We start from the raw sequence: 67,653 nt of genomic DNA on the forward strand, positions 1-67,653 counted from the left end.
ATACCCTGTTACTGGCTGGGGGCTACACACCCACTGCCCAAAGGTTGATGCCCAGAAAAGTCCCAAATAAAATGAGAGAGGGATTATGTTTGTATGAGTCTATACATAGGATAATCCTACTCATTCTTCCTTTAAGCCAGTCAACTTTTAAAGCCTTTTCCACATTTAAGTGAAATTTGCAGCAATCTGCCTTGATCCGCCCTGTTTTAAGGCATTGAAGTGCATGTCAGGAAAATGAAGTGGATTCATCTCAGCTCGCTGATGAGATGGTCCTCATGTCCAACAGTCTTCACAAGTCTACACAATTTGCTCTGACAGAAAAAGTAAACTTGCTATGTTTGGATGTGGTCAATGATCAATTGATCAATCGTAACAATTAACTTGATAAATATACAGTAAATGTAATGATAAGTATGTTTTGGATATATACATCATTGGGACATTTTTTAATGAAACATTAATTGCAAATGTGTAGCCTCCAGACAGGAAGCAGAATATCCCTCAGCTCTGAAATAAACTTGACTGTCTGCAAAGTTAGGGCCCAGAAACACACCACAGTAAACAACTTTGGCACAGCGACTATCCAGAGTTGCATCATTGCATTTCTGCAGCTGCAGCTGCTGTCCTCCCCCCCCCCCAAGAGGCTTCTCTCCTCTGTTTCTGAAGTCTTCTAAGCTGAGCCGCACCCCCCCCCCCCCCAACCCCCCCAACCCCCCTCACCCCAAACTTGTCAGTGCTAATGAAGTCAGTATGCAAGGTTGTCTTCTGTTCCCTCTGAACTGATGGGGTGAACATGGTTGTCTAACTGGTTGACTCCCCCGCTCTGCCATCCCTGGGGAGCAGAAGGGGGGGGGCAGTGACCCGAGACCGGCCGAGGGGTTGTGCGCAGAGGATAGAGAGGGGGGAGGTTGTATGTCCATCATTAGAGTCACTATTTGTTCCTGGCTTTGGGAGCACTGAAGTGGAACTAATACTGAACAGCAGAATGGACATGGAGAGGGAGGGCCACTTTTTACTGCTACATTAATTAAGCTCATTCTCAACATGCTGCCTGTCTCCTCCGGCTCTGCTGTAATTAAGTGGAGGGGCTGCATTGTGTGTTCGCTTGGTTTAACCTTTTCTGACGTTTAACACAACATTTCAGAGGTGGAGGAGTGCATGTTTATACTGTTTTGAAGTACGGGTACTTTCTGATTTGACTCACTGCATTTCAGAAGTAAATGAACCGTTTACTGGGGCAGGAACTGATGATGATTTTCATCATCCATCAATTGTTTCTGTTTCTACATCCGTCACAAGTTCCCTGAGTCCAAAGTGAGGTCTTCAAATTGCATTGTTTGTCTGACCAACAGTCTAAAACCCAAAGATATCCGATTTACAATCATATAAAACATAAAGAAGACATTGGAGAAGTTGGAACAGGAGAACGTTTGGTGTTTTTGGCAAACGACTTAAATGATTATGAACTATGATGAAATAAGCTCATAAAATATCCCTTGTGAGGTAAAAATAGTACAAACAAATCAACTTGTTTTAGCTCGATGCCATAATGCATGATAGACATGGTTTTGATAGTTTTAGTGAATTTTCGCGTTCATAACTTTTCAGTTAATGTATGCACGTCCTGATGTGCGTACATAGATGCTCCCAAATTACTAACTGGGCAAAGCAGGCGACTTCTCCTGGTCTTGAGGGACCCTCAAGGAGCCCGCAGGTTCCTGTTTCACTGTGTGGCAATTAGTTTGTGGTGATTTAATTAGTTGCACATTTGTTAGTTAAAGGCCTTGAAAACACATGTTCCCAATCAACTCCTTACGAGTCATGAAGTGGGCGGAGCTCAGGTTATGTCACGTACTCCTGTACACCAACGACAGTTTAGCTACATTTGAATCAGAATTTAATGAGTATTCATCTTTTAGTGGATAATAAAATATGTAACTCTGATTGCTGCTTATTAAGAATATTTAACATCATAGAGAAGTAGCTAAGATTTCGTTTTCAGGGGGCTTTAACTCAAGATGGTTGCCTCAACAAGGGCCCGCAAGGAGACTCTAAGGGGTCACGAGATGATAAAAAAAAAAAATATATGTTTCTGCTACACCAAATTATTGGTATCTTTTCAGACATTTTTTTCTTTTTTGTTTTGTGATTACTGGATTACTAATTTACCCTTTTAAAAATGATTGACAGAAACACTATTTGAAGTGTCATAACGGGAAGCAAGCGATGAGACACGATGAGGTGTCACAAGTAGACTTTGTTTTAAGGGGGCACAGGCCAAAAAGGTTGGGAACTACTGGACTAAATGAGAACATTTTACTGCCAACTGTGACAGGAATGAGAACTTTTGATTAACTTAAATGCATTTTACATCAAATGTACTTCTTTATTGCTGCTTTTTGAAAGTAAAACATTTAAGTGCCTCTCAGTTTAATGAGATGTGTGTGATGTAGCTTTGGGTGTGATCGATGGGACAGTTATTTCTTTATTGCTTTCAGAACTATATCTTCTTTCTCGCTGTAAGACGACAGGGACAAGTGAACACAAAGCACTCGTGGCTCCGTCTGAGCGTGTTTTCCGGCAGATCTTAAGTGAAACGTACTGTTCGGCAGGCCTGCAAGACATCACGTAGCGTGTTCGCAAATGCGGCGGATGATGGATGTCTGTCTCCATCAGCACTGGCACCGTGAAGTGACAGCTCTCTGTAATGGTTGACACGTTCAGGTTCCAGCGGAGACAGATTGCCTTCAGGTGGCTCTATTTTCAAAATCTCTTCACCAAGAGTGCGGAGCGCTTAACTTTCCTCTTGAAGGCTGAAGGGCTCTCTGGGCCTTTTATATTCCAGATTTCAGCAGGAAAAGAAAGTAAAGAGGGAGGGAAGGAGGAGGGGGGGAAATGGCTCATTTGAGAGTTTGCTTTAATATCTGTCTCTCAGAGATCAGAGGGTGTCATATTCTCACACCTCATATTTCACAGCATCTATCATAGGCCATGTAAAATTCCCTTAAAAGTGCATTATGCAATATAATAGCAGGTTTGGGTGACATTTATCTGCCAAGGGGAGGAAGGCTGGTTACAGACCTATTGCCTTCTACAAAAAGGATTTCATCACACAGGGAAGTCTTTGTGGATTTCTCCGCTTTGTCTTGCGATTGCAGCCGATGACTGAAATTAAAAATGAACTTCATGCCTCTCCCGTGGATAAATATGTTTTTGCACATGCAAATAATTACACCTTAAAGCAAACCGCCAGATGTTTTAGGAAGGTTTCTGTAACAGTCCTGGTGACTTACTGTTGAAAAATAAATGTCTGAGCGGGTTGATCTAGATAATCTTGTGCCGTCTTCTGTGCGTCTGCATGCGAGAGGGGGGAGAAATTATTTCAGGGCCTGGTTATGCAGAATTTGTAATGAGTATTTTTGTTTAAAAAAAAAAAGAGAAAAAAAAGGGAAATACCGGTAATAACTATGTGCAAAACCATTAGAATGAATATTTATGCTGCTCGTTATGAAATATTCATTAAGTTGGTATAAAAAAAGAACAACGAAGGAGACTGGGGAGAGGGATTGTGTGTTTACTTGTGTGTGTTTGTGTGTAAAACGGGGGGGCGGTGGGGGCCCTCATCACCTATTGCACAGGAGTACTGACAAAACCCCTGGATTGAATATCTGACATCTCTTAACAAAAGCAGCAGCAGTAGCATCTTCCTCCCCTTGTTTTTTTTTTGTCATTTTCTTTCTCTCCCTCTTTGTCGTTCTCTCTGCCCGAGGTGATACGAGTCCCTCCGTTCATCCGATCTCTTTCTCCACCTTTCATTCCCTCACTTCCCCTTCGTTCCATCTACCCAAATTAAGAAATTAATGAGGGATAGGTTCTTTACCAACTGCCCCCGCAATGTTTACCACTGATGAAATTATAATGTAGGCCCTGCTGTATTATTTATAAGCCAATTAGGGGAAGTGTTACTTGATTTGATGGGGAGCCGACACACAGAGTACATTTAACTAATGGAGACCAAGAGAGTAAAGGGAAGGAGGGGAGGGAGGACAGCTGAGGCGGACTATTCCGTACGATGCTCTAGGATTACGTGGCTAATTGCCCTGCTTTATCTGTCTGTCACGGATAGCCATGCATATTTTAGCGTTCCCAAAGACTTTGATTGTTTGCACTCGTGTTGGGGCTGTAACAAGTAGAGCAGAGGCCAGAGTGGAGTGTAGTTAAAAACTGGCAGCAGGGGAGGCAGGGAGGGGGCGACAGAGAGGAGGACGAGGAGGAGGAGGAGGAGGAGGAGGGTGGGCGGCCGTGCACAAAGCTCAGACACTGTGACAGGTGGAGGAAGAGTTTTGACAGGGAGCAAAGGGGTGTCGAGGTGGGAAAATGTAACAGGGAAAAAAAAGCCGTTTATCGGGAGGCTGCAATTAGACGGCAGCACAAACAGTAATTAATTTCACTTATTGCAGCCTGTAACCAGGCGCGGCTCGCTGACCTCGTCTGCACATTGTTAAGGAGCCATTTCATAATTCTGTTGTCTCATTTGCATGGCTCATTTGCACCGCGGCATCGGCAAAGCAGTGACATCCAAGGAGACAACACGGGACAAAAATCCTTCCCGTGAAATGCCGGCGCACAACCAGCAGCTGGAGAACTGTGGCTCTGTTTCGCTCGAAACGACAAAAACAGACTTACACACGGTGTTCAGGGTGGCTGAATGAACCGATTAGCTGATTAATTGATAAGCTGACCAGAAATGAATCAAGATTAAACATTGGTCTATATTGTCGAATGTTGGTCGAATATTGTGCTCTCAGAACTTGTGGAAGACATTTTTCAATACTTTCTGGCCTCTAATGAACTAAACAATTGATGAAAATAATCATTAGTTTTAGCCCTGATGCCTTGGATTATTAATTTAGACCAAGTGATCTGTAGATGTTACCGTGTGATGGCCAGATGTCAATATTTTCTGACATTTTACAGATTCAATGATTAATAATAAAATAATCAGCAGATAAATCAATGATGGAAATATTAATTAGTTGTAGCCCTACAAAAGTTACTCATAAAATAAACTCTGGGCCTCAAATATTATGAAACAATACTAATTATCGATCCTGGAACTGTCCATTCGCTGTGTCTAGCGGAATAACTGATTTTCTGCAAATATATTTGGGTCCTTCAGGGCGAGCCGCGGGCTAAGACCCCCCCCGCGCAGAGGTCGACTCAGGCAGACAAGATCCTGGAAGAACCTGCTTAAGCCCCCGGAGTGGAGATGCGAGGAGCAACTCTGACTGATGAGCTTTTTGAAAGTTGATCAGACACTTATGCTAAGAAGGGGAAACTGGAGCAAAGGCATCCTTAATTATCTGATGAGGGGAAGCTTATCTGAACGGTTTCTTTTTCTCTCCTCTTTTATCCCGCCGGATCACATGGCAGATCTTTACATAACAAAAGAGCTACCTGGCCCGGCCCGCTTCATTTAAAACTCCCTCCTGATCCAAAGAGACACTGCACGCGTGTGAGTCCAGGTCCTGGTCTGAGGGTGAGCTGTCCCTGCTTCACATTACGTAAGGCAGCACATTGTGGAGCTGCAATTTCCCTGAAATATTGTGTGATAAAGATTTCAGGCCTGAGCATATTGGAACATTTATGGGTTATCTCCCTGCAATGAGTGTGTAATTAATTCACGATTAAAAGTATTAGTACAGGCTTTGTGTGGTGATTTATTTAAAGGCTGGTACTAACGCTGGCTCGGTTTCCTCCTTTAGGAAATGGGTAATAAGATCTGATGCCAGGCCTTCTTTAGCATCCTTCTCCACACACACACACACATCCCATATTAGTGTGTCTCCTCCATTACAAGCCCACACATAAGCACAGGAGCGCTGTCACCACTGCCGTCACAGTCACCATGTTAACTTATTCATCCCTGTTAAAGCCCATGTAACTGGATAGCTGTTAATTAATATAGCTGTCGGGTAAATGGTTGCCGCCGGACCATCGCCACCATCCATCAGTAACATAATCTCGGGCTTGTTTTCATGCCAGGCCTCGGGCTCAATTAAGATAATGCTATGCAAACGAGGTCTCTCGCCATTAGCCTCATCACTGAGGGGCCGTTTATTGGCATAATTGGGGCACTCCAAAGAACAATTACCGTGGCACCTCCTCTCCACCTATGAGATCAGCAATCATCCGCGAGCATGACTGAGGAGTCACGAGTCGTGACCGCCGGGCGGCAAGTCGTGGCTGCAGATTGACCCGGGAGGTCCAACAGGAGCAGCTGGAGAGCGCAGACAGGCGACTGCAGCCAAGACTGCAGGCCTGTGACCAGCCTGATGGGCTGTAATTATCACCAAGTGATGCATTTGTGTTGAAATAGAGGAAACTGTTTATATTATTAACTTAGCACATCATTCATCACGTTTGTTAGGCCTCAGGGATGCACACAATGTGTTTTGGGGAGTAACAAAATGTAAACACAAGTTTTGTTTGTTTACAAGAAAATTCTAAAGGGCGCCTTTAAGTAAGCCAAAGTCAAGCCACAAGTCCTCATGAGCATATTTCAAATCAAGATGCAATGCTTTCAATTTTCTGAATGCTGACAATTGAAATGACATTTTACATTCAAATATGTATTAATAGTAAAAAAAAAAAAATCCCTTTGAATGCACAGGCTGTCGTGTATTCTGTTATTGTTCTGGGATTTTAAATTTGAGACTTAGGGAATCAAATCTCAAGTTAGTCAAATAAAAAGAGTAAATTTGGTTGAAAAACGTTTCATAGATGTCAAGATACATTGTTTCAACCACATTTAACTAATGTTTAACCTAGACAGGTAGTTGTTTTTTGACCTGAAAATCAGTCCAGGCTTACTGGGACAGGCAGGCTGCTGAGGAGCTGGATATAAAATCTGTAAAAGTGTTTTTAAAAAGGTGAGGAGGGGGGTGGCAGCGGTCCGACGTTGGTCCTGGAGGAGGAGACAGGAGGTTGGTGTTGGCAGAACAGTGTGGTTGTGGTGAAGGTCAGTGAGGTACGGGGGGGGGGGGGGGGGGGGGGGTTGCTGGTTTGTGATGGGATGAGAAGAGGTTCGAATTGAATCTGCTGCAGCACAAAGAGCCAGTAAACTTTTTTTAGGATAGGGGTGACATGGTCTCAGGTAGGGGGGCGAGGGAGCAACCGAGCAGCAGAGTTCTGGATGTAGTGAAGCTTATTGAGGACTTTGACAGATGAGTGGAAACAGATATTTTTCAGGTGACAAAAAGGGCGTGAGAGGCTTTTACTCAACTACAACACATTAAGTACATTATAGCAGAGTAATACAGTAATTTAGGAAAAAATCAGGATCTATAATTTTCATATTGGCGCATTACAATTTGTTTCTTAACTATGAAGTCTCACACAGTGTTTTTCTGCACATTTTGACTTTATGACTATAAGGAGAAAATTACATATTCATGTATCTTTAATGAACAGATGTTGCCTAAGGTGTGAGATCATTTGCAATGCAACTTGTTTAAAGAATCTCGTATCAACTGATTGAGCAGTATAGAGTTGCAGAGTTGGAAGAGGTGGTTCCTACTGCTGGTCACCTCACATTGTTTATGAAGAAACTCAACTGGAGCTTGAAAATCTGCAAGTGAACTGATTCTCAACACCTTTGTACGAGCCAAATTGTCAATTTCTTAGTGCGATCATTAGTCTAAAGCACAATTCATGACTAAATGTAACATTCTGAATATAGCAACAGGCAAAGTTTCACAGTCCCTGAACTGTGAAGCTGCCATGTAAATTTCTGTGAGACTTTCTGTGTGCTGAGTCACATTCCCACACATTTTCCTTCACAGTGGGCTTGTTGTTGATTTGCAGGTTTTTCTCCCTTCAGCAGTAGAGACAAAAGCCACATCTCTGCAATACCGAGGCTCTTCCCATCTGTTGTCTGCTCACACCTCCACTTTGCTACATGACTCACACACACACACACACACACACACACACACACACACACACACACACACACACACACACACTCATACACCATAGGTGGGCTTCAGCACTAGCACCAGCTATAATGATTCCTCTGACACACATTGGGGCACATCATTCCACAGCACAGCACAGCTTTGCAGCTCAAGGCCCCTAAACCTCACTCACACTTCTCACTAGCAAGATGCTTTCTGTGTGTGTGTGTGTGTGTGTGTGTGTGTGTGTGTTCACGGCCATGCGGCTGAGAAGTGAGCGGCTCCTTGGGAATTTTAAGAGTCAAGCCCCCCTAAATCTTCTTGTTTCAACTTTAGAAAATCAATAGGATAAATATCCTGTTTGCCCCTCTTGTCCTCAGCCGCCCGCCTCCAGCGCGCTCTGGTTACCGGAGCGGAGAATCTCGCTCTCACCTCGGGCTATGTTTAAAACAATCCCTGTTTTTTAAGCTCTGAATGGCCAAGGAACTCAGGTGCAGCTTTTTTTTTCTAACAGCGAGCAAGAGGGAGAATCATGTTAACATATGCCATTGGAGAGCGCCACTGGCTAAGTCCTCCAATCGACCTGCTCCGTGTGTGATTAGGCTAGTGAAGCTGAGCCCGGCCCAGACACAGATCGAAGACGGTACACTCTCAATATGGATGCGAGACGCGCCTGCCGCGGCCACATACAGCTGCTTCTATTGATTTTTTTGTCCTCAATTATATAATAGAAGCTCTGTTCTGGATTTGAACTGAAATCACATAGTTTGGCGAGTGAGCATGTCCCATAAATCAAGAAAGCATTTTGACTCATATGAAATAGGATTTTTATCGACTGTATTTGGCAGCCCCTCTGGAGAGATTTGCGTCTCTACTGTGTGAGCGTGCGATACGAAAGTGTATGTCTGTAGGGTTTTTTTTTTTCGTCTTATGTGTTCCAGGTGATTGAACTAAAGACAAAGAGGCACTGACATAAAACTTTGAGTGTACAGTTCAGCAAGCCACAACTCAAGCTCTCACAAATCTGTTTTGAAAAGCCTGTGGATTAGTTCTCCCAGTACACAGTTGACTCTTCTAATTGGAAGACGCTCACTTTTGTAGCCATTTGATCCATTGGCAACTTTGTTGAAGTACATCCTTAAAGTATTTATCCTCCCAGGCTTATCAATATCGATGCAGGTTAGGTCATTGTGAGTGAAAACAGGGCCGGACACTTACCCTGTTTCACGGCAAAAAAGAAAATTCAGCTCAACCTAACAGCCATTTAAACTTCAGTTCAAGTCTAAGAACAATCTGACCTCTCTTAAAAAAATAGACCTACCAATAAGTTCATCAAGGCATTCTTGTAGTAACAATATGTTTTGACTCTTAATTTTTAAAGATACTAATATTAAATACATAAGGCGTGTTGCTTGAGGCTAAAAGGTTTTTTCTAATAGTTCAAATAGTAAACAGATCAGTTTAAGTAACATCTGTATTCACTCATTAAAGGAAATAGTTCTACATTTTGGGTAACACGCTTATTCGCTTTCTTTCCGAGAGTTAGATGAGAAGATTGATACCACCACAAGAGATGCTTAGCTTAGTCCAAAGAGTAGAAACGGGGGGAAACGGTTAGGTCTTGTCCAATACTTTGGTTTATGACCAAATACCTGCAAAACTAATGACTTCCCTATCAGCCTCAGGTATATTTTGTATTTAGTGCTAATTAGCAAATGTTAGCCTGCTGACACGCTAAACTAAGATCTTTGGGTAAACATTTATACCTGCTTAGGATAAGCATGTTAGCATTGTCACTGTGCGAGCATTGTTAGCATGCTGAGCATTTAGCTCAAAGCACTACTGTCCTGAACAGTAGAACCTACAGCGTGCAAATGGCATTTTTAAAACCCAATTTTCACCCGGAGTTTTAAATTATTGATTCTTTTCAATCCCATTTTCAGCCACTTTTAGTATCTAAATGAAACATCCAGAAACAAAAGTGATGACCCCTACAAATACAACATATATGCAGTGAACTGACATCATTCAGACAGTAGACACAGTGTAATACCACTACATCCATGTCATGAAGACGCCTTTCATCACTGAGTGATATGACTGTCTACACCAAAGTATTTCATGCCCTATAGACCTGGTAAACTGACCCATCGTGCTCCACTCATTGAGCACAAACATCGACCTAATTTCAAGCGGCCCGTCATTCCTGCAAACGAGAGCACCGTCATTATCACAGAGTGCCATCAGACACCTGGAGGAGGAGGACGGTGGCCGAGGATGGCCGGGGGTTCGGTTAGGGAGGGTAACCTAAGCCTCAGATGCTAATCTTGCTACGCTCTGGCATTTTGGGGGATAATTGTAGCCCTGGCTGAGCTCAGGTGATGATGCAGGCGATCCGCTGGAGTTAAGCCTCGTCGTTTTTGCCAGTTTGCTCTTCTTCCCCTCACCTGTCCTTCTGCCTGCTTGGTCTTAATCTCTTTCTCCTTCCGATATCCTCCCCTCCTCCCTCCATATGAATATTCCCCAGAATGCTTGACAAACCCGCAGTAAGAGGCGGTGGGGAAGGGTCGTGGGCGTAACTTTAGCTGGAGTAATGAGGCCTAATCCCCTGCTGGCTGGGGCCTGTTTAAACAGCTCCTGGCTGAGCCACCCAGTAATAGAGTAATTAACCCCAGCGCCCTCCTCAGCCCAACAGCTCCGGTCCTCCACGACGAACGCCCCCCATATTCCAACTCAGCCCATATTTCAGCTCTGTCATTGTCCTGGATGTGATGGGGAGAAGATGGGAATTGGTGGAAAAACATTAAATCAGTGCTGATGGGAAATAAGATGGCGTGCAGAGTGATGCAAGACAGCCCTTCGCAGCCTATTGCTGCACTTCCATGACATTGTCTTTGTAGTGACTTGTCTTTATGTGAGGAAGCAAATTCATATGTGCTGTGTGAAGAAACAGTAATGGGAACAGTTCAAGGGTCATTATAAGCGCCGTGAATCACTCGAGGAAGACGGAGCGTTCAGGCGTGAAACATATCTCTATCCACTGATCTGATTTCCAGACAATCATACACGGCAGATTCTTTGTATTTGCTTTAGGTGGGCTCACGAAAACAATCAGCACAATCAAACAGCATACACTACACACAGGCATCCCATCAAGCCAAAGGGAAAAGCCTTGTGTGTTCATGTCCCGGCTCTTGCCGTCTCCAGCCGGCTTAACGCGGGGAGGCGCTGAAGCGTTTGAAGTAAGCAGCCACCACACATTATGCCAGATGAAATGCTATCATGCGTGGTCGCTGAATGGTTTGTGTCATTAAGAGAATAAGGCAAACAGGGAGCTGAGCGCGCTCAGAACCTGCCTGCTCGCATGCCTTTCTGAGGGGAAGGCAAGATTAAGGGGATGCTCAGAGGCTCTCGTCTGTCAAGACTTCAAAGATGCCATCGACACTCCTTGTTTCTGCCGGCGCAGCGACCAAATCGCACACACTCTACCGCCTCTGTGGCTGTCAAAGCTCCTCTGACATCCCCTTTATCAGGTGTACAGGCTTTAATCCAGACACAGATAAATAAATCAACACAGAGGGGTCCCGCTCTTTTCAGCGCCTCCTGGTGGCAGGGCATCTGCACAGCCAAGAAAAATATCAAGAAGTCATTAGTCGTCCGCTGGGGACAACAAAGAAGGGCCAATTACACGAAGCAGAAAGGATAATTAATGCACAATTGTCAAATACAGACAAGCAAAGCAGTGAATTAACCAATAAGCAGTTCATCTTTTTCTCTTGGCAGTCACGTCAGATGATTCAGTGCAGATAACAAGCGAGAAATGAAATCAGCAGTGGCATCAAGGCTCACACTTGCTGAATTGGGCTCATCTCTTCCTACATGCCTGAATTGAATTTCAAAGTGTATCTATCAGTTTCTACAAACAGAGAAATGTGTTGCTTTCCGCCTTTTTTTTTTTCTCTTTTTTTTTCCAGGGAGCAGAGATCCATTTTGACACCCAGTGCAACATCTGGAGCAGACAGATGAAAGGAGAACAGAGGAGTTTGAATTAGAGTTGACACGTCGACATGCAGGCAGACACGCCGCACATCAGAGCCAGCCCTGCGCGCCGGGATGGACACATCAGTCTGTTTGGGTATCGGCGAATCCTGAGTGTGAAAAAAAACACAGCTGAGTGGGGACCGCGGGAAGCAATCTGAGATATCGACAATGAAATAAATACAGCGGAACAAACCAAAGAAACAGCAGTGTGTACCCAATATGACTGCTTTAACTCGCAGAGAACTTCCCGGGAAGGAGGAGGAAAAGAAAAACCCACACAAGCTGGATAGGCATAGTGTTGTACCTGTCTGGGTGTATTTCCGTTGGTTCTTTCATTTTATTTTAACAGCAAAAGCGAGGCAGACAGAGATCACCCCAACAGAAATATGATGTCTGAACTGAGAAGAGAGAAGTGTTGTTCCATTGTTCTGTTTGTTTGTTTTGAAGACCAGTCTGGCAGCAGAAAGCACAGCCCTTTCAGAATACAAAAGATGCCTTAGAGGCAACATAAGTGAAGTTTTATGCTGATGACTGACTGTTTGACAAACATCGGGGGTGAAACTGCCGTTCAGTGAGGAAGAGGAAGGAGGAAAAAAAATAACAGGGGTACCTGGGTAATGTGTAAAAGAAAAAGAGGAAAAAAGGGGGTTTTAAAACTGAAGGAGTGAGAGGACAAAAAAAAAAACTAATTTATATCCTATAAGAGGAATGTGAGGCACCCAGGGGGGCCCTGTAAGTTGTGAAAAATTAAAGGAGACGGATTCAAACTGGCCAATTTCCACATCAAACAAACCCTGGGCTCCATGCTCCTGGAGAGGCTGCCTCATATCCAACACATAGCCTCAGAAAAAGGTGCCCCCCCTGCCTTCCTCCTCAGCCTCCCCCTGCCTCTTCATCTCCTCCCTGAGTCCACCACTTCAGCCGCCACGTTTTATTTTATTTTTTTTTTACTGGTACTCTCCATTTCCTCAATAACCCTGCTCTCTAATTCCCCTAAGCACTGTACTGGTTACACTAGCCACCATCTCTCCCCTGCTTAATTATACCCTTGTGAGTCTATTAATCAACTTGTGAATTATTTAAGAAGGAGAGCTCCTCTGCCTGTAACTGGCTTTGACACTGTCAAGGAGAGACGAGAAGAGAAAGGCAGCGGGTATGTCTGTGGGGGGGGGGGCTAAAGCAAAGAGGGGGACGAATGTTTGGAAGGAAGGAGCTGGGTGGGTGAATGGAAGGAAAGAGAGAAAAGAAAGGAAATGCAAAGAAAAGAAAAAGGAGATGGAATCAGGGTCTTCGTGCATACGTCCCCCGAGGACTGGGCTGCCTGTGCAACGTTGCACCCGGACGAGACACAACCCCCATCAACATTCACCCTGTTTGGGTTTTTTTGTGTGTGTGTTTTTGTTTTTTTTTCCTTCCCACCCTCTATTTTCATGCATAAGTTTTCATGATAAACAGGAAATTCATGAATATATGGAGTGATACAGTGAGAAATGGAGGGGGGGTGGGGGGGTGAGGTGAAGGAAGAGAAAGAGGAGTGAACAGTCAAAGCCAAAGAGTGAGCCTAGACTGGGAGGGAATTATGTAGACAGCAGGATGCACACATATGTACACACACACACACACACACAAGCAAATGCAGTCACATACATTTACACACACACAACTTAGCATTGCAGGTGAACCGGGGTCCCTCCGCTGTTTGACAGGAGGCAGCATCTCCCCGGAGCAACAGCAGCAGGTACGCGTGGCGATGATGGTTGTGGTTGTTAGCGTGCCGGAGTCTGTCCTCCTCCTGCTCCCCTGGTCCCTCCTGCTGCAGCCGCTCATCAGTCGAGAGGAGAGCCCGACCCCTTCTAATGACTCCCATCGACACTGACGCCCGCCATAAGCAGCCAGGGCAGGAAGAAACAAGCGTGAAAGTGAGATCATTATTATTTTCATAATGTTTTGTGCTCTCAGTCGGACCCCTGGTGCATCGCCGCGGCGCCCGCAGAATCGTAATGAACTCGAGTCTGAGGAGTGTTCTGGGGGCCGAGGAGAAGAAGTTTATTTCAAAAATGGCGTGCCAGTATAAAGGGTCAGTTCATCCAAATTACAGAAACGATATATTTTCTCACTTACCTCTGGTGGCATCTAACCACACAGTTAGATTAGCCCAGGTTTTGAGACTCTACCACCTTTCTGCCAACACCTAAATACAATGGAGGTGAATGGAATTTCATTTGTGGTGCCCAAAGCATTGAAACCTTCAGGAGGACTATTTGTTTGGTTGAAATTATTTCCAAAGAAAAGGGTTCATTATAAGGACTGGGGATTATCCAGAGTAAACAGGGCACTGTTACAGGGAGTAAGGTGGAGTATTTAACCTCGACACTTCGAGCATTGACCAGAATGTGTCTGTAACATTGAGTACTGAAAAGTGACAAGTGCCGGAAAAATGCTTTTTATGATGATATTGGATATTGATATTGGTGCCAATACCATATTGATGTTTCAGTACAGATACCAAAACAATCCTTTTTAGATACCTCAGTGGGGAAACTAAACACATTTAATAAAATATGCCAATCTGCTCAATGCACAAGTGTTGAATAAAGAATGTTTTCTGATTTAGATCAGGAAATATCTGAGTAAATAATAAGTAAACAAGCTTAAGAATCTGTCCAAGCATTCGATGCCAACTTTCGATGCTTCACATTTCTCCATAAATGATGTTTCAGACACATTTCAGTTGGTATTGAGGTTAAATACGCAGCTGTTTTAAATGTCATTGTTTTAATGCTGCGAGCACCACAAATGAAATTCCACTGACCTCCATTGTACTGGGGTGTAGGCAGAAATCTCAGAACTATAAACCTGAAAATGAAAGAGAGACCACAATAGGTAAGTGAGAAAATATATATTTTTTTTAGGTGAACTGAGTCTTTAATGCCCGCCCCCACATGTTTATTGAGCAACCGAGCCTGTGGGCTGCACAATTGTGTGTTTTCAGAGAGTGTGCGCACATTTCGTGTATGAGTGAATATGTGTGTGTGTGAGTAGCACATCTCATTAGGCTCGAGCGGTGCTGTTGTCTGCGAGGGTACGCAAGTCCACACCACTCCGTCTCTGTGGGATGTTTATTAAATTAATAAAAAGTTGCTCAAGGCGAGCTGTACCGGGGAATGCCCAGGGCTCGGCTGTGATTGGCACTCTCCGCCGCCCTGCGTTCTCTCCAGGGTCCGCCTGCATTTGCTTTAACTAACTGGCCGTGACTTAGGAGAGCAGGCTGACATGAAGCCCCTTTCCTCTCCCCCTCTGTACCCCCCACCCCTCTTCCTCCCACCCGTCTCACCCCTCCTCTGTATGACTGGGCCCTGTTCGCTTTGAATGGGGGTACAGGAAACCAGTGAAAACAGACAGTGAAACCTCCAGCCATTTCTTGTTTTGACAACGACTTACTGTTTAGCTAATCATCTTTAAAGTATCAATTAGCCGACCTGAAAATTTGCCTCGACGGGCCCTGGGCAGACATCATAACTAGGCAGTCAAACATACTGAAGTTTGAGGGCAAACAGGTGAGATTTTGGGCAAATTGGGTCATGCTACTGTTGAATCACTTTTTATTTTATAGGTACAACCCCTAGTTTACGTAGTTGTTCATTAGGTTTGAGAGTGAAATCATCATCTAATCCACTCCCCGAGTTTGTTGATTGGTCTGGCTTCCTCAGTGGATGTTTTGCGCAAAAAACAAAAGCTGAGCTCATTTGATGTAGGCTGTCTATGTAATGGCCACCAGTCATTATCTTCAACTTCCTGTTATAGATTCACATGGTTTTCTCAAGAAATTAGTTTTTTAGAGCATGGACCGAATTTCCCCCTGCTTATATATACGTTATATACCAGCTTGGAGCGCCTAGTGATGTGATGTGATGTTAAAACCTGGCTCCTCTCAGCAAAACCCAACACGGTGGCAGAGCAAGAGGCCGAGAAAAAAAAAGAGGGAACCAGACAAGAGCAGAGGTCATGGAGAGGAAACAGTATTTATATCGAAAGAGAATAATCAGACAGGCAGGGGCGGCTGAGACTCCTGAGGGGAAGATGAGTCTTGTTTGTTGGAGGAAAAAAAAAGAAAAATTAGTTATTATACAACCATTTCTCACTTCACACAAACACTTTATTTAGACTACCGGCATTATGTTCCAATTAAACACAAAAGAAAAGTCTGGCATTTCAAACTCTTCAGAGAATCTGCATATCGCCTTTCAGGAAAAAAACAAAGGGAAAAATTAAAATATATTATCATCTTTTAAAAATCCTTTTAAAAATAAACAAGACAAACACAAGCAAAACACAACAAAAAAGCCCCACTCTGTCTCTTTCACTTTATATCTCTCTGTCTATCTCGCTCTCTCTAGCTCGGCTGGGCGACTCTCTGAGGAGGAGGAAGCTGAGAGAACTCATTTGCATATAAACTGTGAGAGGCAGGGATTGTCATCGGCGGCACATTAGACGCAAGGAGCGCGAAGGGAGAGGATTTTCATGTGCAAATTTCAGCCTCGCCAACTCTGTGCATTATTATTTCATCAGCGCCTAAGAAGGAAACCCCTCCGATCCCCAAATCCCGCCATCGTCCCCACGGACACTTCAAGATTCAGACCAAATTCCCCCGCCGCGCCTCTTCCCCAGAAGGCCCCACTACTGAGTAGCTGTTTACACCGGGGCCCGCGATGCAGGAGGAGTCAATCCGCCTCTGAGACGGGCGTGAGATCAGATAAGAGGGAGCCGCAGGAAGAGGGAACTGATATACACCAGTTGTGACCAGCAATATTGGTGTTCCTTGCATTAATTGCTTGTAAACTGCGAGGCTGGAGGCTTGCTGGCTTTCAAGTTTAAAAAGGAGATTACAGCCAATTAGCAGGGCCTCTGAAAAACCCTTTACCGCCTGGGGAATAGCGGCTGATCCCTAATGTGGGACAGCTGTGAGCAACAAAGGAACAGTCGCAGTCCTGCTTTTGAAAACACACTTGCAAGCAGAGCTCTTTCAAAACACACACATATTGTATGCACTATATAATCTCACATGCAAACAAAAAAAAGCCCAGATTGATAGCAATAGCTGCGAAGAAGTACTAATACAAGCATGAAAAATGAATGAGTACATAAATGCAACCACGCAAACAGACACAAACGTGCAGAAAGTACGCACACGTTCCCAAAGTGACAAAATGGGAACAGACGGGGAGGTAAATATGTTTTAAAAGGTGAGGGGAAAACGTTTGTGGGTTGGGGAACGTATTTCATCCTTTTAAATCAATTTGTCAGGTTCTTCTTAGAGCCGCGTTACCAAAAGAGAAGAGTGTTTCCCTGTAAACTGCCATCTTTAATTTCTTTGTCTGACATGCTCCACTGTACCACGACACACCAGAGACCGAGCGTGAGGTGAGCAAAAGGTTCAAAGCCCAGATGGGAGCAGAGCCTGTGTACCCCTGAGCACCGTGGATTACCTCATTCACTCTCATGTCAAACAGAAGGCAGGAAGAGGAGGAACACAAGTCGAAAGATCTCCACAGGCTCCGTAATCTACGACGATTTATGCCGAGCCCCGCGACTCCCACTTACGAGTTTCACTCAATGATTTCCTTCTTCCTCTTTATCTTTTCTCCCCGTGTTTCATTCCACTGTCTGCCTGTTTTCTGCCTGTGTACCTTTCTGTCACGTTCGCTGTGCACCTGCACATCCTCAGCTACACCCCGCCGCCCTGCCATCTTCCTCCTCCTCCTCCTCCTCCCTCGAACCTGCGCACACATTAGCAAAAACCGCTGTCTGCCAACTATTCCGACTTCAGGTAATGAGATTCAGAATCTCCACATGAGCTGAACAGCTTCACCTAAAAAGGATTGTGAAATGTATGTGTCTGAGATAGCTTCAACACGAAAGCATTGTGTTTTTTGTATATATAACAGTTAAACACACAAAACAACGGAGTCCTCATGCTGTGAGAATGTGGAATTGTATTTGTATTCATAAGCAATAAAATACATCCTTGCTCAATTCTGTACACTCAGTGGCATTGCAAATACAGCTCTGGTATGACTGGTAGCGGTATGGTGGCTAATGTCTGCAAACATTGGCAAACTTTATTTACTTTACAACTGACATTACCGAGACAGCTCACTGACTTTATGACTCTTTACTACTAGTGCTACTGTTGAACTATGTTTTAGCTGGTCAACAATTAAAGTTTTAATAGTTCTATCACAAACGTAAAGTAGAAGTAATTACTACTTGTAGCTATTTTGCCAAAATCGCCACACACCCAAGCCCTCAAACTCAGAGCGTGGAAAGACACTGTCCTAACCAGAAAAACTACCGGTCGAACAAGGCACGGAACAAAAAGGTGAAGGTTAGGGAAAGATCGTGGTGGGCACTGGGCAGTATTAGTTCCTGTGTAACATAACAGTTTTACTTCTCACTCCTGATCTCTCTGTTTGTCTAAGAGATAGGACGCTCACTGTTTTCTGATTTGCACCCCTTGCTGTAAATTGTCAGAGCTGCAATAAAGTCTATTTCAAAGTAGATAAATATAAAAAAAAGTTAATATAAAAATAACATATTTGTGCTTTGAGTTGCCTTAATCTAACCATAAAAACTCTTAATCATCACCTGCAAATTTTGTGGGGAAAACGCATGAAAACCTTTGTCAGTAATCATTTTGCTATTATTATTATTATTATTATTATTATTATTATTATAACTATTATTCTTATATAAATTTTGCTAACTGTAATCCAGGTAGCATTACGTTTCTGTCTTTATAGTATATAATTTTTTGGACACAGGCGTTCCTATAAATCAACTTGTAGGCCTACACATTTGTAGATACACCCAATAGCATATCCACACTTTGATCACCTAATTTTAATTTTGTGCTTTCAGTCACTTTGTACGAGTAGGTGTCCCATCATCTCGCTGTGCTCAGGGGAGTATTTGTTTATAGCGTGACCCTCTCAAGAAAGTCAACAGCTGTTTCCAGTCGGGTTTAGCGGCGACACCGCCATCCTTCAACATGATGAGTTTCGCCTTTTAATGCATCGCAGTTAACCACATCCTAATTAGAACTAATGACTTGCTCGTTAAGGAGCTCCACAGCTAATTGGCACACTGAACTGCGTGCAGGGAAACGCCACAAGGAGGTCAGGAATTAAAAAAATAATATGAAAGATGTCGAGGCTGACCAGAGAAAACTGCTAACCTTCTTATCAAACTGCATTTTTAATTAGGGATGATCAATATTCAAGGCAATAGATTTACCACAGTTTATATATCCATCAAGTATCATAAATACTTAATAACTTAAAAATCTGAAACCCCAACACACCCAAATTTTTATTCCCCAAGTTTATGGCAATCTGGCAAATCAGATATGATTAATTATAAATTGAACCATTACAGTGCGCTTCAGAAGCTCACGTTCACAAATTGCATCCACAACTGGGGTTGAACATGAATTTTCTCTCCTGGTATTTCTGCAGCTCGTATATGCAAAGTCGCTGGGTCTGATTATTCACATGCAGGGTCCGTTCTGCACCCTGTAGTTTCATTTAGATCAAAAAGACTCAAATAGACAGAGAATCACAGGATATCCAGAATATCTGATCACCCCCCACCCAACCCACACACACCTCACCTTGCCTCTGAGAATCTCAGCCGCTCCCAAGACGATCTCATTAAATCCAAGATGTGAGAACCTGAGAGAAATATACAACAGAAATACCTCCAGCTATTGTCTTTGCTTCAAGACACAGTGAATCCAGGTTAAGCGCGCTGACAATCCTCCATGTTGGACCGTTAAGGGGAATGGCGGACACAAGTGAAAGCTTTGACAGTCACACCACATTAGTGCAGTAACTGTAAAAAGGCCTTCCTGGAATTTGTTCCCTAAAAATACTCTCATACCACTGGAAGCTGGAGCCTCTCAAGAGCCTGATTTGAAACCTTATAGCCCGAGGACAAGGCAAGCAAAGGCAGAAAAATAAATAAAAATAAAGAAACATGCCCCCAAACTGCTCCTATTACAGGCACAAGGCACATGGCAAACAGTGGAAAACAATAGAGTTATTTCGGCGCAGAGCAGGACGGAGAGCGATGGCATCTTGGGGCAGAGGGCTGCAGGGCTGGGTGGGGGCCTCCTGGGCGGAGGTGGAAGGAGGGGTGCTCTAATGGGCTTGGGGAGGCTGGCGAGCCCTGCTGGAGGCCCACAGGAGGCTCTAGCCTGTGGTCTTGCCTTGGGCAGGCCTGCCACAGCAGCAGTCAGGTGGGCTGACAGACTGAGGGAGAGGAGGCCCTCCCCATGTGGCCTGCCATCAACCCCTCCCCACGTCCCCTCCCTCTGCACAGATGTTCAGGGTTTGGGGAGCAACAAGCTGTGCAGAAACAAACAAAGGTGGGGATTAAACATCTCCAAGTTGCATCTGAGTGATATCTTTCACTGGATTGCTCTAACTGAGCCGATCGCGGTGGTTTTTCATTCAGAGTAAAGCATGTGTCGACATCTCTGAAGCCAGATTAAAAGTTAAACGTCCACTCATGCAACATGGAGCGGACTGAAGTATGAGGTTTATTAATTAATGGTCATTTACAGGTTGAATTAAACATCAACACGAGCCCTCTGCGTCCACACATATTAGTACAAAGTCTGTTTTTGTGCCGTGTGTCCATCAGAGAAAAAAGGCAGGCATCAATGTGAGTCTGCGCATCAACACACACAAGTCTTGTTTCTCAGGTGTGTTATGGAGCTGCTCTGTACTTTTACAGTCGACCTTTAGCCCCAAGACTCCCTGAAGACCCATCCATATAGCCCACTGTAGGAGGTAAAGATCAGGGCGGCCCAGCCTGGACTCTCCCCTCCTGACCGGCACGTGAAGCCTCTGGCATGACTCTCAGCATGGGAAAAGTGCAGCTTTATCACCGCTGCTCAAACATTCATCACACAACCTCTCCTGCAGCGCGCTCCAAAGGGAGACAATAGCGCCTCCATCAACTCCCATCTGAAGATGCCGATTTAGGCAGAAGGTGGCAGGGAGGCAACTTCAAAGTTTTTCCTAGCCCGGGTCCACGCACACATCACACCAAAGAAGAAGGAGAAGAGAGGAGGGACAGCCGAGGACGAGCAGCTCTCTCCAGTCAGGAGGGAGGTCATTATCAGGCCATGTTTACGCCGGCACAGTACACACTGATGTGTGCTGCTGTTTTAATATTTGGAATATAGTACTGCAGCCATCACTGCAGGCAATAGTTTATGTTCCTGTGTATGTATGCATGTGTGTGTGTGTGTGTGGGGGGTTGTCCAAAAGTCTACCGAGACGATACTTTAAAAGGTATTTGCATTATTTCTTGCATAGAGAGGTGAAGGTCAGAGTTTCCCCAGCGAATATCAACATCTTCGCACAAACAGCAAAGTAAATACTTTATACAATACAGCAGGTGGAGAATACCCTGCAAAAGCATCAGATTGAACATGTCATTTGGTTTGTTATGGGCTGTCATTTTTTGGTTACAGACAAAAAACAATTTGCCAGGAAGGCTGCAATAATTTTTCCTGGTTCCAACAAATATCAAATTGATTCAAGAATTTTACTGACGTGAGCTCACTGGGTTGCCCTGTTTTGTCCTGTTTCTAAATATTAACACATACTGCTTGAAAATTCTAGAAACAAGAAAAACTATACTCAACTAAATGGCAGTATGTTTATAATTTCAATACACATTCTAGGACTGAATATTAGAGAAAATTGAAGACTGAGAGGGATAAAATGAACATTACTTGTCTAATTTTACGCATACGTGATCAATTATTGACAGGATAGTTGTCTTGTGTGAGTATACAACGTTGTTTCATGTGTGAGTTTAATGCCCAATGAGGGTTTAGGACTGAAACATTGCTTTTTCAATACATTTCGGGCAGTGTACACACCAAAAACAAATGAGATCCATATCTGATCTTTTTCACGTAATTATGAGATAAAGATATTATAATTAGACATTATCATTACGAGAAACTGTCTCCAGTTTTCGTTTCTTTGGTGAATGTAATGCACTTTTGTACCAAAGCACAACGCTGAAACATAACATTGTGAAAAGGTTTGTACTAACTTTAGGTTTATCATTAACTAGTAGGGATGTAATGGTACACAAATTCACAGTTCGGTGTGTACCTCGGTTTTGGGGTCACGGTTCAGTACGTTTTCAGTATAGCAGGGAAAACAATAAAATGTAGGAAATAGCATTTTTGTCATTTATTTTGAAAAATGTAAACATTCAACAGTGGCTCATTGGCCATAATTCTTACAGTTAAAGCACTCAAATACTGACATGTTGTCAATAAGAGAGAATAAAAAATACAAATGTCAGTAATGCTCCATCCAAGACTCTGACCTGTTGATAATTACAGAACTGCAGCTTGTGCTGGTTTATACAGGGCAGGAACAACGGACTGACTAACATGCACACATGAAGGCACATTGTGGCAGGGATCAAGAAATTTGACCAAATGCTTAAATTCTATATTCTCTACGACCGAGTACAGTCACATATCTGCAGCGATAAACACTCCTGTAGTATTAGTTATTACTTTGACACGGTCCGAATCTGCAGTGAGAGGCTGCCTGAACGATGTGGGGAGAAGGACTCGCCTTCCAGTCAAGTTCAGGTGACGCTGTCACAAATGTCATGTTTGAAGTGTTTCCACAGACATAACCGACTTCAGTTGAACAATGTTGAGATACAGTTTGACACTGATGGTTGTCCATTTTTGCTCTAACTAACAGAAGGTCCGCGACAAGGAAGACGGAACTGCGACTCGAGGCCGTGGACCATTTGTATCGCGGATTCAGTCTTGGTTACAGGACCGGTATACCCCTACGAATGGCATCAATTGTGTATCCAACAGTCCCGTGTGAGAGGAAACTAAGTGCCTGCACAATGACTAACAACTTGAAGAGGCTCTTCAGATGCTAGAAAGGGTCACTTTATTACATATTCAAAAGGTGACAAAGTGTGAAAAATGTGAAAGAAAAGTCAATGTCTCAGTCAAAGGCCCATTGTCGAGATTAGTTGATCAATTCATCTGTAGTGTAACATTTACAGTGGTGTGTTTTGGCAGGGCATTAAACTGTGTATTGTGAGTTAAGTCAGAATACAAGATTGCAGTGTCTGCCCGGCATTAGGATGAGTAAATTGCTCTGTTTGTGCACTATATGGGCATGAAAAAAATGGTAGGAATCCTTTTAAGAATCAAGAACAATAAAGAACAATAAGTGTGCAGTTATCTCTCTCGATGGCAGAGATGTTTACAGACCTGCTGTGCCTCTCCTGTATCTACAGACCAGTTAACCCATATTTCATAAACATACAGTGCGACTGAAAATAGAAAAACAAAGTCAAACTATGCCATATCACTGGTGTCAAGTGAAGTATGATTGCACATTTGAATTGGAAATCTGGCAAAGTGACGATAACAACCTCGTGCACTTGCTCGGAAGGCGAGAAGAGGGTTAAATGAACAAAGCCTTGAAAAAGAGTCCAATTCTCCAGCTCCTGCCCCAATCCTCGCAGTTACCCCCACAAAGTACACAAGAAAAAAGAAAATAGTATCATGCATATCATTCATTAGCAGCAAATAAAAGAAATTCTCTCTAATAGTGCCCCCAAATCCCCGAGCTCCCAGCACCACGGAGCGGGGAACTAAAGAAATGGGGGAGAGAGATGCAAAAGGAAGCCGTCTCCCTCAAGTGCTTGTTAGGCCCAAATTATTATGGCGATGAATAATTTTAAAAATAAATAAGAAAATAAATAAATAAAAAAAGAAACATTTATAGATCTAAGTATTATCAGAGGAGCCGCGGGTCTGTTGCCAAGCTCTCTGGGCCCGTTTGAAATCCGCCTTTGTTTTTCACTTTGATCTTTAACTGCTAACCTATCCATCGCTTCACCTGGTCCCCTGTTAGCGCTTCTTCACCCACTTCCTCCCGTTAAACTTTTCTCTACGTGGCACGGCACTGCCCGCACTAAGTGGTAATCATAATCGCATAATCATCATCATCATCATCATCATCATCATCTTTCTCCTCGTCGTCGTCATTAACTTTCTGTTCTTTCACAACAATAATTAACATACTGCACTGGGAGCAAGATTAGGCGGAGAGATGCAGCAGTAAATGAGGGAATGTAGAGGAATGCGGAGCAAAGAGACGAGGGAAGACAGCCATGTTGGAGGAAGAAAGAGGAAGGAGACATGAGAGAAAGCTGCGACCAGCTCCTCTACTCTTGCTTCCTCTCCTCTTATCGCAGCTTCTCTGATTTTCTATCCTTTCTTTGCCTTTTGTTTCGTCTCTTTTCATCTAATTTCCTTTCCCATTGCTATCTCTCATCTACTTACTGTATATCTTTCCTCCTCGTGTTTGCTCTTTCCTCTCCTCTGGTCTCCTTTACTTGCACCCTGTCTCCTCTCATATACCGCCACCCCCCCCCCCCCTTTGTTTCTTTTATCTATTTCCTCTACTCTCATACTCTCATTTCCTTTTCTTTCATCTCATTTTGTCTCTTCACTTCACTTCACTCCTAATGTTTCCTGTCTTTTCCTCTTCCCCTCTGGTCTCCTATCCTCTTACCCTGTATCTCTACCTGTATCTATATTCTCTCATCTCATCTAGTATCCTCTTCAACTGCTTCCTTTCCTTTGCCATCCTCTTGCTTCCTCTCATCTTGTTTCCTTCCTCTGGTCATAATTTCTCTCATCTACATTCGTCTCATCCCCTCAATTCTTTCCTTTTGTCTCATTTCCTTTATTCTTGTTTCCTCTTCTCTTGCCTGCCCTCATTTCTTTTTCTCTCATCTGCTTTGTGTTTTTTCTCCTCCTCCTCTCATTTTCCTCCTTTTCCCATTTCACTCCACTCACCTACTTTCCTCATTTTCTCATTCCTTTCTTAATTTTATTTCTCATCTACTTTCCTCTCCTCCGTCTTCGTTTCCCTTCCTCTCCCCTAATTTTCTTGTCTCCTCTCTCCTATTTCATTTCCTCTTCTCTCCTCATGCTGCCTCTTCTATCCTTCTTTCCCCTCACCCTGTCTCACTGACTTTCATCTCCTCCCCTGATGTTTACTTTACTTTCATCTTGTTCCCTTTCCTCTCATTTCCTATGCTCTCATCTCAATTTGTCTCCTCTAATCTCTTTTCCTTCCCTCATCTGTCTTTTTCCTCTCTCATATCTCTTCTCATACTTTCTCTGCCCTTGCTTCCTCTTTCCCCCCCTCTGGTTTCCTTTCCTCTTTTGTTTTCTCTCCTTTCATCTTGTTTCGTTTCTCCTTGTTTCCTCTTTCCGCTCTTTTCTTCTCCTCTACTTTCATTACCTCTTTTCTTGATTCCTCCCCTCTAATCTCCTTTCCTATCCTTGTTTCGTCGACTGTTATTTCCTTTCCTCTCATCTTGTTTTCTCACCTCTCTTCTCTTCTCCACTCATTTTGTCTCCCCTTATTTCTCTTCTCATTTCCTTATTTCCTTTCTTCTCCTTCCATTGTCCTCCTCCTCTCCTTGTTTCCATCTCCTCTCCTCCTTCCCATCATCCTCCTCCTGAGGTTTCTGACCTCCAGTACAGGAACATCCCAACGCTGTGCTGTGTGCCCGGCCTCTGATTGATATTGTAATGAGACTTATCCCAACATCCCTTCCTCCCTGTACTCTTTCCCACCTCCCCTCCTCCTCCTCCCCTGTCTTTCCTGGTACCCTTTCTCACCCCCTCTACCCCCTTTGCTCCCTGAGCCCCCGAGTGGCTCGCTTGATTCCGTTTCATCACACATCAAACAGGCCTGACGCTCTCCACGCAGGCAGAACCCAGGGACCGCAACATCTGCACGGGGAGGCATGCGGGGGTGTGTGTGTGTGTGTGTGTGGGGGCTCCGGCCTCTGAGGGGGGAGCGAGGACACGCCATGCTACGAGCAGATGTCACCGGGACCCGAACAGCAGGCTGGGGGGACGCCGCGGGGAAAGAGAGACGTAGTGAGGGACCCACCCCTGCAGCCCAGCCTGGGGAAGGAAGAGAGAGGAGATGAACCCGAGTCTCTCCAAACACTCCTCCACTGCTTCTCTCTCCTCACCTTGCGGCCTAACCCCCCCCTCCTGCTCCCCCTTTTGACAGTACAATTAGGTAATTAGTCACCTCAGCGCTAATAACCTAATCATTACTTGTCTGTGTGTGTTTTCTCTCTATTTCAAAATCAGTGTCCTCCACAGGCGCTCCCCTGAGTCCTGACGTGGAGGTGGAGGGGCAGAGGAGGCATACAATTACCTTTGTCTGGCTACTCCCCATGGCACAGAGAGAGCCAAGGCTGTGATCCAGACCAAAGCAAAGGCCCTTTTTAATGGAGACAGAGAGCCTGCTCTTTGGAGAGGGTCAAGATTGCTCTCACATCCATTAACACCAGAGCTATTTCATCACTGCCTCGTTCTGGCAGGCGGGAGCTGTGGAGGGACTGTGATCAGCCTCCGTTGAGCGCAGACGCTGACATTTCCCCAGTTAGTGAAAGTGGCAATCGGGAGCTTCCGCTGTCAATGAGTCATCAAAGGACTTGTTTGAGAACAGCTGTTGACGTCAGTGCACTGCCACAAGCATTAACCCTAGTTGAGAAGTGAAGTTTTTCTTTCTGAATTGCTGATGATCCTTTCATCAGCATGGGCAACATGCAGATCTCAAAGTTCACAGAAATGTTATCTGTCATCAAAAAGGGCTCCATTTTTGACAGCATTTTTTAGAAGATTTTGGAAAGTTTGAGCAGAACACTGAATGTTAATAATGTGTATTTTGCATGTTTCACCCATTTATTAAAAATATGTTATACTTTATATAGCTGTCCAACATTTTCCAAAGCATACATTTTAAAAAATATTTTTTGTTTTCCAAGAAGCTAGCAAGCTGGATTCCATTCATTTCAGTCCAGTATGAAACTCAACTTCATTGTTTTCAAACCAGTTCCTGCTCTCACCCAGAGCTGTACATTTAAGACTTAAGATTTGAGACATAAGTTCCAAAAAACGAGGACTTAAATCTTGACTTGAATTGTACTGTGAGACTTGAAAGCAAAAGTCAAGTCAAAATTTCAAAACAATAAAAAACAGTAAAGACAAGACAGCTATGTAAACAAGAGTCTACAGCCGTGCTAGCTGCTCGGTAAGGCTGGTGCTTTGAGCTAAATGCTAGTGTCAGCATGCTAATATGCTCACAATGACAATGCTAACATACTGATGTTTAGCAGATATGTTTACCATGTCCATCATCTTAGTTCAATTGTTAATTACCACTAAACACAAAGCACAGCTGAGGCTGATGGGAACGTCATTAGTTTAGCAGGTATTTGGTCATCAACTAAACATTTTGGACCAAAGATCCCAACCAACAGAAGGCTATTACTGTCCCTGGACTATAAACACGGCTTTGAACGCATAATATTCAAACATGATGTAATTCTAATTGACAGCATTTAGAGGCCTGAAAGACTTTTATCTTGAATTCTAATTTGCTTTTGAAGACTTGACCTGGACCAAAAAATACCTAAAAGCCGCTCCTCTTTTAGTTGTGCTGCCTTGCCAAGATTAAGTTAACAAAAATAAAAGATGACTTGATGCTCACTGTGATGGATTATGTATCTATCTCAAGCAAATTTGAACTCTGCACATGGATTTTAATACGAAACTGGACTGAGAGGAGACCAATAACTGCTTGGAAGGTCAGAAAAACATCAGCAGTAAATTAATGTAAAGTAACAAATGGGGTAAAACATGCAGGAACATTGGCACCGTCTTTCAGCTGACCTTCCCTAGATTTTTTAAACTCGAGGCACCAACCACATCTACACATCCTTTTTTTCGAATATTTTTCAAATCTCCACAGACTACAAGCAGCACAGGAAAGCGGCTCATCTTTGCCATGAAACCACCCTCATGCATTCCTCATAATGTAGTCTCATGTTTTTGGTTTGTGGAGTTTGGATCCCCCGCTGTGCTCGCAGAGACAGCCGTGGTGTCGTCCTCTTTATTATTCAGATTTCTTGGAGCCAAACAGCTGTTTTGCATGGCAGATTGAACCAGAGCTCTTCCTGACTCCTGACATTCAGGTGACAGATAGAAGGACTGAGGTCTTGAATTATGGCATAGCGAGAAAAACATGAAAACAAGTTGCTGTTGAAAACTAGCTGATACCGTAATCCCCATTACACCAATGAAGGATTGCAACACACTGTACTTTTTAAATGTATTGTGAGGGTTGTTAGTGTGAAATCTTCACATAGTGTACATCCATACTTGTATATAAATTACATTTCACAACGAATAAAACATGTAGAGTTAATGTGCAGGGATTTTTAACTACGGAGACAAGCGTCAAAGCATGGAGAGAAAAAAAATTAATCGCTGCAGCCAGTAACAATATTTCTCCTCCGTAACAAACTGCTGCAAATGGATTTCTCGAGCAAGTGCGTGGTAGGCAACAGACTTTATTAGACGGAGCTGAATGCATTGCTTTAGCTTGACGGCGAAGTCCGTGCACTTTATCACGGTCCGGGTAATGAGAGATAACTTCCCTGCGTCTGCGGGAAGCGAGTCCAGCACCACAACCCCCATGCATTTTTTATCAGCTGCAATTACTCAGAGCTTGTTGATATTTCCCATTCGTTTCATCTGGGAACATTTGCATCAGATAACCAGAGGCCTGCTGTAGGGCTAACCGAGCCACGCTGCAGTAAATTATAGGTCTCCAACTGTCCGACAACACACCGGAGGATTTGCTAATGGTCAGGCTGCAGCACGAGAGGTCAGCCAGTTCCTTTTGACGTCTGGTCTGTTGTCAACTCTCCTGGCAGACTGGTTTATGCAGTTCAACAATTCCTTGGTCAAAACGTATGAATGTTGCCTTTATATGCTGCAGACGATGTGATCAGTATCAACATGCAAGAGGTCCAGCATGTCTGCTTGTTTGTTAGTATCTCAAAATCTAATTTTGAAATTTGGTGGAAAGTTTGGGCTTATGAAGACCTTATTACATTTTGAGGTGTAGAAGAATTTCCCCCAAAATGTCTTGGTTCTAGAAGAATCTTCCCGTTTAGGCAACCGATGGAGGGTGGCCGAGCGTTTGCCTGACCATCAGGAGCTATTTGGAGTTCAGTGACACTTCGACATGGGGACAGGAAAAGCTGAGGATCAACCAACAACCATGCAATTGATGGACAGCCCGCTCTACCTCCTGCCGTAACTAAACTGTATCTAGTTTTGAACAAATTTTGATCAAATTTGGTCCATAAAATAACTGGACTGGACATTTTATGAATTAATTTGCTCTACTGATACCGTGTTTTCCTATAATTTGTTGCCAAATTAATTTAGGTGTGGCCTATTTGACATGAAACTGACACTATTCTTAAATGCATTGCACATCATAATTTACACATGCACACTTCTACTCCGTATGATTCTGCAAAAATTAGCACCACAGTTACACGATACATATAGTGGCCATAAATCAGGGGTCATCACTCTGAATTACTTGCAAGTTTGCACAGTTTATACAAAGTATCCTTGATTTTCAGCTTGCCTCACAAATTGAGTTCCCTTAAAACAGTGGTTCCCAACCCAAGAAGGAGCCAGGAGTAGCAAGTAGTAAGATTAACAGGATGGGAAAGCATAACTTATTCTGCAACACATAATTAAGTATATTTTAAGACTTCCCTTTAATCCTTTAAAGGAAGCTTTTTTTGTGCATGATTTTATCTCTTCAGGCACAAAAAACAGCACTGCATTGTGTTGTACTGTATTGTCTGTTTCTGTGCCATACTGCACATCCTCTCATCAATCATAATTAGCAGCAGCTCTGCTCAATTAACGCTACAGACTTGAAGTAGAGATGAAGGGCTGAATATCAGTATCTCCCAGACAGGACCAGGGTAGATCCCGGCTGATTGACAGGCAGACTTCTAACCCCGATCCAGGTGCAGAGACCAGGGTGGCTGCTTCCTGGTGTCTCAGATTTGTAGTAATTGACAGGTGCAGAAACACGTTCGGGGGGTCCTGGTGGAGCTCTGCGCCGTTTATGCAGATTAACACGTCAAAAGTACAAATGAATAAATAAACTGGTAAGCACAAATCAGGCATTTAGCCTGAGGGGATGCCATCATTACCAGATTAAACAAAGTGACTAATCACAAAAACAATCCGCTTCAGAAGTGAAGGAAGTCAAAAGACGCCAAAGCTTGGGGGTAAAAAGCTAAGTCATCTTAATTATTCAGCTATAGGCAAAGAAAGATATGAATTCATAATTAATAGAGCAATGACAGATAATATGTTTATTTTTCTACAGATATTGTAGATTATGAAGCTGTGATGCTTTGATGAAACAGAGAGTACTCGCCTTTCTACAATATTTACATGATGACATATAGGAGAATATGATGCCTTTGAGGATGGAAAATGCAAAATGCAAACCAAAAATGAGCCTTGAGGACAGGATCACAGGGATGGCACAAATTCCCAAAGCAGCCAGTCGGCACGGGTACCTGAGGTAGAGGCCCGGTGGGAATACTTTGGGTCAGTCTAAAGAAGAGGGTGGGATAACAGATAACGAACAAACGAGTCCCACGCAGGGTGTTTTGACACTAAAAAGAAAATCCTTATTCCTTTGAAACCCAAATGAGCTGATGCGAGGTCCTAGTTCCAAACACACAACCATGCCACTGCCCATGAATCAAATCCTTAGATGTTTGAGTCTGAACCAGAGCTGATGCTTTTTTTAATGGTGTTTTTATATATATATAGATATATATCACCGAGCTGACCAGAGCAGCAGTAACCTCAGCTTGAACTTCCTTCATGCCTGGACACAACTCAGCTGTAAACACATCACTTCTCTTAAATTGGCCTAAAAGCGCCTCTGGTTTCCAGACTTCCCTCCACGCGCCGCGGACACCAGCCTCCTTTGACCTTCACACCAAGCCACGGCCCAAAACCTCGGCTATTGATTTTTCTAACTATCTGTTTACTCCTCGTCTGCACACTTTCCCAGCTGCTTGGAGAGCATCGTTTGCCCCGAGGCGATCAGCGGGGCTCAGCTTGTTCCAGTCTTTGATCATCGTTCAGCCAGCGGATTAACATATGCACACTCTCTTCCTCCCTTTGTCGCTGAGCTTGATAATAAATCTATGGCCTTCCTCTCTCTCTCTTTCTCTCTCTCTCCTCCCTCCCTCTCTTGCTCCAATATGGGACGAGCCATGAATCAATCACCCCCGCTTTACGCCTCGTGTCCGACATGGATGCAAATCACAGAAGGATCTGTGGGTAAAGCTCTGCTTATTAAAACCCGATGCCTGACTCATTACAACCCGCTCATGCACATGCATGTCGCCAAGATGAACAGCAGGTAGCACGCTTGAAATACAGCAACATTGGTGGAGATAAAGCGCAGACAGATGAGATTAACCGATTTCTGCGACTCCTATCTCAACGGAGGCCAAAACTAAGCCTCACCCACTTTGCCAAAACTAAAAGAGAATCGAAAGCTAATGAAGTTAATTACCGCGCCATTGTGGGAGGTTACAGCCTCGTCTAAAAGAGGCTTAATCTGAGGGAAACTGCAGTGCGGAGGCTCGCCTTCGTACCTGCCCTCGCTGTGCAGTAAGTGTACTAATTAAGGTTGGTTTGAGCCTACAACCACCCCAGTTAGCTTACTTAAAGGGCCAGGGCTTCTGGGGTTTAGAACAACACTCATAAGGACTCCGCAAGTAGGACACTGAGTATATGTGTGCGTGAGACTGAGCTGGAAAAAGAGAAAGTGTGTGTATTTCCAGGTAGACAGGTGACTTTTTTTCTTAAAATGCAACCTATGTGGTTTCTCTAATGGCCACTGTTGAGACACGCCCTCACTCCCTGTTGCCTTTCTTATTTATTACGACCTAATTATATCAGTGTGTCAGCTAGCGTAACCAGCTCCTTGCCCTAAATGCCGCAAAGCTCTCGTGGCTGCACTCGCACTTGCAGACCTTATGTTTCCGAGCCGTGTACCATTTAACCACGGCTTCTTGAGGCTCACGAGGTTGTTTAGCCTGTGCCTTTTTTTCCCAAGCCCAGTCCATCAAGAATGCAATGGATGAGGCAGAGGAGCACACGCGGTTAATAAAAATACAGCAACAACATGAGCTCAGGACTGGCAGGAGGAGGAGGAGGAGTGAATTTGGACGAGTTCCCCTCCTAATCATCAGCGTGTCGGCCTGAGCGGGCCTGCGAGGTGCCGGAGCTGGGGCCCTATTAAAAAACTGAAGCCCAGCTTGCCGGAAAAGATCCGTCCTCTCACCTCGGAAAACAACAACCCCGCTCGCCCCGACAGCGAGACAATCAACCGTGCGCTGCTCAGGGTGAGGCGGCGGTGACCCTGGCGTGCCAGGATGAAGCCAGTTCTACACACTGATGAGTGATTCACAGACATCAAACGGGGGTGCCGCAGACCTCCCCACGACCTGCCTGTGCTGCCTTGTCTCCTGCTCTCTGGTTTTATTTGAGGTTGATACGGGCAGGCGGATCGGCAAATATCGATCACGGCGCGCTCTGTAAAATTCTCCCTCCAGGTTTGAGAGGTGATTACAGGCCCTGGACCCAGCTGATGCAGACTGGGTGTGTGTATGTGTGTACATTTAGGTTTTTCCTACCCCACCTGTCAGACAGGCCGAGGAGAGCAGCCCTATATTCTTTGGTTCGACTGTCTCCAATCATCTGCAGAAGAGAGACGTCTTTAAAAAAACACCCAGACAGACTGGCAGGCAGGCACACTGTACAACACAGAAAATAGGTTATAAAGCGCGGAGAATAATGCATGTGAATCCCAATCATCGAAATTCAAATGATTTGGATGTATCCCCAACCAGCCCTCCTCTCCTTGTCTGCCTTCTGTCGAGGCCTCAGAACTCACCAATAGGATTGGAGGGAAACAGGCTGCAGATTCAGAGGGTTTGCATTAGGAATGGCCCGTTATTAATTAAGCTTGTGGGGAAGAGGTTTTTGACAGCGGCTCCCGAGGCGGCGAGCGGTGTGGATCTTGGCGCTGACCTGGCCCAGCAGGGGTAGGAGCTGTGTCTTTGAGGTGGTGGTGGTGGTGGGGGTTGCAGGGTAGAATGGGTGGTGGGCGGGAGAGAAAGAGGAGGAAGGAGGGGGGGGGGGGGACTGGCTCCATGCCGACAGCCAGGCCTGCCACGTCTGCGTGCCCGCTTTGAAGTGTCACCTTGAGGGAAGAGCCGATGGCCGGGAAGCCGGGAGGGCGGGAGCCGCGGAGAGGAGTGGCACGGTTGGCATTGCCAGACATGGCGCTTTAATATTGCATGGGCTCCCGTCCATCTCTGTACACACTCAGGACATTCCTTCTGCTTGATTTAGTTTGAAAGTAGATCTTTGTTTTTTGTTTTTTTTCCTCTCCTCTCCCCTCCTCTCTCGCCATGCTGTGGCTCAACACCTGTGCTGGTTTTGTGCTCGTTCTTGCCTGAACAAATGTCAAGCTCTGCAGTCAGAGGAACTTTAACAATTCCCTGCATTATCAAAGTTGACAGTGTGAGTGATGCAGATGGCTTCTTACAACTTACGTTAAATAACTGCAAAATCATCTCTGTCTTATCAAGTCTGTTCTATTTAAAATACATTTTTAGATAGAAATATTAAAAAAAGAAAATAAAAAAAAAATCTTAAAACTTAAAACAGTGGAGCGAGAACATGTTTCTATTAGAAAGCAACCTAATAAAGAATTTTCCAGAACTCTCGTATGTTTGTATCTTGAAACTCAAGAACGCACAACGTCTGTTTACTCCCCTATGTTAAACATAGACACAGAAAGAATACTGTAGAATTAAAAGGCCATTCTCACTGATTTGAGGGCACAAATGTCTGGACTTTGAGTTACACCCACCTCAACTCTATTTTCGCCCTCTATTTTCATGCATATTAAAACAAGAAAGAAAATGCATGACACTTTGGAAACAGATTCCCTTCACTTGTTTCAAGAAAACAACACTTTAAGGATGAAGTTACTGGTTAAAATATCTTGATGCGAAGCAGTTTATGATTATGTTTTGCCTCAGAATGAAAACGTAGAGACTGGTAAATCGAAAATGATGTGCCTTATTGGCCGACTTCTTGCAAAACCTAAGAAGTATTCACTCTGGCGTTGCTAATTGCTAATGCTGCTTTCATCACTCCCTCAAATGGCATCTTCCTCTACAAAAAGGAAACCATATCACTGGGGACTCAACTTAAACTTTTACTATTTCATTCCAGTTGCGCTGCATTTTGCCTGACCTGCTGCCAGCACAGTTACAGAGCGCGGCGGAGAATCAAACATGGCGTTGGTTTGAGGAGATGCATGAGAGGGAGTTTATCAACAGAGGCTGCAGGAAGGAGGTGTTTTGAAGTGAGGAAAAACGTATTTAAAAAAACACTCACACTGCACGCACTTTCTACCCACTTTAACAACCGTCCCAGTTCACAAATAGCAGTTTTAACTCCCCTGATTAGCACTGACATCTGCAGCCTTTCATCTCTCCCTCCATCTTGTTTTTTTAATCAGATTAACCCAAACGGGCATCCTTTAATGGCCTCTTTTTTTTCCAGAAAGCTGAAAGAGGAGAGATAATTAAAATAATTAAACCGCTGGGACTGGTCTGTGCACGCTCATCTCCCGCTCTTTTCTTTTCTTCTTGCCTTTAAGTTTTGATTCTGCCTTGCTTACTGATTCCGGCTGCACGGAGAGAGAAAGACTCATCATCCTCACTTAATTGCATTAAGTTGACTCTCGGAGGTCCAATTTTTTCCCTCCAAAACCAACAGCCAATGTAGGATCTGATCTTTAGGTGCATGTCAGCTATCTAAATGTGGAAGTAGAGGGGGGAGGGCACGTTTCTAAACAGCCTTTATGGAGCATATTTATTTAGTCAGTGAGTGTATTTTGCATAAGGCCGAAGATAAAAAAAAAAGGGGGGGGGGAAGTATCCTCTTTAATGATTATTTATTCATGGACTTTTAAGCTTTTAATGAGGACAAATGAAGCCGTTTTCCAGAGTGTCAGTATGTAGTATGCTTACCAAAAATATTCTTGTTTAGCATTTTCTTTTGCACTGTATGTCCGTGAGGAATAAACACTAACATTTAAATATAACTAGGAGTTTGGAGCGGGACTTTTAAGCGATCAGTTTATCTTGATCTTGAGCATGAATATAAAATTTCCCACAAGTTTTGATCAGACTCGGTAATGATGATGATGATGATGATTTATTAATTTTCAATTTTCCTTGTAATTGAAGCTAAATTGATCGAGTGTAATTAATGACCACTGCATAAGAAAGCTTTCAAAAACAAAGTGGTTTATCAGAGTCGGGATGCTTTTCAAAATAAAAAATGTTCTAACTCTTTTTAAACTAAAACATACACAGCAACTTTATCAATCAATGACCTCCAGAACTTGACAAATATATGCTCCTTTATATCAATTATTCACTCCTGTGTAATTTATTCTCACTCATATGAACACATGTGTCGTACGTTTGTACCTTCTAACTTCTACACAGACAACCCGTGAAAGAAAAAGTAGGCTATACTGTCTTGAGTTATATTTTGCATTATAGGTGTACATATCTTGAATATTATAATAACACGTCTTCAGATGAATTCAAACTTTACTTCCTGTCAAAAAGAATCTAATGAATTCTTGCATGAGGATTTTACGGAGAGCAAGAGCCCCGACATCCTCCTCGGAGTGCAGCCCCAACTTTACACAAGCTCGGATGTCTTCTTCCCCCCTCACACACTTTCACTTCATTCAGATCATTTTCACAGGGCTTCATTTCAAGTTGGCACGAAAAAAAGGGAAGAATCCCTTTGCTGGAAATACTTAAGATTTATGTTTAAATTTTCATGGAATCTTTGAGAACATTGAGGAGCAATTTCACATTTGCACTGACATCTAATTTCTCAAGTAGAGTCTGAAAGCACAAATTGCCAAGGATTCCCTATGTGCCCAATTATCCTGCATCAATTTCCTTGACCCTGTGGAATGCTGGTAAATTAATCATACCACTTTTTTTCCCTTTTTTTTTTTGGACTCTCTCTCGTGAAATACATATGCACGCGTTTGATAAACTAATCATACTTGGTCGGTTATACTCACAAAAAATGATTCAGTCCTGGAAGCGGGATGAGAGTTAACAGCAAGGCCCGGGGAATTGGGAGCTGATAAAACACACACACAGTCAGGTAGCTATGTACATACACAAACCCCACATACACACACACAAAATAAACACAAAATGGCAGAATACTGTTAGTGCACAAAGTGTTAAGTTTTTTAATTTTTACTTTGTGCATATTTGTATATAAAAATCTAATAAATTCGTGAATTAATAAAACAGATTTAATTGTATAAATCAATGTGGAGGAACTTTTGTTTAAGCATCAGTTATATTTCTGGTTTTGGCTTCTTATCTGCTGTCGTCACACAACTATTTCCTTACAAAGTAATCTCAAGTGAACTGAAATATTAAATAAAAAACACAAAACTGAGGGGGAAAAAACACATAACAGCACTTCCAGTCAATATGATCAATTCTGCTGTTACATATTGACCTGAACAGCATCGTTAGCAGCCTAAGGATCTGCATCATCTTCAATCATCAACTGTGTATCAGCATATTTACCAGATTGCCTTACCTGTTGATCTCCAACATGGCTGCGGAGTCTGGTGTGTTAAGTTTTTGGAGCAACAGTGTCACCTGGTGGAAAACAGGACAACAAACAGGAAGAACACAAGTAAATACAAACAACATGGAAACAGGGACACCTACAGTATCTGTGAAAAAATGAACACAGACATTTACTCACCTTCTTTTTTGAAAAGTCAGCAGAAACGATGGGATATTCTACAATTGTCAAACAATAAACCTTTAAGTAAAAAGCACCACTGTCTTTTGTAGGCCTAGAAGACACCAAACAAGGTACTCTAACATGAAAAACAATGAGCATAAAGGGCCCTGAACAGGCCAGTAAATACAATACAATTTTAATTCTTAAGTGAAAACTTAATCAACAGCTTTCAGGTCAATTCAGACACACCTGTAAACCCTGAACAAAGGCAGAAGATATTAGCTGTTATCCAGTCCTTAAAGTCACCGATAAAACCAATATGAAACACAGTTTTCATGCATGTAAATTAAATTCTGTGTTCGCAAGGTTGTTGTTTTTTTTTAATCTTGGTATTAGTATTTACTGTCTGAAACGGTTCACGACCGACAGGAACTAGCTCCTTTGCTATCTTTGGTTTAGCTAGCTAAACCGAAATGTTGGATTTGAGAACATTTAGCCAGCTACATTAGACTCACACTCACCTCTGTAACGTATTCATTGAAGGGAGAGTTTGAGATCTAGGGAAATCTATTAACAGTCTCATTTCTGCCCGTTAAATATGAAGCTGTGAGACAGCTAGCGTATTTAAATTCAGATACGCGGATCAAACAATGGGTGATATAACGTGTTAATTAGTGAGCCTCGGATAGCTGGTGACAGGGCTAACGTTAGACTAGGTGTGTCCAATGTTAATGCTAAACTAAGCTAACTAGCTTCTGGCTGCAGCTTCATGAGAGTGGGGTATGTGTTCATCTAGTTTAGCTAACTCTTGAGAACGAAGAGTGAGCTAATCGTTAACTCTCAGAATATTAAAAACTATTCTTTAAGAACTGCGTCACTAGAGCGACAACACAGAAACTTTTTATACAGTTTAACATGTTGGTGGAACTGTAGTTGTCATATTTTTTTGAGTCCGTATTTCTTGCATTACAACTATATATAAATACTTTTTTGATACCTTAGTTTGGGAAAAATTACCCTTTTTTTCATCCAAAAAATACATCAAACTGCAATGAATGCCCTGTGAGCCCACGCAGAGGGCCTCCAGCCAGGGTTAAATGCTTGTGAAAAATGTTTCCTGAATAAAGTGTAGCCTGAAATGAGAAAGATTTATGGATTTACATTGTGAAACATATAATCAAAGAATGTATAGGAATCTGGCCACTCATTCAATGCCAGCTTTAGATAGATACCTGATGGACACAATGAAAAATGAGACTACAAGACTTATCTGCTGATTATTAGTAGTGAAACATGCTCATCATAATTTCCCCAGAGCCAAAAGTAACATATTCAAACGTTTTGTTTTGTCCAACACATCACATTTAAGAAGATGAAACGAGGGAATGTTCTTTAAAAAAATGACTAAAATGATAAATCGATTACTAAAATAATTATAAAATAAAGTAATCGACTCTAAACTAATTAATTATTAACAATTAATCATTTTTAGCACTTGGGCTCACACCTGTGCTTTCGTATCCAGATGGGCGAAATATCACAGGGCTGATCCACCAAAGATAACCATTCATTCTCTGTTCATCTGTTTTCTATCGAGCTGTAAACCAACAACACAGTTGAGGAGGACGAACCGACTCTTTTCAATCTGCAAACACCTGAAAGTGTCCGATCCCGAAAACAAACTCAACCTTCACTGGACATAATGAGAAAAACACCTTGATGCTGGATTTCCACAGGGGCTCTAACCAAATGGAGGGGGCTTCCATTCAAGAGCAACAAAAAAAGCAAAACTCAGAATTGTAGTGCAAAACATTGAAGACGATCTTTATTGTTCACAGTTAAACACAAGCCACTGCTTTAAGAACTTCCTTTTTTGCCATTTTGTCCCAGATTCTCCAGCTCTGGTCAGAGTCCTGGTTTCTTCAGTTTGTGCTGATTGTACCTTCTGTCTTGCTGTAGTTACTACGGTTGGCATTTAAAGTGGATTGTTGAACATGCTTTAGATAGCGAGGCAAAAGGAAGTGACAGCAGGAGTTCCCAGTGGACAACAGGATTTAGACGACTTTCAAAACTGGAGTTTACGTAGAATACTTAGAAGGAACAAGGTTACGCTGCCTTTATCAGACCTGCAGAAACAAACCTGATTGGACACAATGTTTTCCCTCACTGTATCAGCTCAACGTACACGCGACATGAGAAACAACACTTCTCTTAAGAGATGTTTGAATTCAGCCAGAACACAAATGGATGCATGGCACTTCATAATGGTCGTCTCGAACAGAGGAACATGATTTTTCTATAGCTTGGGCTTGTAACACTTGCCAGGTCTGATTCAAATTTAGGACATGTACTTGAGAACCCTTCATGGCAGAATAAATAAAAAAATTAAAATGTACAACAGAAGGTGGAATCGATAAAAATGCATAAAATTTCGTCAGTTTCTAAATTTCATACACTTTCCTCATTGCATCTTTGCTGAAATACGAGAACCAACATGACACATTCGCAAAACAAAACACGTTGTCCTTCTGACTTATTTTGGACAAAAAACCCGATGGAGTTTGGAAATGTTAGTTTTCCAATTCAGTCAAGCAACAACAAGGTCACCCTCCAAGGTCTCACCAGAACAAGCCAAACATCTGGCACATACTGACCACCTCAACTGCTCTGATGTAACACTCGCTAGACATGTACTCTTTTTCGGTCCACGGTCAATGCCAAAGCACGCCTAACAGACAATCCTGACCAATGCAACATCTCTTGCTCTTCTGGTGTTTCTTAATATCTGATTTGATTAGAAGTGGTAGCATTTCTAAAGGGTCAGTAAACCTACATTACAAACATTTTCTCACTTAGATCCAGTGATGTCGGCTAGAGCAGATAGTTATGGTTTTCTTCGTCCAGGTTTTGAGATATCTGTCTCTGAGATTCCTGTCTCCATGGGCAACATGATGGAAGTGCAAGGAATTTGTGGGGCTCACAGCATTTAAAAATGTCATACATTTTGACAGCAACTTGTCTTTCCAGAAACAGTTTTCATTGGAACTACTTTCTACTAAAGAAATAGTCCCTTTGAAAAAGGTTCACAGTGAGGTCTGTGGATTATCCAGAGTAACTGTGACATTATGTCAGAAAAATCTTTTAAAATCTAATCATTCAATGCTGTGAGCGTCACAAACAAAATTGCATTCTCTTGCATTGTGTTGGCTGTGGAGGCAGAAATCTCAGAGACAGATCTCAAAATGTGGCCAAATTAAAGCTTAACTAGCAGGAAAACGTACATTTTTGTAGTTTGGGTGAACTGGCCCTTTAAATCGTCACACTCGCAGTGTCACATGCAAGTTATTGATAACTTCCATCACATCCTGTCGGCATTTGAGCATCTTTGTCTCATAATCAAAATCATAAGTCTAAGCATCTCAACTGGTAACAGCGCATGGACTTTGTATCTCTGTCACCTTGTCAAAATTCTTCAGGGGAATGACTCAGTATAAAAAAGGCGGGGAAAAGTAGAAAAACATGGGGCAAATCCTGTTGTCCACTCAGAGGAATGGGACATGTAACACTGAATTCCAAAGAGGTTGCTGACATGGTACTCTTTCGCTGATTTGTAGCTCTTCTCCATCATTAAACTTCAGTCTCTCCACCTCCGCCCTGCATCCCGGCTCAGTTCTGCGTCTCTAACTGTGCTCGTGATGTGTTTCATTGTAGTCCATGATCTTTAGCTGCTGCTGCCGTGGGCGCACTGACCCCGTCTGGCCCCGCCCTCCACCTGGCGCTGCCCCTACCTTCCTGCGGGGGCTTTCCTGGCTGGAGGCCCGCTGCTTGGGCTCAGATGGGGGCTCCTTGGTGGGCACAGTGAGAGGAGTGGCTGGGGCAGGGGCTGGGGCTGGAGCGGGAGGTGGAGTCGGGATGGGGGGAGGGGCAGGGCCGACAGGGGCGATATAACCTGGGCAGGGCGGCTCCACGCACAGCTCAGTCTTCAGGCCGTGAGCGAGGCCGGCCAGGCGCGGCGGCGGTTGTTCCTCGTCGCACTGACTCTCACTCTTGTTGCGGAACAGCTCGCGCGCCCTCATGCCCAGGAAGCTCTTGGCGCTGGGGTAGGAGCCCACGGTGAGCGGCGCATCGGAGGGGGGCTGGGGAGCGAGCGGGTTAGTGTGGGGACAGGACAGGGAGGGCTCCACCAGCAGGGGCGGGGCCAGGTCCTGGCTGCCGTTGATGGAGTTGGCCTTAGTCTTGGAAGAGTTGCTCGCCTTTGGTTGCCCTGGCGATAAAGTGCTGCCGTTGCCCAGGGGAGAGTCGTGAGGTGGTCTACCGTCCGCCTCCTCGTTGATGTGAGTTTTACTTGGTCCATCTGGCACCATCACACTGTGGAGGGCAAGACATTCACATGTAAAGAAAACCCAAGCACCAAGACATATTAATGCATTAATAATAATAATAATAAATATGTATGCAAGTACCATTATGAATACAAGACCACTAACACTTACATAAACAGGTGTACAGTATCAATTACATTTATTCATACACTGCCAGAGCTTATCAGGTGCAGCTTAATAGTAAAATTGGTGCATATTTGAAACCTGAACCTGGTACAAGTTGATGAGCATGAATGATGATGAAATGAACAAGTCTAGAAGTGCATAATCTAAGATATATCTGAGGGGTCGACAGATGATTAACAAGACAGACATTTAGGGGGAAACTATTTCTGCTAGAAATTGTTTTTCTTGTCTAACATTTTTAGCTTATGTAAAGTGGTAGTGAATAATGAAGACCAGAGAGAAGATCTCTTTGGGTGAATTGCTTGCAACTTGCAAACATATACTGTATGTTTATAAGTTGTGACCATCACAAGTAGATGCTGGTCACTTTAAACTGTAAAAGCAGTGCAAAAGGAAGTTCAATTGCGTAGTAAATTTGGCCATGTAGCTGTAACACAATACCACGCAGACTATCTAAAGACAGGAAAACAAACAGATAACCAGATAGTATAAGAAAAGAAATCAGCTACACTAAAAGCGAGTGCGCGGAGTTTGACCTGGAATTAGCGTGAGTGTGTAGGTCTGCTCTGCCCCCTGGTGGTGAACTGGTGGCGGTACTGGCAGGAGCCTCCATCTCCACTCGGCTGTAGAGCTGCAGGAGTTCAGTCTGCAGCAGCTGAGTGATTCTCCTCTGAGCCTGATACCTGCTGTCGGAGGCCTGCAGCTCCGCCCTGCAAAGAGAGAGACGAGACAGCGGGAAAGAGAACATGAGAGCAATTGAAATAAGGAAAGAAAATACAGAGAGAAGACATAAGATGTGACAGATACAAAGAGAGAAACACTACAGGCACAGAAAAAGGTGACTGAATATTTTCACAGGAGCTTTGTACCTGCCTCTATCAATACAAACAAAAAGATGATGACGTCTGATCTACAACGATTCGTGTCCCACTGATTTAGCCGCTGCACTCAAAGCATATTTTGAGGACTTGGAAGTTCATACTCACTTTGCTTGACATTTTACGTCCTCCAGGAACTTCTTCTGCTCGACGATGAGGTGCTCCTTCTTGGAGAGGTGCGTTTCCAGCTCGGCGACTCTCTGCTGCGCTGCCTCCAGTTTCTGACCCTGAACCAGCAGGCTCTGCCTGAGCGTCTCCACCTCTTTACCATAAGACACCTGCAGCATCTGGGCCTCCTGGACGGTGGGTCCACAGAGGCACAAAGAGCAGGAAGGAACAAGAAATGTACAAGAGTGAAAAAAGATTGTGGAGCGTTTTTATGACAAATTCAGCCATTTGAGAACAGCTTGTTCTTTTCAATGTGCATTACTATTTTTCTATTTACAATGAATGCTATTTTCTTACATTATCTACAGTGCTTGTGAAAGTACTTTAACGCAGACTCAAAGCAGGTATCTTTGTGTCTTGCGGTGCATTCAGTGAAGCTCTGGACATCCAAAACCAAAAGTGTCTAGGTCATCATCAAATGAATCATTTGAATGAAGCAAGTAGGATAAAGCATCCTGAAGATATTCAGCTGGAACCAGAGAATATTTGGCAAATCAAATATCAAAATAGTTGCTGAGTAATCTTCTGATGATCGACTAATCATTTCAGCTCTACAGGAGAGGACCAACAAAAACATCTTTTATGTGAAGCTGGTAGATGTGTCTTCAACGCTGGATGGTGAGTCAATTTGAACACCCCTGGACCTGTCAGGCTTTGTTCAGGGTGAAACACGCACATCGTTCTTTAGATTTACTTTCCATGTCAGGAAACCTGTTTATGAGCAGAATTTATTTTACGATAGACTTAACAAATAATAAAGCTTGAGATGATGTTTCTTAGAAATGATTCACCTTCTGACCACACTGAAGTCCTCCTCATACTTTGGATTACTATGACCATGACATACCTAGATGCATGATGTTACAGCGAAGCTAAAAACGCTTCAGTGGGACGGTTTGACTTGATGCCCAACAAACCCAATTAGTGTCCCTTTTTTCACCTCAGCACCGCGTCTCTGCAGTTCTCTGCATCTGTCACACACACACACACACACACACACACACACACACACACACAGCATACCTTTGTATTATCGGTGCCTGCGTGGTGTAACTCCTGCATGGACAGCTTATGTGCCTCCCCGAGGAGCAGCAGCTGCTTGTTCAGGAAGCTCATCTGCTGCTGGGTGCTCTCACTGTTGCTCAGCTGAAGGACACACGAGACAAACAATGACGATGGAGGACAGAACGGCAATTGTGCTACAAATCAAACCTGTCCAGAAAACATCTGGGAATACTTCAACAATAAGCACAGAATTAGCCATTAATGGTCGCTGAATGCATCCAAGATTCAACAAGCTGCAGCAAATGAGCCGTGCAAAATATTTCAGTTAACGCATCACTCTACGCTACTGCTTTTGTCTGAAACAAATGCTACTTCGTGACTATGGCTTTACAGTCATTCTATGGAAATAATCTGAAGAAATCGCTCCCCAGGCCCTGACATCACATGATTTACACCATACAGACTATTCATTCTGTCTACATATCATAAATAAGGACCTTTGGTCAACCGTGTGGATGCAGTCTGATGTGAAATGCCCGTTTCCTGAACCAAAAATCTCTTTGTTTGTCAGGACTTTGGTTCAGTCTGGGTCAGAGGAGGGAAACAGACCTCAGACAAACCCCAGGAGGCAGAAAAACACCCAGACCCCCCGCATCGCTGACCCAAAAATAGAGAGGGAGAGACAACATCTCCAAGGCAACCGAGCCCTGGGACAGTCTGCAGTCTACAGAGAGGTGGCAGGACGAGGAAGGGGGTGCGTGCCATCGTGACTCCCCCCCTCCAAGTCTGAGCCAACAGTCTTCCAGCCTGCTCGTTGCCCTGCCCAGTTCCTCCACTCAGAAAAGCAGCAGTTTAAATTTAAATGTTACACTGGATGAGCCTGAAGGGCAACGACCAAACAATCTTGATTTAACACCAAGCAGTTTGTCGTTAGTAGAAAATGCTGTGTGAATAGTGCCCATATGGGTTTGTTAGCAGAGACATGTTCATCTTCTTATCTGGAACTGAACACCTGCCCAGACATGGAAGACAAAAATGAAGAGGACATCCTTCGTTTTGGCAGAAATATAAATTCAATTCTTTCAGTAAAGGGGTATTATGTGCTAATAATATACCAGTACATACTGCCCCTATATAAGCAGAATAGAAGAAGAAAGAAGAACTGGAAATGTCAGGGCAAAAAAAAACAAAACACACTCCCAAAAGGTTCTTGTAATGAAAGAGATGGATACACATATTATAGACATAATCAACAAAGCCCCCCCCCCCCCCCCCCCCCAACACCCAGTACAGCGCAAAGAAGAGGTAAAAAAAAAAAATATATATATATTTTAATTTTAAAACCATAAGGAATGTTTACATAGCAGTTGATTTGTTTCTCTACTGCACTTTAATATCCTGTATTTCTTTTTGTATCTTATTACTGCACTGTAGTTGCACTAGAACTGTATTTCTTATCTATGTCTATAAACATAATTAAATGATATTTTAAAGGATACATTTATATAATGACTATTATCATGTTTTTAATGTTGTTGTAATACATTTCTTTGCCTTATGTAAAACCTAAATTATCTAATTACCTAAACAGACAGATGAAGCCAGCGATGTTACGTATTCCATGTCTGAAAGGGGCTTTTAATTATAGGAAACAATTTGTTAAATCAGAGCATGCCTAAGGTATTTCTTTACCTTGATGGTCATCTGGTTGAGGAGGTGACCAGTGTGGCAGACTTTGTTGTTGGCCCTTTGAAGCTCCGCCTCCAGTTCGTCCATCCTTTTCTGACACTCCTGCAGCTTGCTCTGGAGACACAAAACAGAACCGGATTCAAAAGAGTCATATTATATCTCGTCCTTGCGTGCCTGTAGATTTGTCTTCGTATATCTCTGAATCGGTGTGTGTGTACCTGGAGCTCCTGGTTCTTGGTGTAGTAGTCGTCCCGTCCCTGCTGCAGCTGTCTGATCTGACTGTGCAGCCTGGTCACCACTGTCTCCCTGTCATCCCACAGCTGCCTGTACCGCTGCTGCTCCACCTGCAGACTCTCCCTCAGAGACAAGATGTCCACGCTCTGCAGGTTCAGCTGGTCCTTCTGCACAGACACACACACAGATGCGCAAGTTGAGTACAAAGTGTACAGGAGTTTCGAAATGTCCCTTAGAAATAATAGATGTTTTAAGGCAGTTTGTACCATTTTTTCTCCCAAAAACATCAGCTAGTGTTTTGTGGATGGACACACAAGACATTTTTCCTCCACAAAACTCAATCACTGTGCAACATTTCCTAAAGATTAGCAGAAAATGAATTATTCTTTCAGCCGACTGGTGTTCCACCTCTCCCTGGAGTCAAACAGCCTTCATGGCTTCCTTGTAACCGCCACTTGTTGAAAAGCAATCTGTCTGGTTTACAGTCAGCTCCGTTTTGTGCTGCAGATGATGCTCGACTGATTTGGCAGCTGGATATGTTATGAAATGCCACAAATACCTCAGGGATCAGAGGATATCTCTGAAGGGAAAAAGAATTTAGTGTTTTTCTCCTCTCATTATGTTCAAAATGGGCACGCTGGTTGTCGAGGGATCAAACATGTGAGCCTCCAGTTGCCGGACAAACCTTTAATTGTCCTGTGTCGCTGCATCTCAGCAAACAAATGCACACTGTGCTTTTGATCACTTTAAATACTGTTTTCTTTTTGTTTTGTTTCTAGCTCTTAAACAGGGCTAATGTGTGATAATGAGCACATGCGAACTTGCCATTGCGTTGTTCTGCTCCTCCAGTGCGGTGGCGTTGATGATGCGACGGAGGAGGCGTCGGTTGCGGACAGCATGCTGCTCCCTCTTGTAGCGCTCGTACAGCAGCTGGTTGTGCAGCAGGAGCAGCTGGCTGCGCAGCGTGTGGAGCTCGTCCAGCGGAGCCGAGCCTGGGGAGGCCGTGGTAATAATAATGTAATTATGTAATAATGTCACGCGCCTGACACACACACACACAGCTAGAAGTGAGCCTAATTATTATTTAAGTGTGGAGCAGCAGAATAGCACAGGTAATAGCTGTGATCGAGCCAAGTTGTGCGTTTTTGAACTTTACAAAAGGAACATTTACTGATCAGTCTCACTCTCACACACACACACACACACACACACACACACACACACACACACACACACACACACACACACACACACACAGACAAGAAACTACAAACAATACAAATTAGAGTTGCAGCGATTAGCCGCTTAATCGATTAGTCAATTGACAGGAAATTATTAAAAACTATTTTGATAATCAATTAATAGTTTCAGTCATTTTTCAAGCAAAAATGTCACAAATTTGCAGGTTCCAGCTTTTTAAATGTCAGGATTTGCTGCTTTTCCTTGTCATTTGTGACAGTAAATGAAAAGTCTTTGGGTTTTGGACTGTTGGTTGGACAAAAGAAGCAATTTGAAGAAGTCACTTTGGGCTCTGGGGAATTGTGATGATAATGAAAATAACTGTTAGTTGCAGCCCGACTACAAAGTATTTAAAAGAGCATAGACCTCCGCTGTGCATCGAACCTCAGCCTACTTTGTTGTTACTGACCAATATGTGACAAATACCGAAAAATGGTCCGAAAAGTACAGAAAGTTGGCAACTGAACATTAAGTCGGATTCATAATCTTTTTATTCTTTGATCAGATAGCTCCCGATATTATTTTGGCATAGTTCTTGAACAGCTGCTGGTCTTTAGACATTAAACCTTTGAGAACGTTTGCTTCTAATGTTATATGAAAAAAAATGTTGAAATCAAATGAAGAGAGAACAAGCAGCAATGTGTGCTGGATTCCCAGTTCCTTCTCAGTTTAAAGAAATCATTTCCTGGATCTGCACCTAAAACTAATCACTTGATCCTGGTCTCATGGCCAAACAGGCAAACGGGACTGAAAACAGCAGCAGCTCCACTGTTCGATACATCCTGATGGTAGTTATTTAAGGGAGTCAGTATTATTGATCCAACCCAACCTTGTCTTTGGATTTGAACCAGTAACAACTCTGATTAGCCGACATAAGGCTGCTATTTACCCAGTTAATCACATGATAAAGATATTTAAAAAAGGTGAGAAATGTAGTACTCTTCAAGCCCTACAACTGCCCAACATAACTCTGGATACAGAGCTTCATTTGTTCAGATGTACGAAGGGGAAAAGAGCAGACAAAGAACATTTAGAGATACATTCTCTCTCCAGAATTTGATCCAAGAAGACCTTAACTGCCCTGTTTACATCAGTCAGCGCTGAGTAGAGTTTTGTTTTAGATGCAATCAAAAATGACACAACTCCTATCAAGCAGAGAGTTTTAACAAAAACACAGAGTGCTTTTATTTTGTTGTGAACTGCAGCTGGAGAAAAATCAAGATTCTTGCTCTGGTTGACTGAGGGCACACAGGGAGGTACATAATGAACTCTCTAAACTGCACAATTTTGGGATTTCTGAGTTGATCAGGTTCTGCATGACTGTGGGAACTTTGTGTGTTTTGATAAACCTCAGTTGAACAAATTCCCTGTCTGGCCGGGTAACATTTTAACATGCTGTTCGTGTCTCAGAGCTCGTGACAAATCGCTAGTCATGCCTAAATAATGCTCCATCTGCAGTCTTTATGAGAGCTTCTTTTATCAGTGTGCGTCAGCGTGCGAGTGCTTTACCTCCAAAGTGCGTCCAGTCAGCTGACTTACTTGGCAAAGGTAATCTGTTAAAGAAGAGAATGAAAGAACAGTTTATAAGGATGATCACTCTGGGGTGTTTCTCTCTTCAGCTTAACACTTAAGTGATTTATGTCAGCTAGGATGGTAATGATACGATGAGAGATGGTACAGATAACCATTTAAATATGTATAAATAAGTGTTTTAGAAATGCAACAGGAAAAAAAAAAAGAATGTTTGTGCAGCCAAATTCACCCACATTCCATCGATGTTAGCTGTAATCTAACTAAAACATAAACTATATCTCAAACCTTGTTTACCGCCACTGCTGCAAGAAATTCATAAGGAAACAGTGCAGTTAAAGAGGTCAGACACAGACTGAACTATTCTACATTAAGAGACACAACTTGGGTGAAAGGTGTGGAAAGAACAGGTTAACACGCATGATACTATGGTGATACAGCCCCCCATATGTTACAATCTCATGTATGTACGGTAAATATACACACATAACCAGGAGACTGTTAGCTTAGCTTAGCATAAAGGGGGATCAGCTAGCCAAGGTAACGAAATCCACTCACCAGCATCTCTACAGCTCACCAGTTAACACATTATGTCTTGTTAGTTTCAGCCATACAAAAAACAAAGCGTAAAAAAGTTGTGTTACATGCTGGAGGTATTTCTTGGCCGGGCACAATGACTTGAGTCCTGTCGTCACTGGGACGTTGCCAGGAAACCAGCAGAGACTCCTATCCTAGATAGTGTCAGACTATCCTTAACCTTTGGACAGAACCAGCTTTTTCCCCCTGCTTCCAGTGTTTATGCTAAGCTAAGCTAACTCCTGACTCCAGCTGCATATTTAATAGAGTGGTATCGACCTTCTAATTGAACTCCTGACAAGATAACGGAAAAGCGAATTTCCCAAAATGTCAAAAATTTCTTTTAAGTTCTTCAAAATAATGCTGATTTTGTTCTCCTGAAAAATGGCCAAAACATTGAGAAATTCTTCCACTAGATGTCTTAATGTATCGATAGAGATAATGCTGCTATAGTTATCATCACATTATCATCCATATGGCCCACACTTACAAGTGACCATATTGTGATAAATGGATATTTGTCTCAGCCGTACTTTGGTCTCACTTTCCGCTGACTTTATTCTCTCCATCAGGTCGTGTGAAACGTGAGGGTGATGGGCGACTGAAATGAGCGACGCCAGATTGTTCTGTGCCCAGCGCTAACTTTGCTGACACTGTCTCTGCTGTTGTGTTATTGGAGGACGGGCTCAGTGTGTGTGTGTGTGTGTGTGTGTGTGTGTGTGTGTGTGTGTGTGTGTGTGTGTGTGAGAGAGTGTGTGTGTGTGTGGAGAAAGAAAGGGGGCGGCGGACTCTGAACAATGTCATACTTGTTCTCAACTGGGTGTTTCCTTTCGGCTGCAGTAATAGACTGGCAGGCTCTGCACAGTGGACAGCACATCAAAACACACTCCTGAGTTTCCTCAGGAAACATACTGAAAGAACTGGAGAGCATTCAGGGAGCATATATCTCCTCCACGGCTGCACAATCCTCAACATGTGCTAATCTATATCTGCATCTATATTTTGTTGAAGGAACTGAAAAGGGCGCAAAAGTCAAAATGGTGGAAATAAATTAGAATAATACAAGCTAGAAAACCTTGACTGAAAGTCAACCTGTGCAGATGTGAAGCCTCTTACCTCTTGAGCACTTTATCATGGGCGTCGCTCCCCTGCTGAACAAGGCGATCCAGCACCTCCAGTGGTGAAGCAGACACTACCCCTTCCTCCTCCCCGTCCTCCAACCCCTCCTCCCACTGCGACAGCCTCTCCATCGCCGCCTTGTGCACCGCCTCCGACGTCTTCTGGCCCACGAAGAGCGAGGCTGCCCTGGGCAGGGCCAGGTCGAAAAACGACTCGTAGGGCACCGGAGCCGGGGTCTTGCTGCACGGGCTTGGGGAGAACATCCCGAACTTGCCCACCTCCTCGTCCGGGGCAGAAGGGCTCCGGTGCAGGTGGTGATCGATGGGGGTGAAACCTGACTGGAAGGACCAGGACTGCTCGAGGCCGAGGACTGAACTCCTGCTGTCTCCTCCTGCTCCTCCTCCTCCTCCCCGTTCGCTCCCAACACCGCTGGTACTCGCAATGTTCTCCGCTTTGTCTGGCATCGATACAACATGGTGGATATCCCGGACGGGGCCTCCAGGCTGGGCATTGGAGAGGGTCTTGTCTTGGGCCTGACAACCAGTCAGAGTCTCAGTGGTGTGATAGAAAGGAGAGTCGAAGCCCCTCAGGCCCGACAGCTCCTGCTTATCCTCGGTGATCTTCAGCAACTCCTCTGTGATGGCAGCTGCAGCAGAAACAACATATGGAGGATTGTGGTGGAGTTACACCTGAATGTATGTTCTGAATGTCTGCGCTCAAATATTACAGCAAGTACCAAGTAAAAAAGTTTTTCCCCCAAAGAGAAAGGAAATGTTTGAATCTAAGCGGCTAGCTTTAGCAGCAGAGCTTGTGCCATTTGGCAGATGCTTTTATCCAAAGAAGTTCCCAGTACTGTAGGTGCATTTATTTTTAGTACAAGTGGCTCAAGTGGGATTTAAACCAATAACTGTGCAGAGCTATCTGAACACACAGGGATATAAACAGGCATGTGTTGGCATCCTGGATGTTTAGTCAAAGTCGAGGAGCTCCGGCTCATTTGGCTTAAAGATGTAATTCAATTCAAAACTTTCTGGTTCAGTCGAAACAAAATACTGTCCCGACTCTGCTGTGAAACATGGAGGATTTTGATATGTTGTTATTCAAGAAAATGTCTCCATAAAACAGGCAGATGTATGCCTATAGCTGGTTTATGGTGTGGCAAATATCTGTATGGTTTGGAGTCGGGAATCCCTAAAACACAATCATTGCACATGCAGGCCTTCCTTTGCCACACATAAAAAGAGTGTAACACGTTTGTTAGCCAACTTGTTTCTGAGCACAGAACAAAGCAGCTTTTTTTGTGGTTCTCCACCTGCTAAAAGAGAAATCAAAATATAATTTCTGGTGGTTTACTTTGTCTTTCTGTGATTACTTCATGACAGAATAATTTGGTTTTGGTGGATTGTCTTTTTTATTGAAGATACCCACAGTGTGACCTGTGTTTCCCATGTTGAGTCACACACCGACTGAATCTGGTTCTGTGCTCTACGTCGAAGCGATACTCACCCTCTTCCCTCTCTTTCTCTGTCCTCAGCTGGAGCTCCAGCTCCTGTTTCTTCATGAAGACCGACAGCTCTGTCAAAGTCATAGAGACGTTCTCCGCAGCTCCTGCATCTGATGAGGAAATGTGTACGTCAGAAAAATAACCAAAAAAGCCAAACCGTAAAACTGAAAATACACCTCTGATATCGTTATTTTTGGGAAAGATTCATTAATATTATGCCTGATGATCCAAATGATTTGCCATCACAGAGTTTAAAATTACATTCAGTCTAACTGAGTCCAGATCCTGTAGCATTGCAGCAGGTCTCAGGTCTGTCTGAGACTAACCACGGCTGTGAGTTAATTGGTGGCTCATCATGCTGCTGCCACGGTTGGTGTTCTCTCAGGATTGAAAATGGAGCCGTGGTTTTCTAAGGGTTCATTTCAGACCTGAACCGAAATTCAGAACCCGTGAAGACTTTGACTTTTTTAATGATGATACGTCACAGTCTCATCGTGACTGACCTCTGTTTGCGGCTACTTCTGCGCTCTTCTCTGTGTCTTTGACTGGTTCCTGTCTCACCAGCGCCGGCTTACTGCTCTCTCCTTGTCGACGATCCTGGAAAAGTCACACAGTTAACTGTTTTATTATGTCATGAATTCATTTTGGAAAAAGAAATCGGTGGTTTGCGTCATCTCTTTCTGTTCTCTGTCTGAGAACAATTACACGCTCCTTACTTAATGTGGGATTAAAGACATGCAGGGCAGGCCGATTAGAGACTCTTAGAGATTCTTTACCTATTTGAATGTGAGTCACTGTTTTACTACAACACAAGTTCACAATGACTGACAGATACAGGTTAAGTCCATTATGGTTTGAACATTCATATACCAGAATAAAGAACATTTATGAGACAAGAAGCCAAAGAATTTGACTCCTGCTGAGAACCAATAATGACTTCAGCTCTTTTCTCCTGTTGCTTTACTCCTGAGTGCAAAAATCAGGTTTCATAAATCAATCTGCCTCCTGCTGTCAAGAAAATGAGTTTTCAAGATGATCGCAGTTAGATGCTTTGTATTGGTTGGCATATTTGTAATTATTTGTTTGGATGTTCTTAATTAAGCAACATACAAGGACCAGGACCCTGAACAATTAAGCGATCATGAAAAGCAGCATGCTGGTGATGAATAATTACAATCCAACAATTGGCCTTTTTGCAATTATGTCATGCTGAAAAAATAATTGAAAAAGTCTGTGGATTTTTGTCTTTTAATGAAGGTATAAATTAAATCCACAAATAAACAACTGTCCATCATAAACTCTCTGAGGGGGAAATGTGTAAATGAGGAGTGTTCTGAGGGCACATTTTAAAAACGGAGGGGAGAGAGCAAACCTTTCTTGGTGGACTGGACTGGACTGTGTTGGCTGGTAAGGAGATTATGGGGAAGTCATCTGATAGGGTGGGAGGTGGGGAAGAGGTGGCTGGAGTGCTGGAGGCAGGCGTTCCTTTCCCTCCTGCTCGGGTCAAAACAATCAGCAGTCAGCAGAAAAGAAAACTCCAGAGCGTCACTCAGTTAAAACACTGACAGCAGAGAGCTGAAATCTACTGTAATCATGTGAGTGTTGACCTGATGTGCACTGGAAGCGGCTGGGAAGGTGTGAGGCACTGTGGGAGAGCTCCAAGTTGGGCGACATGCCCCTGGAGGAAGGGGGCGTGGCCATGCCACACAACGAGGAGGGGCTCCACAGTGGGTCCTTCCCCCCACAGGAAGAGTTGAGTTCACAGGTGGAGTTCTGCAAAGAAATCGAGACCAAACGGCAAAATGATTACAGATCCGAAGCTGCAAATCTTCAAAGTCATAGTTTGATACATTTCTACAATACTTAGGAATAGGAATAGTTCGACTTTTGGGAAATACCCCTTTTCTCTTTCTTTCAGGGAGTTAGATCTTTACGTAATATGACATTACAGCCCGCAGCAGGTTAGCTTAGCTTAACATAAAGACTGGAAACAGGGGGAAACAGCTAGAGTAGCTCTGGCCAACGGTAACAAAATCTGCCAGCAGCACAGCACCTCTACAGCTCACCAGCTACCCACTGTAAAACCACCACCTGTTGTTTTTACACTTTACACTGGTTTAAATACGGATTAATAAAATCAGATCTAACATCACAATTCATCTGTTTCAAGTCTTAATGCTAAGCTAAACTAACCAACTGCTGGCTGTAATTTCATATTGAATGTCAAACTATTCCTTTAAGCCTGACTTGCTGCTGTGCAAAAATATCTGGCGTCTATAAAGGATATCTTGTTATGCACATGTGGTTCTCAATCATGTGCAGTCGTGTCTATCATGTCTAACTATTTGCATGAGCCAAGTTCTGAGATAACTCTGAAACTTTAATGTAAATACTATGGAGGTAAATGGAATTTTATTGGTGCTCCCAAAACTACTACTACTGCTGCTGCTGCATTGTTACTGTTATTGCTGTAATTATTATTTATTAAGTGACGACTACTACAACAACACCACAAACTTGAGCCAATTAAAAATGTTTTTCCTAAAATGGCGGGTCTCCCATGTTTTCCAGATTCTTCTGTCTGTTTGGGTCGGAGGGGGCGCAACGCAGCAACAAATCCCCAGACACACCCCAGGGGGCAGAAAAACACCCTGACCCCTCCCTCGTGTGCCTGACCCAATAATAGAAAAAGAGAGACGGCATCTCCATGGCAACCAGCCCTAGGAGTGTCTACACACTGGCAGGACAAGGATGGGGGGCATGTGTTGTAATTCCTGACTTGTCTGATGACTCAAAAAACTGTCCGTCCACTCGCTTCCTCTCCGCGTCTTTAAAAAAACATGGAGGGTAGCCGCTGCTCTGATTGAGGGCACTGAGTCCGAAAACAATCAACTCACTACATTTGCCAGGTAACATATGGAGTGTGAACATGGCGGCGCGTACAAGAGCCAGCAGCTAACAGACGCTTAACGACGTAGTGCGGCGGTATTACCCTCTGATCAGTTACTGAACCAAGATTTTGACGGCTTTTGACCGGATTATGGATGATCTTACCTGCCGTCTGGAGGTCTGTGGGCTGCGGTAAGAGGACTGTGTCCCTGAGAAGGGGGGCAAGGACAGGGGCGGGGGTAGCGGCTGCCGTGGAGTCGAGAACGGGGTCGAAGAAGAGCTTCCTGTTGTCAAGAAGACAAATGGTCTGATCAATCTTCAAATGGATGCATCTAACAACCTGCAGTCTTCCTCTGCTCTTTTAGACACCACTGTTTGGTGTTTGTCAGTTTTAATATCAAAAATACAAGAGACACAAAAAGACATAATTGTCCAGGACTGTACTTTGGCTCCAAATAACAATAAACAATCATTATTGATTCATGTGTAGATTATTTTTTAGATTTTTAGAATAGATTAAAAGGTCAGAAAACTGAAAAATGTCCATCACAAGCAGCCCCCCGTGTGATGTCTTCAAATGTCACCCAAACACACACAAATATACAATTTACATGTAAAAGAGCAAAAAGGCAGCAAATCCCCACATTTGAGAGGCAAGAACAACCAAATATTTCATTAACTTCATACAATTAATCAATTACCAAAATGTTCCTTTCACTTCAATAACTGAATAATCCAGCACTGATCATTCCCTATTCCTAATCCTAATCACTCCAGTGCTAAATTTCAACAACATCTACCATCATGACAAGTCATCACAGGTGCTGATGTCAAACTAAATAAAAAGTAAAAACATCCTCAAATCAAAAGGGAAAAGCAGTATAGTGTGTAACAAATTTAAGAGAATGCAAACTTTTACCACATTACTATTCTGTGATCAGGCTAATCTGGTTTACACTGACATTTTACAGGATACTGTGGCGTATACTGCCATTTAAGTAGCACAATACATGTGCACAACCAGTACTTACTGTTAATAATACAATGGGGATGATTTATTTTAGATTATTTTGCCCTGTATGTAAAATAACATCACCAACTTCACATATGACAGAAAGATGCTCAAGTGGTTTATTTGTTCAACAGGGAAACTCAGTTTAACTTTGAAATATTAGCTGGAGTTCTGCCAATATTTTGGCTGTCTGACTGTATGTTAGTGTTGGGCAATGTGATTAATGAGACAATATAAATGCTTTGGTATTTTGCTTTGGTTTTATATGTGTTTTGCAGTGGGTATTTAATGTGCTGGATTAGCCAGACACAGACATTCCCATCTGGTTAGATTATCCATACAATGTGTCTCAAAAGAGGAAAACTTAGTGCATCATAAAATACATTGCTATTCCGATATAAAACGACATATACCATGATGAAAGATGTAATATGAAGATGCTGACTCCAGCTGTACGCTTTCACAGGTAACAGCTGTTTATGTTAAAATACACGTGTAACATCTAGATGTGGCCCGAAACACTTCAAACTCTCCCTAGATGTCAGATTCTGATCAACCAGCAGTGAAAGTTCCAGCAGAAAAGATAAAAGCATGCTTACTAATAACTTGAACCATCAAAGCATGCCTCCATCCAAGCTGAGTTTATGATCGTTTGTTGGATTTTATTAAAGTCATGATAAACACGATGATATCTAAGGAACCAAACCCCCATCCTGTTTAATGATCATTGCAAACTGATGCTTTTGTCGATTGCAACTTCCTGTGATAACACTACATAAGTAATAATTGCGGTTTTATCCTGTCCGTCGTGTTGAGGAGAGAGTTGACGGATGAAACAGTATTCTCTTGTTGTTTCTAATGACTTAGAAATTATTCAATTAAAGAGGAATTAAAAATCAAAATAAATATCAACATCAGTATCATTCGTAAACCTCCAGTATCGTCCGGGCTCATTTCATATGTGTGAGGTGTTTTCTGACCGTAGCTGCTGTGGAGGTCTGTGTAGGGGCTGGAAGTGCAGTCTTGTGGTCGCAGGTGGATTTGGGGGTAAAAGTTCTCAGGCATGGTGGCGTAGCCCTCCTCACAGGAGGCCTCCTTGGGGTCGAGAGACACTTTGGCACATTCGATGACGATATCATGGATTTCATACTTTTTCCACCTACAGCAAAGCACAGCACCATTAGTTTAAAGAGGTGCCGTCGTAGAAAAGAAGATTTAACACTGAATTGAGCAGCGCAAGACTTACCTGGTGGGGTCAAGCTCATGGTCCTTAGTTCCCGTCACCAGTTCTGGGTGAATACGAACATGTTCGAGCATCGGCTGAATGGAAGGTTGAACACAACATTTATATTAGTAATCATTTGGCCCAATCATTTGACAAAGCGCAGCGGCAGGGATCATTTCCTCACCTTCACTACGTCATCAAACGTCTCCATGTTCTCCTTCATGCTGTAATGGGAGCGCAGGTAGGACACGAAGTTGCACGGATACATGCCGTAGAGACGGTGGAAGAGTGAATAGACGCTGGCGTGCAGGTGGATTAGGTAAACCTCTGAAACATGCCCTGAACGTGTAGAAAATATCAGAGACAGAAAAGCACAACACTTGAACTCCAGACTAGCAAATTCAGCCTCAACAGCTAAGAGATAATTAGCAAACCGAGTTACAGATTTTTGTTGTTTGTTTTGGCCTATTTTGTGCACCCAGACTTCCTCCCCTTTGACCAAATTTGGATTTTCGTGCTCCAGTTAACTGCCTAGAGGCCTGCGAGTGCAAACATCCTTTCAGAAGAGTGGTTGACTCCCATAGATGAGATTTAGATAATACAGTAAATAGAATATTTAAAAGTTGCCTTTCTTTAAGTGGCTGGGCAATATCTCTCAGAATATTAATATGTTCTGATATTAATAAATTGTATATCATTATATCCCTTGCTTCACTAGGAGTTAGTATGGGGGTAGTTACCACCCCCAGCTGGCGATGACCCATGCAAAACGAATTAAAAATACATATACACACATGTTGCACAGGCATGTTTTGGGAGACATGACAGGAAGCTCCTACCAGGATTCTTAAGGTTCCAAGACGCCAGGCGGCCGAAGATGTCGAAATACTCCCACAGGTGTTGTTTCCCAGCTTGAGGGATCATCGGTAGCAGAGTGATCAGCACCAGAACTCCAGTTATCAGCACCACAACGTCCGTATCCGTCTGCCGGGAAATTGAGACAAAAGTATTCATGCTTATGAGAAAGTTAGAGATTAAAAGGTTGAAATGAACATCCCTTTCTTGATGTTTCTAAATATGCCATTACGATGACGAACAGCTCTTTATGTGAACCAGTATTTAATCAACTAAAATGGTAAAGTGGGAACCTTGACAGGAATGGCTGCAACCATTAGTAACGTCAAGTCAATTTTATTTATATAGCCCTACATTACAAATCACACAGTTTCTCCCCATAGGAGAAAGGAAACAAACCCAGAGGGAGAGAGAGAGAGACAAAGACAACATGCACACAAGGGAGAGAGAGACACAAGAGGAGAGGCTGAATCTCCAAGAGGACGAAGATCCAGATCCAAAACATCTGGAGTGAGGCACTGAAAGCCAGGGGGGGAGAGAGAGGACGGTTCCCAGGAAGGCCAATGAACCAGCACAGAATTTTCAGTGGTTTATAAGTTTACAGTATTCTCATCGGCAGGACAAACATGGACTGTAAGTACTAGGCTTAATAGATTAATTGAGACTGAGACCAACCCACCAGAGGGAAAATGTTAACAGGTACAAGACCTGAATCAAAAATAAGCAGCTAACTGAAAGTTAAGGCGAAAAGATGAGTTTTAAGTTTGGATTTAAACGCCTCAACAGAGTCAGACTGTCTGCTGTGATATCAGCAGGAAGGTTATTCCAGAGGAAGGGGGCACTACTTTCTCGGGACAGACAGGAGCTTGGTTGAAAATTATTCAGAGACCCTGGATCAAGGTGTGGTTTCCTAACTAGAGGTTTAACCACAGCAGCCTAAAAGCTAGTGGGGACAGTGTGTTTATTGTTACTGATTATGAGAGAGAAATATGCTGCTTTGGCAGTGGATAGAGCACGCTTGTAATTCAATACACACTCCAAGAGAGGTAGAAAACTTTCAGTTTTGATTGACAGCATTTACGTTCCATTCTCCTACAGGCCTGCTTAAGAGTAAACCTTGACCATCTTATTTTGGTACAAAAGGGTGCAACTGAATCCAGACTAGACAGGGATGCATTTCAATCACTGGTACAATTTTCAGCCAGGGCCACAGGCAATCGCTCAGCAAGTACAGTTAATGGACCAATGTGGTGAGAGGTAAATACATCAGCACCAACACTAAAAAGGACAGGCTAGTGTCGCTTCAAATAAAAAAAAAAGAGATCTGACACCTGGGATGTGACAGGAGAGACAGTCAGAGCAGAAACCACCATCCCACGTGATGGAAACCAAGTGAAACCGAAAACATCAAAGAGTGTCAGAAAGGACTTACTTAGAGGATCTAAGGCATATTCAGATGAATACTGAAATCACCAAACATTTACATCTCGTCAAATTCTCCAAATTCTTCTAAAAACTGGGAAAAGGGACAAAATGTCACATAAAATAGAAACGACGTATGTAGACTATGTGATTTTATAACTTGATCATCAGTGTCCTGGAGGTGAAGCCTACCTATACGTTAGTGCTGGAGGAGCTCACTGGACCCATTAAAACCATGGACTTTGACTGAAATAGTCGCCAGACTTATCCCAGCAGCCTACATCCGGTGAGTCAGACTGGTTTTTGCCAGGCCTAGTGCTCCGCCGCTAGCATGGCTAAAACCTTAATCTAATCGAGAGTTTAATCAGCAAATATTTGAGCAGCAACACTGTAAACCTCATCTCTGTCCAGTTTGAGTAGACAAACATGCAGTGTTTCTCTAAGGAGCAGCGACTAATCAATAGCATACCACATCAGACCTGTAAGGGACTGGTTGTGTCAGTTCAACAACACACTTTCAGTGCTCGTCAGTATTAAATCTTCTGGTCCGGAAAAACTACTTCTACATTAGTTTTACAAAGAGGCTTGAAAGCCACCATCAAGGATCAGTGCTGAGGAAATAAATCCAAACAAATATTCACTGAAGTAGCTGTTAATTGACCCGTCTGCTGCTTAGTAAGTAGCGCCGAAACTTTGCAAGACACATTTCAATAAATCCATTCTACGAGCAACTGGACGAGAACTCTCTAATCCTCGTCCATCCACACAACCTCTCGGCCCTTGACAAGGAGAGTTCTTTGTTCACAAAGTGAAGTCATAACTGGGTCGTTACCTTTAGGCATTTGAGCAGCGAGAGCAGCAGAGGGTATCGAGCGATCTTGTGGATCCAGGAGGGCTGCTTGCGGATTACGTGGCCGAGCAGGGTGAGGGTGGGCAGCCGGCAGGCCTGTTTGGTCATACACTCGTTCATCTTATCCAGAAGGTGCTGTGATGGAGGGGAGGGAGGGTGGGAGGGACAGCAGGGTTATATCTGCATTTAACACAATCAGCTAGCTTCCTTTGTATTAATTAAAAATGTAAAGGACACTGGATTTAAAATTGTGTTTTTTCCATATCTGTATGTATAGACATACACGTGATGTATTGTATGGAGTATTTGAAGTAAAAAAAAAAAAAACATTAAATAAGGTGATTAATTTCGCCTCCTTGAGCACACCCTCCCGGCGACTCCACCACAAACTATTGCTGTTTTACATCCTGGTGTTGTCAGGCGTTAAGATGTCGTAGGGAGGATTTCTCACCTTATCGTGTGGCTCTCTGACTGAGGAGAGGATATGCATGGCCTGGGCAGAGTTTGTTTCCAAAAAGTAGTCCACCAGCCCGTTCAGCAGCATGGACCCTCGCTCTTCAAGGACAATTTGAAGGAGTTATTGAAAGAACGTAGGCATACTAAATCAGGAAATTCCACCAACAATGGAGCTATGTTAAAAAAAGAACATTTTGAGACTGTTCGAACAGATGTTAAAAAGGACATCAATAAAGCAATCTGGCCAAACTTCTCAGTAAAATTACAATTTCTCAAAGGCCCCCAGAAGGCCGAACACAGATAGATAAACCATGACGTAAAACAAGTCAAGCGGCCCTACCAGTGCTGAGCTGCTCGTTGATGAGACCTCTGATCTCTTCTAACTGGTGGAGGTCGGAGGTCTCCAGGAGCGGGAGGAGGTCCCCCACGTTGGGCTGCTCCCTGGCCATGGTGGTGGCAGTGCTGGAGGGGAGGGGGTGGGGTGGAGGCAGCGTCTCTCTCTCTCACGGTGTCCGTCCCCGCCTGCCTGGAGGACTCCTGGGGCCACCCACCAATACAGTCTCCAGGCACCTCTACGTCGCACCAAGACCAATTCAAGAAACCAGAATTACAGCTCTGATCTAGGATTAGCAGTCACTTGACTAGGCATTTCTTTGAAGTGGGGAAAAACGGAAATATTGTCCTTAATGAGGTAACTGGTCGTTCATCAAATTTACTCTGACATGAAGAATAATGGCTCTATAATAAACTAACTACATTTTTTGGTGACACCATGGCCCTGAGATGTCATCCTTTCAGACGGATGTGGTTTCAGTTCCCATGAGGTCATCCCATTAGAAAACTGTGTGTGACATCACAGACACTATGTCCCTATTTTTCAGCACATTATTGCTGGAATACACATTGGTTTTATGATAAAGACTCAATTCCCTGTTATTGAATTATGTCTGAGCCCAATTAAATTCTTAACCTCATTGATGATTTCCATTATATTTGCTCTGCAGTTTCATCTTTGTTTTAGTACGATTTAATTAATTAAGTCTAATTTTCTGTATTATTGTCGCAGCATCAAACAGCAGACAGACAAAGTTAGTGACTAGCTGGGGAACATGGTGGAGCATTTAGCAGCCAAAGAGCCAGATATTTCCCTCAGGAGGTAGTGGAGGGCAAAACACTACAAGGACAGTTAATGCTGGACCACAAACATGACTCCAAATGAATGTTAATGTTGCTCTGTGTCTGCTGGATGTGTAAATAGGCAACTGCTTACCAACACATTATCCCTATTAATTTTATGAGGTGATAATATGAGTCAATGTAGTGTTTACAGCTTGTTGGACTGCCCCTAAGTGGCCAAAAAAATCCCATAATGCAGGTTCAAGGATTTAATGGTAAAACATCTGGACAGATTAAAGGTTCCCTGCGGAGTTTCTAACCTCTAGTGCTATGGAGAAGGTTTTTAGGTGTGAGTCCATGTCTTGTTTGTCTTGTGCACGCTCACAAGGCGCACATGCATGTGCACATGAGCAGGCAACTCGATACACATTTCTGCCAATTGTTTCACACTATTCTACTGATCTACAGGTGGCGGTAACATGCCGACATATGCCAAAATGCGCCAACAAAGGCAGTGAAGAAGAAGTCTGGTTGCAAGTAAACACGGACGTAAACAATGCAGGATTAAAATGACTTATTAAAATGGTATTCCTGATCTTCCGTACCAATCCTGGTGTTCAGTTCACATGAGTTGAGAATATTATAACAGAACCATACACACAGCCTCACAAACCAAAACTACCACACTTATACAATGTAGCACAAATCAAGAAAAACAAAAATCAGAGAACAGATTTAGAACGGATTAAGCGTACAAACAAGGTGGGAAACCTCCTAGATGTAATTAAGACAGTGTGATAGATGCAAATATGTGACCTGCACCTTATTTGACCCCGCCAATTTCAGTCCTCCCTATTTACTATCAGTGCAAGGAATGAAGACTTTAATTCAAAAGCTATATTCAACATTAATTACACCCGAGCAGAAATGTGCTTTAAAAAACCCCACCCCGATCTAATGTGTTTACCATTTCAGGGTATTAGTCTATTTATGTTGTCTATGATACATTTAGGCTAGACGCTGACTCAGTCATTCAAAGTAAAAGGAGGCCAGGGGAGCCTTGCAAATCTCCATCTGAAAAACAGGCATAAATAATCCTGATAGGCAGGTCATTATCGTCGTGTCTGCACGCAGCGGCTTATTCCCCAACAGGAGTAATGAATCAGCAGCGGAGATCTCACCAGCTCTTCAGATCTCCTTTCAGCACTTAGGCCACGACACTCAACATGCTAGAAGATGATTAGGATCCTAACATTGTCAAAATTGGTTGTCTTTCACATGCTACAAACTATTCCATTAGTGCAGAATACTGAATCTTATACATGTAATGGAGTCACATGCTACCAAAACCAAGATAACAGGAGCTAATTTGGAGTATGGGGCAACAAGAAATGAATCAATAACCAGCATATTTGATCTTATTTCCACTAAAAGTCATATGTCAGATAAAAAACACTGCCCTCTGGGAAGAAACATGACAATATTAAGCCTCTCTTGCTCATAACAAATCAAAACAAGATGCTTAAATGTGCTCCCATTTGTTAATTCACACAAGACGTCACAGCGCAATTGTCGCCCTGTTATCAATTAACTGCACAGTCACGGGGTGTGGAAAGTGGACCCAAACGTGGCTGTTTTTCACCCTCCGAGCGAGCGTCTTGCAGGGACAGGGCAGTGGCAAGAACGCGAACCACCCTCAGTGTGATCCCAGGCTGCTTGGGAACGCTCAGGAGGACACAAAGGACCTTTATGCGGCCCGAGCACTTCCATGTACACACTGGAAATTACATTTGGGCTGCGTACATGCTGTTACCAACAGCCTCCTTTTCTCCTGCGTGGATATTTTAAAGCCGTTTTACAAAACAGACAAACAGCCTGCTCGGTCCACTTGAGGGAAAGATTTTCAGCAACCAAACTGCCCCGTTCAGTTAGCAGATGGGGGCTTGTTGCAGGAGATAAAAAGGAAATGGGAATATTGATGTGGTTTACGGACTAAACAGGGTTTCTAACTGTTCAGTCTATAAAATGTCAGAACTAGAGAAAAATTTCCCAGAGCGCAATGTGACGTCTTCAGATGTCTTGTTTTGTGCAATCAGCAGTCTAAAACCCAAAGACATTCACTTCACACTGATAGAAAACAGAGGAAAGTAGTAAATCCTTTCATCTGAGAAGCTGGAACCTGAGATCCAATGTGTTGCATTTTGCTAAAATTCAAAATGACCATTATTTTGACTAATCTACTGATTGATTAATAATTTCAGCAATAACAGGGTTATTAGTCTGGACAGGATTTAAAATAGCTTGAGGATACAAATGAATAATTCATAAATTTAGAGACAATAGCCAAGCTTTAGATTAAATTACAGAAATGTTTACTTATATTGTTACATACATTCAATATGCACAGAGACTAAAATAAGATTATATATGAATAATTATTCTATTAAACTTATCTTTTAGAATATACACTCAGCTGCCACTTGCTAGCTAGCTGCACTAGCTAAACTAATGCAGGCTAATACAATTAGGTTATGTTGTTACATTTTTGTAGAAACTACTTTAGAGAGGTGTTGTTCAACTGCAGGGTCATTTTGAAGGCAATAGTTTGTAGTGCTTCTGAATTGTTCTGGGTTATAATAATGAGGGGTGTTTCTAATATTTAGTCTACCCTCGTTGACATGAATGCGGCAGATAACTCTTCTCAGAATAATGCAATACAACTCAACAGCACCTCAAACGCTATACAGTTGAATCGACACCTCCAACCAACACCATGTAAAGTTAAGATATATGTAAATGTTGTTTTGTTTGGGTTATATTTGATTAAATGTGTATTTTACGTTTATACTTCTGAGGCTGTGTGTGTATATATTTATCTAATTCCCATAGTTGTATCTCATGGGATTTTATATGTAGGGTATTCTTATTTGCATGAAGTCAAAATATTGTGTCACTTGTTTTTGGTGCAATTGCATACTGGAATATTTGGACTGTTGTTGATTAATGTGTCTGAATAATTCCATGAGGTATTGGTCATGTCAATGGCCAGACATGAAAATAAAACTATTCACTATTCCACTATATTTAATCTCAGTATTGTTAAATTTGACTACTTCCAGGTCAACAGAACATACATGAATAAAGGTTTCAGCATTTCCCCAATTTTAATCCTGCCAGTGAGAAGAAAGCTTTAAAACTGGCTTTAGCGAATGAAATGTGCAGGAAATACAGCTGAATAAATCAAATATGACCATTCTCCATAATGAGAACAATCCTGAGAGTTTATCCTTTTGGTTCCTGGCCAGACAGCCTATCTGAACTCATGACCTCAGTATTTCTAAAATCCTCACTACAGCCCTGCTACTGGGATATTCGTTTTTTCATACATTTGGCAGAGTTGTGACAGACATTAGACATGGTGACAGGGAGAGCAGTGAGTCCAGTGCAGTGTGGCAGAGGGGTCAAACTGGGAAACTAGAGACCCATTTTAGTGGAGCCTTAGTGGTGACAAGCGAATGCACACATGCTAACAACAGGATATTAATGATTGATATGATGATTATGGGGAGGGGGGGGGGGGGGGGGGGGGGGGGCTGATTCAAGTTTGATTGCAGCCGAAAGATGAAAGCAAGGAAGCTTGATGCAGAAAGCTGCAAGAGATATTTTAGTGAGCTGCATAATGAGGCATCAATTAATCAAATAAAAACACAAAGGCCATAATGATAATCTGTTATAGTGAGACGTACAGTGAGAGCAGGACAGAGTCCTGACAGGCTGAGGTCTGAGGCTGAAGAGCAGCAGAGCAGCTGCTGTATGTGGACTGACCACTGGCTGCTGCCTGTCGTAAACAACTCGCAGAGAACAATGGGCAGGGTTGGGTTTACTTTATCCGATTATAAAAATATGCAGGCATCTTTTCTCGTGCAAACCGAGAACCTCTTCAGAGTCCACGGGAAACTCGCATCAAATTACGATCAAATGTTTAAAGCATCAACGTCTACCAAATCCATCACCGGGTCTTTCCAAAAACAAGTCAGTCCCACCGCCGAGAGCTAACGTTAGCTGGGAGCAGCGACCCACACTCGGTCGGGGATTCATCTTGCCTGTCAGCCGTGTTCAAACGGCGGAGAAGCAAGCGGAACAGCTCGGGTTTACTAAAACGAGTCATATGCGTTGAGATTCGCTGTAAGAAAAACACATAAGATGTAAATAATCGGAGCTGTTTACCTGTTAGAGTAGCTGCACTCCACAGGGCGCCGCCATCTTGAACACCTCACAGCCCATCCCACCGCAGTCAGCCTCCGCTGTCGGACTACATGCAAACTAATCCCACAAGTTAGCGCCCTGCAAGTCGCAACCGCAACTTTCACAACCCATTTACCCCAGCAACATTTAAAATAAGTTTGTGAAATTACATCTGATAACTCAGAAGTAGCATTTTCACCTGGAACCCGCGAAATTCTTCGCTCTATTGCAAAGCTTAGATTGTTTTTCCCATCTCCCCATTGGTGGAAGGATGGAGTGTGTGTAATGCGGTTTCGCGTGACCCACATGTGAAGGGCGCACGCGCAAATTAGATTTTTTTTTTCTACGAAGTAGTGGGGACATCGATATGGAAGCCCACATCCGCCGGAAAAAAATGAAAATTAAAACGGATGAAAAGTGGAATAGCAAAAATAAAAATGAATGGTAGGGTAAAACAATGAGATACTAAGACAAAAATGTATATACGTAGTCAACATTTTCACTTTTAAAGTCAAAATAATTAAAAACTAGGTCAAAATTAAATATATATTATTTTGTAAGTCAGAATTAGGAGGTAAAAGATCTTATTTTACTTACATACTTTCTCATAAACAAACAGTTTGATGTAAAAAGTCAAAATTCTAATTTATAATGTCATAATTTTGACTTAAACAGGTAATAATTATGACCTAGTATAATTTCACTTAAAAATCCAAAATTTGTGACTTGTTCTCTCAGAATTATTACTTACCATGTATGCGTTTATTTTTGCCATTCCTAACATCTTATCTATTTGTTATGTCTCCATGTTTTTTTCCTGGTAGAAATGGGCTTCCATACACATAATAATGTTGGAGCAGAACATGTGTTTGTTTTACATTCTGATTACGTGTAACATCATATGATGTTGCATCATTGTCATTGACAAAATACGTGCAGTCGCTTTCTTGGAAAATTGTTCAGCAAAAGGCTTTACTTTCAAAATCAACAGCATGTGAGCAAAATAGGAAAATTAGAGAGCCAAAAGGTAAAGTAGCGTAAACCTGAGGTCACTTTGGTGCTGACTTACATTGTAAAATAAACAGCAGAGTTCTATTGTATTAGATTAGATTGAACTTATGTGCCAGTGCAATTGATATGGAGTATGCAGTAGAATGAATGTAAGATGCAGTGTACAGTGGGTTCCTCTCCAAACTTGATGCCAACTTGTTAAAATGCCAATTCATTTACAGAGTGTGGTGCATGTTTGACAGGGGCCATGGACTTTTCTCTTTTGTATCAAATGTCTGTGTCTGTGTAAGTATAATTAGTTAACCTTACTTTAAACCTTACCTTACTTTATTTGGGAGGAATGAGTCTCACACAAGAGCACCTTCAGTGGGAGACTCATTCCTCCCAAATGCACAACAGAGCGACACAGGAAATCATTCCTGCCTGTGGCCATCAGACTGTTTAACTCCTCCCTCTGAGTGTCAGACACTCAGGAAAAGACTGGAAATCTGTATCTACCTCACCTGTTCATACACCACCTCACTATTTATTCTAAATGTTTAAGTGCAATACATATATAGTCACACACTTCAGTTTTGAAGTGTTATTGTATATATTTTTTACCTCATTTCACTTAAATACTGTAAATGTGTATATTTTGTATTTTCTATTTCTTATTTTTATATTTTGTACATACTCTTAGTTCTAAATTATGCTACTTTCTACTCTTGAATGGGAGCACCGGTACTGTACAATTTCCCCCCGGGGATCAATAAAGTATTTCTGATTCTGATTCTGATTCTGATAACTACAGGGTAGGTTGGCTGAGCATGCATTGTCTTTTACAACAACTCTTACCACTGAAAAACAGATAGATAGATAGATAGATAGATAGGACAAGAACAAATAGAATCCCAAACAGAACAGAATAATAAACAAACACAGACAGGGTTATTGGTAAAGTTTCAGAGGCCCTCATGACTTTAACCAGCCTCATATCAGACAATATAACCTCCATTTAAACACGCTTTGGCCAGTGGGCCACGCTGCGGTGCTGTGTGTGTTTATATGTCCCTGTTTCAGGCGTGCAGGTCTAGTCCTGCAGGAGGAGCATGCTTTACCTATGGTTCAGTGAAAGTAATAGCAACAACAGTTTTAGACCTTCGCAAACACAGACGCTGTCTATAAACACACTGTATGGCTCCTTTTTAATAATATGCAAGTCATTTACATAGTA

General features: G+C 43.0%; 1 protein-coding gene across 1 annotated transcript; it reads right to left on the reverse strand.

Annotated features, from left to right (window-relative positions):
• Positions 1-38,703: 38,703 nt before the first annotated feature.
• tsc1b (TSC complex subunit 1b) lies at positions 38,704-60,514 on the reverse strand. The gene is made up of 21 exons (XM_070924150.1): positions 60,406-60,514; positions 60,061-60,164; positions 59,592-59,744; positions 57,322-57,466; positions 56,667-56,821; positions 56,504-56,577; positions 56,238-56,416; positions 54,411-54,529; positions 52,964-53,129; positions 52,729-52,853; positions 51,860-51,953; positions 51,359-51,466; positions 49,850-50,498; positions 48,137-48,180; positions 46,214-46,380; positions 45,373-45,555; positions 45,158-45,268; positions 43,484-43,606; positions 42,401-42,588; positions 41,951-42,124; positions 38,704-41,274 (listed from the first exon to the last, which is right to left on the reverse strand). Exons 1-21 carry the CDS (start codon positions 60,512-60,514, stop codon positions 40,587-40,589), a joined length of 3,858 nt encoding a protein of 1,285 aa, XP_070780251.1. The 3' UTR covers positions 38,704-40,586.
• Positions 60,515-67,653: the final 7,139 nt, after the last annotated feature.

The sequence above is a fragment of the Enoplosus armatus genome, chromosome 18, assembly GCF_043641665.1.
Source record: "Enoplosus armatus isolate fEnoArm2 chromosome 18, fEnoArm2.hap1, whole genome shotgun sequence".
Lineage (NCBI taxonomy): Eukaryota > Metazoa > Chordata > Actinopteri > Centrarchiformes > Enoplosidae > Enoplosus > Enoplosus armatus.

Bases quoted from the DNA above. Each gene is read 5' to 3' on its own strand.
- tsc1b (XM_070924150.1), bottom strand. From the start codon at position 60,514: ATGGCCAGGGAGCAGCCCAACGTGGGGGACCTCCTCCCGCTCCTGGAG. The intron at 51,467-51,859 runs GTCAGTCACGAT...TTTCCTCATCAG, and splicing joins AGAAGTAGCCGCAAACAGAG to ATGCAGGAGCTGCGGAGAAC. The intron at 42,125-42,400 runs GTGAGTATGAAC...CTCTCTTTGCAG, and splicing joins GACGTAAAATGTCAAGCAAA to GGCGGAGCTGCAGGCCTCCG.